The sequence below is a fragment of the Biomphalaria glabrata genome, chromosome 11 (assembly GCF_947242115.1).
Source record: "Biomphalaria glabrata chromosome 11, xgBioGlab47.1, whole genome shotgun sequence".
In the NCBI taxonomy this organism is placed as follows: domain Eukaryota; kingdom Metazoa; phylum Mollusca; class Gastropoda; family Planorbidae; genus Biomphalaria; species Biomphalaria glabrata.
In genome coordinates this window covers 38,174,115-38,233,045 of record NC_074721.1, presented here as the reverse complement: position 1 = coordinate 38,233,045, position 58,931 = coordinate 38,174,115, and the positions used below count along the sequence as shown (strand labels likewise).

At 36.2% G+C, this 58,931-nt stretch overlaps 3 protein-coding genes across 5 annotated transcripts; 2 read left to right on the top strand and 1 right to left on the bottom strand.

Annotated features, from left to right (window-relative positions):
• Positions 1-28,747: 28,747 nt before the first annotated feature.
• Positions 28,748-33,021, top strand: LOC106058018 (cysteine-rich motor neuron 1 protein-like). The gene is made up of 3 exons (XM_056045627.1): positions 28,748-28,847; positions 31,364-31,547; positions 32,828-33,021. The coding sequence occupies exons 1-3, from the start codon at positions 28,845-28,847 to the stop codon at positions 32,941-32,943; spliced, it is 303 nt and encodes a 100-aa protein (XP_055901602.1). The 5' UTR covers positions 28,748-28,844; the 3' UTR covers positions 32,944-33,021.
• A 3,843-nt stretch (positions 33,022-36,864) lies between these two features.
• LOC106058017 (uncharacterized) lies at positions 36,865-40,489 on the top strand. The gene is made up of 3 exons (XM_013215393.2): positions 36,865-37,144; positions 37,899-38,105; positions 39,195-40,489. The coding sequence occupies exons 1-3, from the start codon at positions 36,938-36,940 to the stop codon at positions 40,050-40,052; spliced, it is 1,272 nt and encodes a 423-aa protein (XP_013070847.2). The 5' UTR covers positions 36,865-36,937; the 3' UTR covers positions 40,053-40,489.
• Positions 40,490-41,285: 796 nt separating this feature from the next.
• LOC129928991 (uncharacterized) lies at positions 41,286-57,528 on the bottom strand. Of its 3 annotated transcripts, none has more exons than XM_056045621.1 (3): positions 56,928-57,528; positions 55,555-55,673; positions 41,286-43,441 (listed from the first exon to the last, which is right to left on the bottom strand). In XM_056045621.1, exons 2-3 carry the CDS (start codon positions 55,637-55,639, stop codon positions 42,639-42,641), a joined length of 888 nt encoding a protein of 295 aa, XP_055901596.1. In that variant the 5' UTR covers positions 55,640-55,673; positions 56,928-57,528; the 3' UTR covers positions 41,286-42,638. The 3 variants fall into 3 exon arrangements, with proteins under 3 accessions (XP_055901596.1, XP_055901597.1, XP_055901598.1); XM_056045622.1 differs by lacking the exon at positions 56,928-57,528 and adding an exon at positions 56,868-56,921; XM_056045623.1 differs by lacking the exon at positions 41,286-43,441 and adding an exon at positions 50,414-51,413.
• Positions 57,529-58,931: the final 1,403 nt, after the last annotated feature.

The following is a 58,931-nucleotide window of genomic DNA, read 5'->3' as shown; positions in this document are numbered from 1 at the left end:
AAATTGCAAATCAAATGCGCAATAATAACAAACGGCATTAGACAAAACACGTAACACTGGCATCTGGTGAAAGAAGCTTCTCGCGTCTCAAACTAATCAAGAATTACTTGAGGTCAACAATTCACGAAGATAGATTGAAAAATTTGTTGATTCTTGATATTGGAAACAGAATTTTGATGATATGATGTATGACTTCGCTATACGCGAGACTCGTAATATAAAGTTAATTTTATCTTGATTTTTTTACTTAGTAAAGAATGAATAAAATGCGAAATCGAAATTTTTGAGTAATATCAAATCTTAATTTTCACTTATTATCCTTATCCCTATTGGGTTCCACGCAATGTTTAGCATAGGGCACAGCGATTGCTAGGGCCGGCCCTGTGTGCATGTATGTGTTTAATTCAGCATATAAGACTTTTCTTCAAAACCGAATATTAATGTGGAGTGCAGTATCTCACGTGGCTAAGCAAACCCCAGTTGCGTCATAGATATTTTGCCACATCCATGTGGTCGAACGATGTCGCCCACACAACAGTTTGCCCCGTTTCTAAGCAGCTAATGTGTCCAGCGAAATGGTAAGTGTCGCGTAGTTTAGACAAGTGTCTTTTGCTTTGTCCAAACTCTGTTATTTTTTGTGTTTTTTTCTCTACTCGTATTACTTGTACGGGGCGAGTGTGTCTTGTATTTTTGTTTTAAATTGTTTTTGCTACGTCACAAAGTCCGGTGACATTTATTGGTCATTCGTTGTCCTGAGACAGTTCACCCTCTGAATTTGGTTGAAACGGACGGTGTGTTAGTCTGTACTAGTTTCTTGGACTTATATTATTCAGTAGGATTTTCGGACCCCTGTTTTAGGGTGAGTCACTTCGTTTTGATATCTCTTATTGTACGTTATATAAGGTTGTCGCTGTTTCTAGTTTTGGAATAGAGGTTGAATTTTGTGTTTATTTCGTTTATAGGGTGCCAGTGTTGGAGTTGTATGTACTAAGCTCGAGTCTATGCCAGTGTGTGCGTCACTTATCGTATCAGAAATATATATATATTACAGTCTTCAGTCAGAGTTGCGATCATCGACGGCGTTGATGCCCAAAACCTCCCGCAGTACGGCGGGCGTCTACCTTCTTATCTACCTGGAGCCAATGCAGTGTCAGAACTATTTGACCAGTCGACTATTTAGTTTGAACAACGTCAGCGTCTTTGTGATTGGACAAAGGAAGGGCACGTGACGAGTCACGTGCACAAATGGCAGACGACGTTGACAATGCAACTAGTTGAGTTCCATATTGATTTCTATGCTGAGTGAGAAAATAAAAGTACCACGAGATTACAGTAAAATCTTTTCTTTAGAGATCTCTTTTTAAAAGATTTTTACAAGTCTACTATTGGGTCAATATGTATAGGGTTTTTTTTTTGGCTATAAAGGTTCTCCTTTTATTTAGGGGTCATTTAGTTCTGACTACTCTGCTCAAAAAGGATTACTGCAAAATAGGACACTTTGTGAGTCAAATATTTTCGTATGCTTTAGCAAAGGACAAAAATTTCTTTTGATTTTCTAAATAATGGTCTTTCATTAGTTGATACTTTTTATAAATCAATCCAACAGGACATTGACTCAAACAGAAGAACTTAAGGAAGACAAAGGAACAAGTGGTTGGCAAACGGCATATCTCTAGCAGACTTACATAAAACTATAGAGTAGAGGTACGCACAAATGACGATACGTTGTCAAAGAGTCAACACTGGTTCCCCAACAGTAATAGTAAGGGTGCTCGTTTTGTTTTTGAAGCTACGCATTCTACTAAAAATCTAGTGTACTCTAACAGTGAGGACTAGTTCCGCCTTACAAATGTGTTTTGATTTCTATGCGAGCCCTCCACTAATGGATAATGTCGTTACATTATTAATGGGAAAAAATATCCCCCCCCCCCAATTTTTTTTTCCAAAACCAGCACACATATTTATACAAAATGTGATTGCTAGTGTATATCGATATTTTCATGGTCACTTCAACTTTAATATCCAATATTTTGTATTTTAACGATCCTAAGAGATATATTTGAAAGAGATTTAAAACAGTATTGATTAACTTTGCGAAATGAAAAAAAAAAAAAAAAAAAAAGAGCGTAAAAGCACTTGCCTATAAATATGAATACTTGTTCATTGTAATACTTCTAATAGACTTACCCTTTATATACATAGGCACATAAATATGAGACCACTTTGGTTAAATCTTGTTTTAATTGGTAAGAAATCTTTGTTTATTTTAACAGATAAGTCACAGATTCTTGCGAGTTAAAAAAAAACACGTTAATATTGTTCTTTTTTTTGCTCCACGTTGAAATAGTTTTTTACAGTACTAGTGATCACAGGACATATAATTGAGCATTTCTTTTAATGGTCAGTTGTTGTTTTTTTGTCAATTCATGGGAAGATTCATCAAAAGACTGGGTTACTGAAGTATTTTATAAATACATTTGTATGAGTTATAGTTACTTTACTTTGTAGCCTACTAAGATCCTAGTTAGCTACCTCCCGCGCTTTCCGGCGCAACGGAATGGACCTCATTCACCAATCGTAAACAAACAACATTGATTCACGTGCTTCTCTATCTCTTCTATACAAATTACGATCTAATTTTAATCAACAATGGTTACCATGTGACAGTTTTTTTCCCGTTGTTTAATCAATATTATCAGGTGACTGTTCGTTTTTGGTGAATGAGGTCCATTCTTCTCCTAAGGAATCATCATCATCTTTCCTTTTCTTGCCTCGTGGAACCTAGGGCCTCTGTAAAAACACCCCACTCTCCACGGGCTCTTGCTAGTTTTTTTTTTAAACTTGGAGCTTTGAAATCCCAATTAGTAAAGTTCCCTTTTCAGACCTTGCGATCTACAGGGCAGTTGATGCAAAGGTGCTCAGCTTCTGTAGCTTCTGTGAACGAGAGTGTCATGTGGCAAGCACAACTACCAACCGACTTTACTTTCCCCAACTGAAGTCAAGTACCCATTAGAGTTGGTTGGACCCAGAGGCGCACGAAGATCCCGAAATTAAAAATTCCACGTCACCAGAATTTGAACCCATGACCCCGGTTGAAAGCTTAGCGCTATACCACCTTACCTCCTTAAAAACCAAATTATTCCATAGTTGGATCTATCATGTCACGATTAATCCCTAACAAAGTTATTTCTTCTTCTTTAGTAATGCTATCAGCCTCTGAGATCAAAATCTTCAAGTTCAAGCCGTTCCTGTTCAATATTACAGTGAAGATGTCGTCTGCGGATACTGGGTACAATGCATCATCTGTCAGCGCATGCGCAACGCTGTGCTCAAGGTACAGTCAGGACTGTTACAGTTTTACTTACAACCGGAAGTCGAAGCTGTGCACACCAGGTGACGTCATAACGCATAGATTTCAATGTTGTATAGGTCGTTCGCATTGTAAAAGTTTAGACAACGAATTTCACCATTTTCACCTACCCCTTAGCCAGTTGAACCCTTGGGTCACCACACATGATCCGTTGACCGCTATTCTCCATTCCTCCATGTCTTTTTTCTTGGATAGAATATTTTCAATGATGTATATAAACATTATGTCAATTCTTTAACTTAGCTTCAACTCGATATGACTCATCAATGGTACACTTATATATCTCATAGGATCTCGGCTCAGTTCATCTAAGACACCTTTAAACTCAACACTTGGGACACTGTACTATGTTCCCGGAACATTCTGTAACACTAGCAAAGTCAACTTTACCATGATGGCCAATGGTAGCGTCAGCACGTGCTTGTGGCTCTCCAACATGACAGCTAATTATAATGACTCTTTAAAGGCGTGTCGAGGTAATGACTTCATCGGGAATGATTTAAAATTGATGTCTTACCAGAAATGGATTTTTAAATCGGAGCTTGTTTTTGTTTTCAACCAAATAAATACCTGTAACAAAAGAGTAACAACGAAAACAATAAAATTTAATAAAAATAAATAATTATTCATAGAAAACCAAATACACAGAATAAGAAAGGCTTAATATGAAACTCCTATTACAAAAAAAAAACAAAAGAAAGCTTTGTATTAAAAAAAAAAAAGAATGATTGTTTTACATATAAAATAATATATTAAAATTTAAATAATATTTACCCTGGGTTATACCCTGCAATTTAAAAAAAAACATAAAAGGGAACATACCATACATTAATACCATGAACTTTGACCCAAGTATTCACATGAGAATAAAGTATTGTTAATGGTAGAATCACTAAGAGACACTCTATAGCAGACAAAAAACTAATTTGTAATTTAAAATCAATAAGATAAGATCTCAGATTTACCAATTCCTCTGAAAGGAATTAACGTTTCAGAGAGTGTTATCCATCTAACCGTTGATGAAGTGCTAACTGTTAATTTATTTTTTTCTTTTATACATTATAAAATTCAAAGATTTAAGCTCAACTCTTTACACAATAAAAGTACCGGAGAAACTCGGCATTTTGTTGGACGCTGTCGAAGAATTGAACGAGGACTTCTGGATTGGTTTGAATGACATCCAAAAAGATGGAGTCTTTCGATGGGTGGACGATGGCTCTCAATGGACCAACAACTGGACTTTATTTGCTAATGGTAAGTTAATATTTTAATTAACGCTTAGTTAAGCAGTGTGGTGCAGTACATTTAGTGTAGGCCGCAGTGTAGGGTATTCTTTTCTCTTCGTCACTGTATTCTAATTTGATAATAAGATCAAACTCTTTATCAAACTCCATTTGAGTGAGGGCTTGAGAGGCTCAAATCCTCTCTTGCAAAAGCCCTGGACAGAAACCCTGCTGTCTTGCGTAGTGCATACATGTCGCCATACAGGTCGAGAATTTTTGATTTCCCAGACCTGTCGAGACGGAGATCAGCAAGTCTGGGGCAGTCGAAAAAAAAAAGAGACACAGTTTCCTTTTCTTTCCGGCAGCGGGGGCACCGTGAATAAAAATATGAGCCAACAGGAAAAGTGGCCTGTCCTGCATTGTGCTATAATAGCTTGCTCAGGCCAGGAAAGCCTCCACCACGGGGAAGTGCGGTCAGGGCGCCTCATACTCTCCCAGACTCCACGGGCTTTTGGGGATTTGTCCCAACACTCAAAACACTTTTCCATTATTGTTTTTTCATTTATAGCCAGCGCATGCTGAAGACTCGGTGTGTGGTGTTTGCCCTCCCTGGTGGGCCAAGGAGTCTGCAATAGTGTTGCCAGTCACGCCTATGTGACTCGGAAACAACTGCATTATTACAGGGGTGCCTTAGCATTGCTTTATTTGTGTGAGGTCATGATGAAAGTGTCGATATTGGGGGCCACGGTTCAAGGCTTTGAAAGCCTTTAGTACAGGTTTTGAGCCAGTGAACACAACAATCTGTGTGCCCTCAAACGTGGCTCGCTGAGTTGAGAGTCAATGACTATTAAGGCTTCACAAACTGCCATTACCTCCGTATCAAGACTGCAAACAATACGATATGATCCAAAGATTTTGACTTAGTCAGAGCCATGCGAATAGAAATGTGCATTTTTATGTGCATAGTATGAGTACTTTTATGTGCATAGTAATGTGTTCTTTTATGTGTATAAAAATGAGTAATTTTTTGTGCATAGAAACAACTTGATGGATCTTTTCTTTGATTCATTTTATAAGACAAACATAATAGTGCATTTTTAATGCACTACGATGACGCCAATGTCTTTTAACCCTCGTCAACTTTTTTGTATTGAAAAAGACATATTTTAGTCTAACTAGGCCGTGTGACGTAATTTAATTTTCATTTGACGTCATATGGAATGACTATTAAATGAAATGCTATAAGAACTCGTGCGCCAATGTTTATTAAACCTCGTCAGCTCTCTTGCGGTGAAAACGGTATGTTTTAGTCTAACTAGGCCATGTGACGTGATGGAAAGCTTTTTACTTAGGCATCAATTGGAATGATTTCTCTAACAAAAGTGAAGTGAATCCTCGCTCTTTTAAATAATTTGTTTAAGAACCACAAGGACCGATGTCTATCACGAACTACTAGTATTTGAGAATATATATATATATATATATAAGCTCCCATCGAGTATAGTGTTTATTAAATAATTAAAAAATTTATTAATGCTAATTATTTTAAACAAAATATGTGACTGTGTGTGTTTTCATTACGTTTCGATTTGAATTTTTGAAGGAAAAAAATAAGAACTTGGGTTGACAATTTTGTATCTATGGTCACTCGGGGCCGGTTTTGAGTTGAGTTGTGATACCAAAGTAACTCTTTGTATTTTTTATTCTTTTTATTAATGAGCTTAGTTGTATTTGTTTTAAACCTACAGGTCAACCTGATAATCATAATAGGGATGAGGATTGTGTGCAGTATAATCATATTCAAGCATATAAACCAATCAATGATTTTACATGTGCTTCTGTTACAAGATTTATCTGTGAAATGAGTATAGTAGGCTGATGTTTTCACTTTTACAAGTATGTCAACTGTATATCAACTGTTTAGGGTAGGAAGACGATATTTTATCGCTAAGTATATAATCGTCTTATTAGAAAGTATATTATTCACCAATTAGAAAGTATAATATTGACCTATTAGTAAGTATGTTAATGTCCTACTAGACAGTATTTAATTACAGCGGCGTAGCTAGCAATGCGCTGGTGGTGCGGTAAGTATTCAAATCAGTAAATCTACGCACTGTTTATTAAACATAAACTACTGTTTTTGAAATGTAAACTAAAGATTTACTTATTATTCTACATCGTTAGTATCCTATATTATTTCTTAGATTAAATGTAAACTGTTGATAAACTTGAATCAAATTTACTAGATTTGTTTAAATCTCTGAAGGCAAAGCACTTTTACGCTTTTTTTCTTCTTAAGCCCATCTTATCTTATGTTATATAATACAGACGTTACTTCAAAAAGGATGATTACGTCATACGCGTCATGCTTTCAGTCATGCATGTTAACAAGTGACTTAAATTCTGCCAAGTCACTGGTTTTCCTGGCTAGCTCAGTCAACCCATTCCATGCTCTAATAGCACTAGGGAAGAAGGAGTATTTGTACAAATTTGTCCTAGCATATGGGATGAGGAATGTGCCTTTATTTTTGTGTCTCTCTGAGAATTTTAATAAATTTTGCTTTTGTATTTGAAGATTATGGTTCAGTGTTTTATGTATAATTGCTACTTTACTGTATGTTGTTACTTCATTGTTCAAATTATTGGTCTATTTGAGTTATATTTAGAAAAAAAAAAAAACTTTTGCTGTGTTGTTTCATTTATTATTTTTTTTTAATTTTATTTTTAGAGGAAATTATGAGTATTTAGGAGGGGAGATACCGCACCGGGTATCGTATACCCTAGATGCGCCGCTGTATTATTGACCTATTTGACTGTATATTTTTTTTTTACCTATTAGAAAGTATATTATTGAAATATCTGAAAGTGTTCTATAGACTATTATACAGAATATTGTCGACCTAGCGGTCTGTACATTTTCACCTGTTGCATGTTAAACATATTAAATATGGAAATGATTAACAATGTATATGTTCTATAATTAGCATTTATAATAAGTAAAGCATTTTTATAAAGTCTACCTCGTCTGGATGTGGGTTGATTTATATATGCTAAGTAGAAAAAACAAAACTAAGTTATTAAACAAAAATCTGGGCGAGGGTGTAACTTACGTCCTACTGTAACATTTCTATTAATGTGATGTGAGTTTGTTTCTGAAAATGAGGTCACTAAAAAGGGTAAACAACTTTGTAGAGTTCCATTTTCAATATCACTTGTGTATTGAAATTATTGTAAAGCTGAGTTTTTGTTAATGTTTTCTTTTTCTGTTCTATTTTGCTTGCAACTCATTCCAAAAGTTTGTTTAAATATACTGTAATAAATATATGGTTTTTTTTTATTTTTGTTCTTGTGTTTTTTCAGTGACGTGAGAGATGAGAGAGAGAGAGAGAGAGAGAGAGAGAGAGAGGGGGGGGGAGAGAGCGGTGGGGGAGAGTAAGAGAGAGAAATATATATATATATAATGCAGTTATAGAAACAGTCAGATACAATTCTACTACAGTGTCCTCAATTGTACGGATTAGACACCATAAATTCGGATCATATGCATCAACCATCAATTAAGTTCTCTTTTCTGACCTTGCGATCTGTATTATGCATTGTCATGTGTCCAGCACAATGAACAATGACCAATCGCCTTTAATTTTCCCAACTGGTCACAGATACCCTGTAGAGCTGGGTGGACTTAGAGAGGTCTTAAAGATCCAGGATTCAAACTCGGGACCCCCAATCGCTTTAACACTAAGCCACCGCACCTCCGAAAATTGTATAAGTATATAATCTTTATCATCATTAGTGTCATGACAAGGAACTCACGGAACGCGTAACCAAATCCCTACTTTCTTACCGATCAGCAGTTGTCCATAGCTGAATACCAAAAAAAAATGCCGCTATATTTTACTTAAGGCGACCCTTTTTGGTACTGCTCAACGGTCTTATTATCTGTTTATAATAAATATCTCTTACATGGGGGAAAGTTGGAGTGCCGTTATCTGGTAACAATATTATCTCAAACATGAAGAAATCGATGTCAGCTTACTAAGCATAAATATCGTGGCTTCTGTCTAGAGAGACGGAGGCGCGATGGCTGAGCGATAAAGCGCTTGGCTTACGAACCGGGTCCGGGGTTAAAATCCTATTGAAGACTGGGATTTTTATTTTCGGAAGCTTCGGGCGCCTCTACGTCCACCCAGCTCTAATGGGCACCTGATATTAGTTGGGGAAAGGTAAAGGCGGTTGGTCCTTGTGCTGGCCACATGACACCCTCGTTAACCGTAGGCCACAGAAACAGATGACCTTTACATCATCTGCCCTATAGACCACAAGGTCTGAAAGGGAAGCTTTACTCTTTTATTGTCTCGAGAGACAATGGATGCACCTTATATGCAGTGGCGTAGCAAGGTACCTGGGTTCAAGAATATATTGGTGGGCCCCCTCCCCCAATAAGACGAATACAATGTATGACAAAACAATTGAGTCATCTGATTATATTGACCAAAAGACATTCCATTTCAATGCAAGTAGAGTAGCTTTTTAATAATCTTATTACGATTGACTCTGTTTGAACTCCAACACGAATTCAAAGTTAATGTTTGTAAAATTTTTAAACAGAATGAAACTAGTTAACGGAGTTTCAAATATATAAAGAAGAGTTTTATAATTTCTACTTCCCATTCTGTTTGAACTCCAACACGAATTCAAAGTTAATGTTTGTAAAATTTTTAAACAGAATGAAACTAGTTAACGGAGTTTCAAATATATAAAGAAGAGTTTTATAATTTCTACTTCCCATTCTACACAATGACATTCCTAAAACACTTCTAGGTGTCAAACTTTGAAACATTGATACAAACTAGTAACTAGTTCTACGTCTATTATTTAACAGTAAATAGGTGGAATATTTATTGACTAACATTTTTCTACCCTTTTTAGTAGCAAAGTAAGAAACCAGTGCATCTATTTCTAAATGCGCGAGCGGCTTCTTCTGATGAAACAATGTCCAAATGCCATTGTAGTATCCAATCATATTGGCAGCACCTTCATATCATTAGCCTTGCAGTTCAGTTAAGGATAAAAGGGGATTTTTTAAAATTACTTGGAGCATTTGTTCAGCAAATTCTGCTGACGTCTGATTCTAACAAATATGAAAACCTTGAAATGACTATCTAATTTCTTTTTCTTTGGATGTTTTGTCATTCGAGATCACTAGCAGTATCAAAAAGCAAAAATAATACGAATTCGATATCAACTTTTTATTTAAGAGCTATGAACCAAGTTTCTACCAAATACTAAGCATTGGTCGAAGAATGGCGATATTCCATGATCAATTTAGCTATCTCTGTATCTTCTAGATCTTTGTTATAAACCTGCTCCTCAAGTCGGTTACCTCCTTAAGGCAATAGCACAACTTGAACAATTCCTGTGTTAACACCCTGATAATTCTTTGGCTTGTTTTTTTATTGTATTTGTTTTTGTTTAGATTGTACCTCCTTTTTATTCGGATATAATGGTTGCATTAACATTTTGTATACAATATAGGTGACAACAAAACAATGTGATGAAGACTTTCGAGGACGCATTGTTCTGATTGAATGTTTTTCACTATTTCACAATGTAAACTTCACCGGATTTAATGGGTTTTTTTTGAAACAGTTGTGACAGTTCAATGTCTACTAAACATTTTACAAATTCAATTTGGATGTCAGACTTTTTTTTTTGAGATTATACATTATTATTTATAGTCATCGTAGGACCATTATGAATCTGTTTTACTATTTTAACATTTAATAAACTGAAAAAAAATCTAAATAGCTTTTTTTTTAAAGTCTAAGTTCTCAAGTTTTCTGAAACTCTCATGTTTAAGTTTACTGGTCTCATGGAATATTAACTAGAATCCAAAATCTACATCAGAAAAGTGAACGGAGCTGCGCAGGGAAAGAAGGTCTGGCTCCCATCTGTCACGAAACCCCGCCCTGAATCCCGCGGCGAATGCCTTGGGTCACACTGGCTCATAGCAACCAGCGGAGCAGTCAGGCTCATAGCAACCAGCGGAGCAGTCAGGCTCATAGCAACCAGCGGAGCAGTCAGGCTCATAGCAACCAGCGGAGCAGTCAGGCTCATAGCAACCAGCGGAGCAGTCAGGCTCATAGCAACCAGCGGAGCAGTCAGGCTCATAGCAACAAGCGGAGCAGTCAGGCTCATAGCAACCAGCGGAGCAGTCAGGCTCATAGCAACCAGCGGAGCAGTCAGGTTCATGAGTGACTGACATTTGCCTCCCATCTTGGATGTCAGACCTTTTTTTTTTCAGTTGTTTAAATGGTTTTACATTGTCAAAAACAAAGCAAACAAATGTCATGGTCTCTCACGACAAGTACTATCATGCTTCCCCAGAAATTGTTCCTAGTTCATTTGGTTGTCCTATTTCCGGCTGTAGACATCATGGCTATTGCTCTCTGTTGTAGACACATGTACGAACCCGTGTATCACACATGTCTTCACAAGTCTAACGATGAAACAGGGATTCTTCCGAAGGCAGCCGTCCCCAGTTTCCATGGAAACCTGGAAGCCAAGAAAGAAAATTCCGGGAAACACAATTCTAAATGTTTGTGTTGGTGTGTTCACCAGCTGACAGAGCAGCTTGTATTCCTATTGTTCTACTGTTTTTTATGTCCAACACTATATATTTAAAACTGGGCTAATCAACGCAAACAACATTCCTGGACATCACACATCACGTTGCGGATAGGACGTGAATTCGGCGCCATTGTATACAGGTCCAAAGGAACTTAATTCGTCTGACCGTTTCTCCTCATCACCATCAAGGAAGTCTCCACAAGTCGGCAGAGCTGCACCAGCTTCCAGAGGTTAACTCTTTCTCTCCGTAATTATTTACCACATTCTGGTGGAATCAACGCTGGTATCGTCAGTTAGGAGAGAAAGAGTTAACCTGTCCTCTTTTTTTTTATTTAGTAGTTTAAAAGGTTTTACATTGTCCAAAACAAACCTTTCATCAAACCAAAATTGAAGCCTAACAGCACTGCAGTGATCTCAATGTAATCCCAACTAATCTTCACCAGTTGACACCGAGAGGTCCTGAATTTCTGTTAGAATCACCAGAGACTGAATAGATGTCAGCCTTAGTTTTTTTTTTTATATCAATAATCATAATTTATTTCGTAAATAAATGACATCCAACCAGTTGCAATGCAATGCAAGGCCAGGCCATAGTTAATTTTTCTTGAAAAACCAATGAACTAAAAGTATAAAAAATGAATTTGCAATACCTTAAATACAAAACAAATATAAACATATTAAGCTTTGAAAAAATTGAATAATTTGCAGCTGTATCGAAATTTTATTTAGTGACATTCGGGACTATCCCTACTTCTTAACCAAACTCTCTCCATCCCCCACCCTTCCTGTACTACCCATAAGTGTATAACTATAAACAGACAAGAACAAAAAAGAATGGGACGATTAGGGTTAGCCACCATTACAATTCACAAAACCTGATTTAAAGCAAATCCTTACATTAAAGCTTCAAACACTGGTTTTAAAGTTTATATAAATTCTGGGGAAAAGCTCAGGATATTTTGATGGAGATTTTTAAATTCTATTTTTAATCGTTTTTTTTTACAAAAGTGCATTTATTTTTTCACTTTTGTGTCATCCCCAAAGTTCTCAACTAATCAAGAGTCATGGGCCCAATCGCTATGGGCCACTAATGGTCATGAGCCCGGGTTCACTGAACCCCTTCTCGCCATGGATGCTACGCCACTGCTTATATGCGCATTCCTGGAATTACTGTTTAAGGGACTATCGTGGTTGACAGTTCAAGGCCAATATAGCACCGCTCCCGTTTTTTTTCCCTTCAATGATGACTCCCTAAGACTTAGCAACGCAACGGAGGTGAATATTTTAAACTAGAAAACACTTCTCCTAGAAAGATGAATATTTAAATTTAGAAATCATAAGTTCTTAAGTTTACAGTTAAAATAGGTTACATTGTATTGAGTGGCCAGCACCTGCTACTGTAAAAAACTATATGTGAAATACCTGTTACTCTAACCCAGTGTTTCCCAAAGTGAGGTACGCGTACCCCCTGGGGTTCGGGAAGACTTTGGAGGGGGCACGCGTTGGACCTCATAAAATATTCTGATTTTTTAAATACCCATGTATTATGTTCTGTTAATAAATTAAAGTGTGGTTGGGGGGGGGGGGGGCGGCGAACGGTACCCAGCATTTCAAAAATTATAAAAGAGGTACACAGACGTCAAAAGTTTGGGAGACACTGCTCTAACCGATAATGTGATTAGTACATAGTTTGTCCTTCTACTTGTTTTTAATAAAATACGAAAAACATGCATATATGTAACCCTGCCGGACCAAGTAAAACAAAGGACGTTTGGTCCGGCAGGGTTACATATATTTTCTATACAGTCGTTTACCCCTGCAGCAGTAAATTTTTGTTTTTTGAGTCTTTGTACTTGTTGTTAAGCAAGTTCACCATAGTTGTGCGTTAAATCCCTATTTCAGTCCGAACTAATCTACCTATAAACAACGCAGTGTCAGAACTATCGCAACAGACCGTCTAGCTATTTATTTTCAAAAACATTAGCTTTCTTCGAATTGGGCAAATAAAGAACACGTGACGAGCCACACTAACAACTAGCAGACGACACCAATGTAACTCCTTGCGTGTGGTATTGATTTCTAGGCTAAATGACAAGTTTGAGCATTAATAAGCTTACAAGTTTTCTTTGTAAAACATGTCTCTCCGTTGTACTGTTTTATACGCTAGTAATATTAGCCCTAATATTTTCTTTAATACAGTCATAATTGAGGTCAATCAGTTCAAAAATATGTTACACAAAACGATTTACCGCAAAGATAGACTTATTATTCCTGAATTTCTCACAATTACTTTAGTCTTCACTGAAAGATCATACTTTAGTCTGTAATAGACTTGACTGAAAGATCATACTTTAGTCTGTAATAGACTTGACTGAAAGATCATACTTTAGTATGTAATACACTTGACTGAAAGATCATACTTTTGACTTGACTGAAAGATCATACTTTAGACTTGACTGAAAGATCATACTTTAGACTTGACTGAAAGACCATACTTTAAACTTGACTGAAAGATCATACTTTAGACTTGACTGAGAGATCATACTTTAGACTTGACTGAAAGATCATACTTTAGACTTGACTGAGAGATCATACTTTAGACTTGACTGAAAGATCATACTTTAGACTTGACTGAAAGATCATGCTTTAGACTTGTCTGAAAGATCATACTTTAGACTTGACTGAAAAATCATACTTTAGACTTGTCTGAAAGATCATACTTTAGACTTGACTGAAAGATCATACTTTAGTCTTGACTGAAAGATCATACTTTAGACTTGACTGAAAGATCATACTTTAGACTTGACTGAAAGATCATACTTTAGTCTTGACTGAAAGATCGTACTTTAGACTTGACTGAAAGATCATACTTTAGACTTGACTGAAAGATTATACCTGTGTTCAGGAAGACGTGTTGTATGGTTCCTAATTATTTGCATCAACTGAACAATGATACATCACTCGGGAGAAACTTGACCTTCCTGACGTGAGAAATCACACATTAGAAGCTTAATCTTCTTTTAAACAAAAAAAAAACAACAACAAACTACATGACTGGATAATGTTACAGACGCTTGTCACTAAAACAATGTGAAAGGTTCTGCTTAGGGGTTGAATCGACCTCACTCACTATATCAATTTTATTATTTGTTATACAATGATACTACTATCGCTTTTACTTGATTAAAAGACCAACATGGATTATAAGAACAGTACAAATATAACAGTTTGTTTTTTCCTTGAACAAAATGTTGTGACTCCCCTTTGTCAGCTCTGTAAGAGACGGAGGGGTGCCCCCAATGATAGAGAAACAATGGCCTCAAAATTTGATTAAAAAATATTGAAAAAAAAAGAGCTTACACTATTCAAAATTAAAAAAAAATATAAATGGTAGCAGTTTTTTTTTTTTTTTTTTTTGCAAAAATAAGTGCTGGTACTCAGTGATTAGGTGCCGGTACTCAGTGATGAATAGCTTAACTTTTAACTACTAATATATTAATAATAAGCGTTAAAATACAAGAAAAGTAATAATTTTTTCCTCGCATTGAATAAAGGTGCAGGTACGCTGTACCGGGGAGTACCGTCACAAAAAAAGCCATGGATTATTATTATTATTATTATTATTATTATATATATATATATATATATATATATATATATATATATATATATATATATATATATATATATATATATATAAGGCTTGTCTTCGAGTCCGAAGATTAGTGAGGAATACAGTATTTTCCGTGACAGCGCAGCCCCAGCTGTGACCTGGAGATGACATTACTATGGACATATCGTGAACAACACAGCAAGTGATTACATCTGATCCAAAGACACTGAAACACGTACACAATTAAAATTAGCATAACGGTTAGTTATTACACCGAGAAAGATAATACGTCATTAGATATATGAGAAAAATGTTTTTTATTTGAGAATATTTTGTCCAAAACTATATTTTTTCATTTGAAAATTTCCAGAAAATCTTTTTGTCTTAAAAAATTTAATAAAAGCTTATACAAGGGAAAGAGCCCCACAAAATTTCTCGATACTGCAATATTTAACTCCCCTTTGGTATATAAATACTTATTGCATTAATTAACATTAATAAATAATTTTTATTTTTTATTGATTCATTTGCTGTCATAGACAATGAATAATTGTGCAAAGTTTTAAATCGGTCCCAAGAATGAAAAGCTGGAGAAATAACGTGTGCAAAATGTGTTCCAGACAGACAAACAGACAGACAAACAGAAAGAGTGAGTTGATACAAGCTTTGTAATATTAAAGCCACAAATAAGAAAGTGAGAAGTCCAAACTTATTTCAGTAAGACTATCTATATCTTTTTGTCCTTAGACTGTTAGATTCTATATATCTACCAGACTACTAGGATCCCAGTATAATCCGGCTGTTTGTAAGCTTAGGTTAACTATTTATTATTACAAAAAATATGCACACTCCCTGCCACCATACTCATGCACAAAATGTAGATCGTTATTGCTATCGGTAACGTTATGGTTGAGAGGTCTCGAATAACCCTACATTGCAAAATATTTTATAAAAAAATAAATTTTGTGCTATTATATTTGTTTAAAAAAAGTGGTATGATGAATAACCTGTACAATCTGCAGAATTCAAGATGCACTATTAAGCTACTGAGCAGAGAGTCAAAACGATTATTTAATATACAAATATGTCATTAGATTTCAATCTGCTATCGAGTTAAAGTTTAATATTCTCCTAGGATTAATCGTTACAATAATTTGTCAATGTGTATCACTTTGTATAAGCTATGCATTTGGTTTTTTAAATCATTTGTACATAAAGTAGTAATATCATGTATAGTGTAACTTATAACGATAAAATGCTACGACAACTGTAATGTTATTGTTTTCAATTCTATTTAAATAATTTATTTTAAATTGTAACTATTTAAATTGTACCTTTTTACTAATAAAAATATAAACAATATTTAAAAAGCTAAATAAAGAGGCCAACAGCCCAAAAAGAGGCTAAATCCAAAAAGAGGCAAAGAAAAGAGTCAGAAGAGAAATAATTCTTAGGATGTAAACATCTTGACAACTGACGTCAAAAGCTAAAAAAGCTGAGATATCCTATTTAAAAAAAAAACAATATTTAAACTGGTATCGATTAAATGATCGAATACAAAACAAATTATTAAAGCACTTGCCTATAAATAGGAATACTTGCTCATTACAACTCTTCTACTCTTCCAGTAAGCCCAATTTAGAGTCAAAAGTTCATAGAGATGGGACCAGTTTGGTTTAGTCTTGTTATTGTTGGTAAGATGCCTATGCTCATTGTAACAGCCTAACCTCAAGTACCTTAGCGATTTACAAACAACCTTATTTATTCATTGGATTCAGGGCTATAGCGGCCTGTTTTTCAATGTGCGCATTACACATAGGAGGCCAAATATGTGTGTTTGTGAGCAACTGTTTACAAAGGTCAACCATGGTTAACCATGGAAAAAAAAATAGTTTAATTAAAAGCAAATTAATAATTTTATTTTAGAGTACAAGACTGCTATTGCACAGCTTAGGTGATGCCATTTTTTTTTATTTGTTTGTTTTACATGTTTCGGATGTTCCTTCAGAGTTGAAGATAGTTTACTTCCTAGTCCAAACCTCCCGCAGGATGACGGGGGATGGGAGCGGGCAGGATTTGAACCCTCGACCATCGATAAATCCGAACGACAGTCCAGCGCGCAAACCGCACGACCAGGCAGCCATCCTGTATATCTCCATGATGTTTGGAACTTGAAACAAATAAGTTACATAATTTCAGAACTTGCGATCTATAGGGCAGATGATGTAAAGGTCATCTGTTTCCGTGACACAACGACCAACCGCCTTTACGTTTTCCCAACTAATGTCTGGTACCCATTAGAGTTGAGAGGACTCAGAGGCGCCCAAAGATTCTAAAGTTGAAAATGCCAGTCTTCACCAAGTTTCGAACCCGGGACCCTCGGTCCGGAAGCCAAGCGTTTTACCTCTCCTTACTTCTCAGCCTGGTTTGATTAACAATTGCTTTTGTTATCAGAAAGTGTTTTACTTGGTCTAGAATTAAAGAAGAATGCATGCTCTTTTTATAAGAACACAAAGGATAGATTATAAAATAAAACATTAATTTAATTTAATGAGGTCAAATCAGCGATGGTATCGTCAATTAGAAGAGGAAGAGTTAATAGCAAAATGACTTCTTGTTATTCAGTTATCATTACAGCTTCTGAGATCAAAATCTTCAAGTTCAAGCTGTTCGCTAACAATGCTACAGTCAAAATGTGGTCCGTGGGTCCTGGGTATGAAGCAGCATCTGTCAGCGCATGCGCAACAGTGTGCTCGAAGTACGTTCAAGAGTGTTACAGTTTTACTTACAACCGGAAGTCGAAGCTGTGCACACCAGGTGACACCAGGTTCTATTTCTTACTGTAATTAATATTAAAACACGCATGGATCACTGGGTGCTGGGCCTTGACATTTTCCTTACACATTATAGGTAACATTACAAGCCAAAATGATGTGGTACTAGTTTTTAAAATGTTTAATGAATAACGAATTCAATATGGTGAACCACGCAGGTATGAAACATACACAAACATATCTTCTTATCTTATATAATACAGACGTTACTTCAAAAAAGAAGATGATTACGTCCTACGCGTCATGCATTTAGTCATGCATATTAACCAATGACTTAAATTCTGCCAAGTCACTGGTTTTCCTGGCTAGCTCAGGCAACCCATTCCATGCTCTAATAGCACTAGGGAAGAAGGAGTATTTGTACAAATTTGTCCTAGCATATGGGACGAGGAATGTGCCTTTATCTTTGTGTCTTTCAGAGTATTTTATTAAATTTTGTTTTTGTATTTGAAGATTATGGTTCAGTGTTTTATGTATGATTGCTACTTTACTTTTGAGCCTTCTGTCCTGAAGGCTTTCTAAATTTAGTGATTTTACTAAAGGTGTTACTCTAGTCAAATGTGAATATTCGTTTGTTATGAATCTCACTGCTCTATTTTGTGTCTGTTCCAGTTTCTTAATGTTTTCTTGAGTTGAGGGGTCCCAAACGGAGGATGCATATTCTATTATTGGCCTAACCAAGGTTAAGTAACATTTTAGTTTTATGTTCTTATTTGATTTATAGAAATTTCTTTTAATAAATCCTAATGCTTTGTTTGATTTTTTTGTAGTTTCATCAATATGTGGATTCCATGATAGTTTTTCATTTATTATAACACCTAGGTATTTTGCGTTTTTAGTCTGTGATACTGGTTTGCCATGAATAAGATAAGTGGAATTAATTTGTTTTAGTTTTTTTGTTACTCTTAACAACTGACATTTTTCTGGGTGGAAAGACATGCTCCAATTTGATTCCCATTTCTGTAATTCATCTAATTCTCTTTGTAAAATATCTGTGTCTTGTGTTGTTTTTATTGTTCTATATATTATGCAATCGTCTGCAAATAATCTGACTTTTGTTCCTGAACTAATGCAATTTGGTAAATCATTTATGTAAATTAAAAATAGTAGTGGACCCAAGACTGTACCTTGAGGTACACCTGAGTTTACTGTTATCGGTGTTGATTTAGAGCCATTTATTATTACAGTTTGTTCTCTCCCTATCAGAAAGTCTTTAATCCACTGATGCAGTGGACCATTAATGCCGAAATATTTTAATTTTTTAAGCAAACTATGGTGGTGAACTTTGTCAAAAGCCTTAGAAAAATCTAGTAAGATAGCATCTATTTGTTCACTATTATCTAAACCTTTTGAAAAATCATCAATTAGTCCTATTAGTTGTGTTTCACATGATCTATATTTCCTAAAGCCATGTTGGTATGGTGTGAGGACATTATGTTTGTCTAAGTGGTTTATGATGTTGCTACATATTATGTGTTCTAGGATTTTACATGTGATGCTGGTAAGTGATACTGGTCTGTAGTTTCCTGGGTCAGATTTTTCTCCTTTTTTAAATAGGGGGGTGACATTAGCTTCTTTCCAGTCCTTTGGTACTCTGCCCTGGTTAAGTGAAGCCTGAAAGAGTATTTTGAACACTGGGGCTAGCTCATTACTTAGTTCTTTGAGTAATCTAGCTGGAATACCATCAGGTCCAGAAGCTTTATTTGGTTTGGTGTTGGCTAATAGTTTTTGAATTCCATTTTCTTGTACTACTATATCTTCTATGTTGTCTACTTGGTTCAAATTCAGTAATATGTCTTTGTCTCCTGGGGCTGAGAATGCTGATGCAAAGTATTTGTTTAGAATGTTTGCTTTAGTTTCATTATCATTATGTATTATGTTATGTTCATCTTTTAATGGCGCTACGCCTGTTGTTTCCATTTTCTTAGACTTAATGTATGACCATAGGTTTTTGTTGTTATCTTTAGATATTACATTGTTTATGTATTCACTCTGCAGCTGTCTGCTTACTTTTTGGGTTAAGTGTTTAATTTTTATATACTTTTTGTAAACTCTTTCTGCATTAGTTTCTTTAAATTTTCTATAGAGGTTTTCCTTCTGTTTACAAAGCTTCTTTAGTCTATTATTAAACCAGCATTTATTTATTTTGTTTGATGTGTATTTAGTTGGTATATGATTTTCTATTATGCTTTTAAGATGGTTTTTAATGAAATTCCAGAGGTCATCGACTGGTTGGTTAATGTCTTTTTCTAATAAGAATGTTTGTTGAAAGTTTAGTGCAGCTTGGTGTAGTTGTGTTAGGTTACATTTATTCCAGAGTAAGATTTTTCTTTTGGGTTTTGTATTGGCTACTGCTTTTATCTGACTGTGTATTTTTATGATCTCATGGTCTGATAGACCAGGGATAATTTCATAATCAACTACTAATCCAGGTCTGTTGGTTAAGAAGAGATCTAATGTGTTGTTTAATCTAGTTGGCTTTTTAATGATTTGATCTAAACTTAGGTTGTGTAAAGTTTCTATGAAAAGCTCATTTATGTCCTTAATGTTTTGGTGTTTATCTATGGTTAGTGTTTTCCAATTTATATCAGGTAGGTTGAAATCACCCATAATCCAAAAAACTGCATTTTTATTTGTCTCTTTAAGTGTAGTAATCTGATTACATAGTTCCTGCATGTATTCTAAACTAGAATTTGGTGGTCTGTAAATGCTGCCTATTATTAGGGATGTTGAGGTGGTATTAATTTTACAAAATGTTAACAACTAGATCAGCAATGACCTTTCACCTTTATCTTAACATATCCATTGTTCTATCGCTATTAGGCCTATACAGTTTGAATTTTTTTACCGATTTTATAAGGTTGGAATGTTTGACCACTATTATGTTTATATGTTTCATCGCTACTATATAATTTGAATGTTTCACCGCTACTTTACTGTTTGAATGTTTTACCGCTAATATAAGGTTTCAAATGTTTATTAGGCCTATTATGTTTGAATGTTTCACTGCTATTAAACAGTTTGAATGTTTCTCTGCTATTAAACAGTTTGAATGTTTCTCTGCTATTAAACAGTTTGAATGTTTCACTGCTATTAAACAGTTTGAATGTTTCACTGCTATTAAACAGTTTGCATCGTTTAAGGCAGGGGCGGACTGGCTATATGGGCATTCGGGCAAATGCCCGGTGGGCCGGTACCCTAATGGGCCGTTAGGGTCACCTGAAGGGTCTCATGAATGCCACTATATAATGCATTCAATTGTAAAAAGTTGTATAATATTCTCTTATAAAAAGCCTTCTGAGCGTCGTGTTTAAAAAAGATACACTTTACACTCTACAGTGTAATGCTAATCTAATCTAACACATTGCCCGAAATAATGTAATAGTCTACATCCGTAGACAGTGCTACTAGTAGGCTTCATCCTTTTAGGGCCCACACTTTAAGCGATTAAAAAGCAACATAAGGCCTACAATATTTCTTTAAAAAATATTGTATCATGCGTTCAGTTATCAGTAGGCCTACATTATCAAACTTATCAGAATGAATTTGGAGGACAGGTAGACCTAGAAATGGATGTCAATCATACGATATACGATTTGTGGGCCGAATGTATAAAAACGCCTTGGCCGATTTTAACACCTAGTCCGCCCCTGGTTTAAGGCTTATTTAAGGTTTGGATTGTTTGACCACTATTACTTTGAATCTTTCACCTGTTTTATAATGTTTCCAAATAAGAAAGTGTACATTCATTTCTCGTAGGATCTCGGCTGATTCCGTCTGACACACTTTTAAACTCCACACTCGGAACATTGTACTATGTGCCCGGAACGTACTGTGACACGAGCAGAGTCAACTTCACCATGGCAACCAATAGTAGCGTCAGCTCGTGCTTGTGGCTCTCCAACCTGACAGCTAATTATACTGATTCTTTAAACCAATGTCAAGGTAATTACGTTATCAGGAATTAAAAAACAAAAACTTAAAAAAAAAATTATATTAAGCGTAGTTTTATAAATTAGATTGGATCAGTAATGTAATTAAATTCGTAATAGATCATGATTAAAAATAATCACTCTATGAGAGTAACATTATTTTTAACAAGTGTTTTTGTTTTAGCGCTATTGCATGCCTTTCTCTTTCTCAATACGCCATGACTCTATCACTTATATAGACCAGTTGGGAAAGGGGGGGGGTGAAGTAAAAAGGAAGGGGGCATCTGGTTCAAGGTTACCATAATCGCTTTCTAAATCCATTTATGAAAAAAAAAGTTGAAAGATCTGAATTCGAACTCTAGGGGTCAAATCTCCTCAACCCTCCTAAGCCAACACACTAACCACTGAGCCAGGGAATAGCTTATGAAAAATTCAAGGTTTTATAGTTATCCGTTGTTCACTTCAGACGTTAAAGATATAATAAAGCTATCAAGCTAAATAAAAGTTTAAAGAGGGATAATTCAACTTATACCACCCGGTCAGTCAAGTATAATTGCTTTCCCTTGTTTGATACCAAATCAAAATAATTAATTGTCGATAGTTAATCATTTTTATGATTCTTGTGTTGTCAGGTAAAAAGATTAATTGTTCAAAAATTTCAGCTTGATCCGAGACTGGGTGTGGAAGAAATAACGTGTACACAACTTTTTTCTCACACAGGTTTAAGTTATAGTTATCTATGGTTAACTCTTTCTCTCCGTAATTCTTTACTTTGTGGTGGAATCAACGTTGGTATCGTCAGTTAGGAGAGAAAGAGTTTTAATATAAGTTTTGTAAAAGGACGCCAAACAAGAAACAGACCGTGAAGAAAAAAGTTTGAGAAATACTGACTTATTGTATGTAGAACGGATCTTAAGGAAATAAAAGACATTAATCGTAAACATAAATACACACACACACAGGGCCGGTCTTAGGGCACTGCAACCTATGCGGCCGCAGTGAGCCCCGCACTTTCATAGGCCCCGCGCTAACACTAGTTGTAAATTATTAAATTAAACCATTATAACTTATAACAATGTTTCCAAGGCCTCCTTGTTCCATATGCTAGGACAAATTTGTACAAATACTCCTTCTTCCCTAGTGCTATTAGAGCATGTAATGGGTTGACTGAGCTAGCCAGGAAAACCAGTGACGCGTAGGACGTAATCATCTTCTTTTTTGAAGTAACGTCTGTACTATATAAGAAGAAGAAATTGCAAAGTATACGAAAAAAAAGTCATGAAAATCTCCCGAAATTATTACATTATCCTGAAAACTCATAAAACATGACCTTAAAAATAAACAAAATTGTCATTTTGGGGTGTCATTAAATATGGGAAACGCCGATCTCTTAAAAAAAGTAAATCTACAAGGCAGATATATATGTGAATGTTTATTAATTATTCGTTGGAAAACTACCTTCTATTATAGATGGCTCGTAATTAAACTTGACCGTGATTTTACATGAACGACGAATTAATTTTATTACAAAATTTCTTAATTTTCACTTATTATCCTTATCCCTACTCAGACTAGGCCCCGCGCTAGCCGTTTCGCATAGGGCCCCGCAATCTGTAGGACCGGCCCTTCACACACACACACACATTCACACTATAAAAGTCTGAGTGAAACGGTATATGATTTAACAAAAAAATAATCTTGTATTTTAAAATCAAGATTTAGGTGCCAACCTGTTCACGATAAAAGTTCGTGAGAAACTCAACATTTTGTTGAACGCTGTCAAAAGTTTGAGGTTCGAATACTGGATTGGTCTGAATGACCGGGACCAAGAAGGAGTCTTTAGATGGGTGGACGACGGCTCTGTCTGGACCAACAACTTTCCTTTATTTGCTCCAAGTAAGTTAACTTTAAAATCAGTGAACTGAGACATAGACCAGAGACCAGGGCCGGCCAATTTGACCGACTGCTCGAAATTGGACTCCTTTTCTGGAAGGGGCCCCGACATTTACACTTAGCATCTGTCATGGCTCATGTCACAGGCTTGAAACGATGTAGGACTTAAAGGGTTAACATATTGATTTAATTAATCATCATTATCATCACCAAACTCCATTTGAGTTAGGGCTTGAGAGGTTCAAATCCTCTCTTGCAAAAGCCCTGGACAGAACCCATGCTGTCTTGCGTAGTGCATACATGTCACCATACAGGTCGAGAATTTTGGGTTTCCCAGACCTGTCGAGACGGAGATCAGCAAGTCTGGGGAAGTCAAAAAAAATATGAGACACTGTTTCCTCTTCTTCCACGAAGCGGGGGTGCCGCGAGTCAAAATGTGTCCATAGCCTTGAGAAATATGAGCCAACAGGACAGTTGCCAGTCCTGCACTGTGCTATAATAGTTTGCTCAGGCCTGGATAGCCACGGGATAGTGCGGTCAGGGCGCATCATGCGCTCCCAGACTCCGCGGGCTTTTTGGGACTTGTTCCAGCACTCAAACCACTTTTCCATTTCATTTTTTTCGGACTGTAATCTAATTAATAGTTGTTATTGTAAAACAAAATATTAGAAGAGAGCCTCGTAAGCATCCATTATACTGGGACCTGCAATTCGTAAGGCCGGCCATGCCAGAAACTGATGGATTTATTTAGTATTTTAAGTTTATTGCGTTGTTTTAAATGAAGTGTTAAGTGTAAAGTTTTTTTGTAAATTATTTATAATCTGATATGTCTGTATTCTTAATTTCGTCTGATGTTTTTTTGTTTAGTTTTAATTTTTTTTTTTTGTTACTTTTTTTTTAAATATCATTCTTTGTGAATATTTTTATCAAATCTATTTAGACTTAGATCTTCCCACGTAGTTCGGCGCATTCTGTCACCTTAAAAATCGGTGAGCGTTATTGTGGGTTACAATACATGAAGTATATTAAAATTAACAAGAACAACAGCACAAAATGTTTTAAAAAAAATGACTTGTATTCTCTGAGCAAGTCTTATTGTTTTAATCGACCAATGGAACACAGCCTTTACAGACTTTTTTAGTCTCGATGTGACTATGAAAAATCTTATAGAAGTGGGACAAATACCGGAGGAAATGCTCCCTTCGCCTTAGCGTGGCACCTCCGTGGAAGCGTCCGTTCGGGGAAGCAGAAAGGCTAAGAATGAGAGCGAACAGTGTATCCTACCATTGCATGCTCTAGCGAGTGTACCTGCATGCGGTGGGGATGTGAGAAAGGCTTGCTAACCAGTCCGATACCCCATCGCTTCGTTCCTCAACGGGGACCATACGGTCGGTGATGATTCCCCCACGGGGTCAGTGGGACATTATAGGCATATGGAGGTCCCCCGGCCTCGCATGGTCAGGGGAACCCGTGTCGTTGGCTCAAGGTAGTGTGTCCCAGGACCAGACGGATGTGATTGAATGATCAACTAGTCGCAGGGGGACACCAGACAAAGGGGTTGGTAAAGATCCGATTCCTCGTCGTGGCCACGGGATAAAATCCTATCCCGAATCACATGGTTCATAAAGGGATGCGGTCATTTCGAACCATAAATGGACATCTATATGGGCCTGAGATATAGTCTGAACAAGGGTCAATGGCTCCTGATTTTTTCTCTCAGGTTTGAATTCCAAAGTTTTTCCAATGTTTGGGTTTACATGTTCACTTGACCGAAGCTACTGACTTAGGCGCCGCAAAAGAAGAGTGAGTGTAACAGAATCAAGCCTCTGCGGCTCCCTTCTTACTGTGTTTGGATGGGCTGGTTAGCACATTGTTACGACCTTATAGATCAGGCCCGTGGGCTGATGTTAGGATACTACTGAATTAATTCTTAGTAAAAATAGTTAGACCCATCTTAACTAGCTTGTCTTAACAATTAAATATTTATTTTTACAGGTCAGCCGGATAATAAAATCAACGAGGACTGTGTACAGTATAGCTACTATTATTTTCCGATAAATGATTTTCCTTGCAGTCATGTATCAAGATTTATCTGTGAAATGAGTTCAATAGGCTGAGAAATCTCATAGTCTATTGTGTGACCTCAGATGTATTGATCATCTTTTTTTTTTTAACAATATCTCTACTCGTCAGAACTTCATGGGACTTCATGAAACCAGGATCCAGAAAAGCTAATCTAAAAAAAAAAAAAAAAAAACTGCTCCGACGATTTTCCTAGAAATTTAACATTTAATGTATATCCCTCAAGTTTGACCGCTATGATTTTTAAAAGTATTAAAAAAAAATATACATAATTTGGCTTGAGTACTAGACTTAGATCTTGAGCCAACATGGATCTTGAAAGAATTATCGCATTCGGGAATTTCCAAATTTAAGGCATTATTGATTCAAGAGTTAATGTTTGGGCATCATTTTTTAAGTCTAAATTTAAAAGCCTATCATTAGAATTATTCAATAATAAAAAAAAGCATGGCTTAGTAAACTGTAGTGTACCGATTTAACTCTTTCTCTCCGTAATTATTTACCACATTCTGGTGGAATCAACGCCGGTATCGTCAGTTAGGAGACAAAGAGTTAATACGATATTAAATTTAAAGTGGCTTCAAGTTTATTTAAGTTTAAAAGCTTTGGTTATATTCTTACGTAAATCTAGTATACATTATATCTAGATCTAGACGAGATCTTCGGTGTTCTAAATCAGAAGCTTAGGTCCAGTGTTAGATCTAGATGTCCATATAATGAAAATACCAATAAATAATGGCAAAAGTAAAAATTGCCGCTGGCCGAATCAGTAACATTGTTCGTTCAATCAGCTGGCAGTGTCAAAGTCATGGGTTCGATACCCGGTTTAAGACAAATTATTTATTTATTTTTAAATTATTGTATTTATTTTAAGTGTAATAATTGAGGTATAGTCTTTTCAAACTTTTTTTTTTTCTTGTTAATTTTCTATTTCACCTGATTCTTTTTATTTATATAGATTTTATTATATCGCCACCACATTTCCCCTTATCGGCTTCCCTTCTTTTTCTTTCTTAATTTCTGTCATTGCTTAAAGAATGTGAATCGGATTTTAAATGTAAACTCACGCTATTATGAGTAACTTTTGTATGATGAAACTTATGATGATGAGTTAGCCAAATGTATAATGTTGTATGTCCTTTATAATACTGCCGAAAGAATAAAGGGAATGGGTCTTGGAAAATGTACAGTTAAAATTAGCTATGATTCACGCTCATACGCTCTGTGCTAATGTTAGTGCTGCGGGGAAGAAGAGGAAACCGTGCCTCATATTCTGTTTGACTGCCCCAGACTTGCTAATCTCCGTCTCGACAGGTCTGGGAAACCCAAAATTCACGGCCTGTATGACGACATTTATGCACTACGCAAGACAGCAGGGTGTCTGTCCAGGGCTTTTGCAAGAGAGGATTTGAGCCTCTCAAGCCCTCACTCTAATGGAGTTTGATGATGATGATGATGATGAATGTTAGTGCATCCGTGGTTAAAAGGAAAATTGTTTCTTATCAGCTACCTCTTTTGATGGCATCCTGTCTCTTTAGTTGATCATACAGTGGAACTTGTGGCTGAGTGGTATTAACCACGAGGCTATCAGACGTTGGGCTTGAAATAGAATCCCTGTGTGAACTGGGCTTTTTAATTGGTATTTGACTCGAGCTGATGTGTTTGTTGAGCGCTACGTGAGCATAGAAATGTTATCCAAGATAAAAGAGCGCTCTGTGAGTTGTATAACATGACTGATAAGCTATACAAAACTAGTTTTAGAAAAAGCAAAATATAAAAATCCATCCATGCATCCCAGTGGCGCTACAGCCCATGGAGGGCTCTGGCCTGCTTTCAACACATCCCTCCATTCAGATCTCTCCTGGGCCTTTCGTTTCCACGCCTTAACGCCAAGCTGTTGCAGATCTACTTCCACATCATCAATGCAAAATATATAAAAATATATATGTATATATACTATATATATGTATAAATACTTATTTTAAAAAACTTATATAAGGGAAACAACTGTACATTTATAGCCATATCTATCAAAATACAAACATTTATTTCCTTTTAGCAATGTCGAACTCAATTAATTAATTACCTATAAAAAAAACTGACTAATTTGGGAATTTTGTTAATGATTCTTGTGTTATAAGGTAAAAGAAATAATTTTGTTAAGTTTCAACAGGATCCGAGATTGGTTCTTGGAGACATAACGTGTTCTAAATTTGGAACAGACAGACAGATAGACAGTGATGATATAAGCCTGTACGAAATCTCTAAATCTGTATTAGCTAAAGAAGTTGGAGTAAATACTTAGGTAAAAATTTGTTCTGAGTTCATACAACTCTAATTTAATGATAGAGAGAGGAGAGAAAGAAGAGAGAAAGGTGAGAGAAATAGAGAGAAAGGAGAGAGAGAAAGGTGAGAGAGAAAGGTGAGAGAGATAGAGAGAAAGGAGAGAGAGAAAGGTGAGAGAGAAAGGTGAGAGAAATAGAGAGAAAGGAGAGAGAGAAAGGTAAGAGAGAAAGGTGAGAGAGATAGAGAGAAAGGAGAGAGAGAACGGAGAGGGAGAGAGAGAACGGAGAGAGAGAGACAGAAGAGAGAAAGAGAAAGAAGAAAGAGAAAGGTGATAGAGATAGAGAGAAAGGAGAGAGAGACAGACAGAAGAGAGAAAGAGAAAGAAGAGAGAGAAAGGTGAGAGATATAGAGAGAAAGGAGAGTGAGAGGAGAGAAAGAAGAGAGAAAGGTGAGAGAGATAGAAAGAAAGGAGAGAGAGAGGAGAGCAAGAAGAGAGAAAGGTGAGAGAGATAGAGAGAAAGGTGAGAGAGGAGAGAAAGAAGAGAGAAAGATGAGAGATATAGAGAGAAAGAAAGAGAGAAGAGAGACCAGTCATAGGACTGTCGATGAGCATTTTAACTTTATTAATTAATTCATTCGTTTTTCTCTTTAATCTATTGGTAAACTTCATAATGCTTATATTTTCATTTCAATTTCATTAACTGCAAGCCACTGCAGCTCTAATCTCTCCTTATCTTTAGTGTGTAACAATGAGGTCGTTAAACACACGAACACACATGCGCAATAGCCTACAAGACAATTAATATTGCACAACTTTTTTAAAAATCAAATTGAACCAGTCTATCAGTGTGTGTAAGTGAGTCTATCAGTGACAGTACGCTCCTTTTGTTATTGTGTCATTTTACAACGTTGATAGCTCTAGTACTTTTTCAGCAGATCATCTCTACATTCACGATAAGAATTCATTACATTTATATTATGGTTTATTTGTTTTTCATTTTGTTTCTAAATATAGTTGGTTTAACACCTTATTAGTGCTAATAAACAATAGTGTTATGGTTTAGATTTAATCGTAACTTCAGCTAACTAAGTCTAGAATCCGTATTTATCTGCTCACGCCTCAATATAGCATCGCTATACAAATGTATATAATTAATAAATGTAATAAATGTATTATATTAATATTATATACATGTGTGTAGTCGCTGAATGAACTCTTTATGTTGTGTCTGTTGTATTTATGTGTATTTTACTGTTGTGTTGTCTTTATATGAGAAACGAGTCCTTGTAATCACAACAAATTTTGTAAGGATCAATAAAGCAATCCTAGTCTTAGCCTTAGTCTTAGTCTTAACAGGCTAATTAAGATCTGAAAAGCCACTGCTACATTTGTAATAGAAGCATAATTCGATACTGTGTCAGTGAGGATGTTTCTCAACGCTTGACCACATGAATGAATGGACGTACAATGGACAGTGTCTTTGTATTGTTATGCTCTTCCGCGGTGTTTAGTACTTGAAAATGTAACCAAGTCCAACTGAAGGTAACACTGAGCTCAGTACTGGAACAGTTAACACCGACGGAAGGCTAACAATCGATACATAGAGTCGACGCTGGTGTTGAAACAACAAACACTTTTAATACTTAATACGGGAACAGTCCGATGTCCTCTATTACTAGCCGTCTATATAATTCTTCTTATTCTTACTGTCAATAAGAAAGCGTCTTGATTCTAAAGCGTCGCCTAGAGAGTTCTTGTTTTTTAAAGATCTGTCACGTCACTTATCACTAAGTAAAACTTTCCCCTTATTCCCGAAACAAATGACTAAATTCTAGTCATGTCATAACATCTAAAGTGATGCCATAAATGAGGTCCATGGGCCATATCCGGGCCAGCATCGTGGTTCCATCCGCCCGTCGAAAAGCTGGCTTTAGAGTAGAAAATCCTCCTATTCTACTAAATAAAAAAAAAACTTGACAAATATATCTTTACCAGACTCACTTTTCTCCGATGGATTGGTGCCATGACCTTAAATATTTCTGCGTTTATAAAATGGGACTCTAAATGTAGAATGCACCAGGAAAAGTAAACAGATATTTACTTCTTTGTGGTACATGATAATGATAGTGAGCCAACATGATTCATTGGTAAAGAAAGTTCGGCTGTTTAAAAAGAAAGATCATAACATAAACGGCATAATAACACAAAAAATGTTGGTATTCTTGGCGTGAGCAGCGAATAAAAGATTATCGTACTATGCCTAGAAATTGGAGGATCAATTGGAATATTAACCTAAATAAGACAAGAAAATGAGTCGGTGGTTAAAGCTATCTACAATGTGTTGTTTTTTTTAAAGTAGAGAAATGAAGACATTTTCTGGCGCGTAAAAAAAATGAACGTGAAATATATCATTAATTAATGTAAGTACTAGATCCACGGGATTCTAATCAAATAGTTTCAGGTCAATTTCTTGTCGTTTCTGAACCTTTCTCATTCATGTGGCCCGCGACACGAGTTTCGGAAATTAAAATGACCCGCAGATCGAATTAGGTTGGGCATAATTGCATTAAACAATGCAAAGTACTAATGTGCCAGTATTTAATGGTGGTCTTTAACTTCAATTAAAAAATGTAATTAGTACTTGAATAAAATATTTCAACTGTATTGATAGTACAGTCATACAAGTGTGGGCATAATCTGAGACCTTAGTAACCTGAGGGGAACCGTTCATGATAAACAGGCTGGCTGAACTAATTAGTTGCTAATAGCATAGTTCGGTCATGCCCAACCTTATTCCATCTGCGGGCCATTTCATTTCCAACACTAGATCGAAAAGATACAAAAACTGAAATTGACCTGAAACTGAAATTGACCTGAAATTATTTTATTAATTATAGAGGTATTTGAAGTTTCTTTTTATGTTATTGTTTTTTGTACAGCAGCCACACTTTCTTTATAAAACAAACATTTTGGCTAGCATATTATCCTGGTACATTCTAGATCTATATCCTATATCCTACATCATAAACGCACAAATGTTAAAATGCCTAGGTAGCAATCCATTAGAAAATTGAAGGCCCTAACGTAGGTAAAGATACATTTTAACATTACTTGTGGGGGAGATTTTCTATATTTTGTGCCGACGGTTTGGCGGGCAGGATGGAAGCACGTCTCTGGCCGAATCTGGCCCGCAGGCCGTATTTTGGGCATCACTGGAACTTTAATGAAACGAAGGAACTTGATTACGTGCTATTCTGATGCATGGTGACAACTGGGGCTTGTTGTCGGTATCTTACAGGCCACAATGTGAGCCCCCACTTGCCAAAGTCGTGTCAGATACTGTTGAAGAAAAGGGTGGGTTTGGGCTTCGGTGCGCGGGCAACCTTGACTTAGCAATATATGCTCTTTCAGGTACTATAACTTTGATGTTTTAAGAATGGTTCTTTGAGTTTTCATATAAAGATGTTTACTCATACTTTGTTTTAATTTCTCACAGAAAGCAAACATGATAAAAGCAGCGTTACTCGTCGTCATGGCAACCGTGGCCATTAATGAGGCCATTGTCTGTTTACCCAATTATTGTGAGAACGTCCAGTGCGAGGCGATCACGAGCTGTGATGGAAGAATTGTTTCCAGGGGCGGGTTTTGTGGGTGCTGTGACATGTGCAAGAAAGTCTTAAGTAAGTCTAATATAGATGTATTTAAATTAATGCGCATGTTTTGTAAGAATTACTCTTTTTTAGTTTTTTTTCTGTATTATTAGTATTAGTATTTTACTTCATTAGACTAATACTTTAACTTTTAAGTATGATGTATTTTTAACATAAAAACTGTTTTTCTTTTAATTGACTTCTACTGACTTCTTCTGTAAGTCTGGCTGTAATGGGCTTGTGTGCAAATTCATATTAGGTTTACCATAAATGAAATTATTACATATCATCTAATTAATATTATTTCCCAATTAGCTCTCCACGTGTACATACCGAAATAAGACTTGTATCCGAGTCCGAAAGATTAATTAGGAATGCAGTATTTTCCATGGTTACGCAGCCCCAGCAGTGACCTACATATTTTGCCACATCCAGGGCAAGCATACCATTGTCTGCTGGTGATCGATTAAGATTTTCTTTTCGCCGTCTGAGTCATCGGCAGCGGATTCTCATTTTGTCTGAAATCTGTATTACGTATGCCAAAAGCAGTCTTATTTTTGTGAGCTAAAAGGTTGCCGAAGTAACAGAGGTGCAACAACTTGCCTTAGCTGACATAGAATTTAGAAGAGAGCACCTGGTGGCATGCGGCTTCAGAACGAGACAGCTGGAGGTCACTCACAAAAGCTCTGCAATATAAACATTTCACAATTGCATTGACTTCTCCAATGATTTCCTATGTTTTACTTACGGGATTCGTTCTTGAAAATTGTGTAGAACAATCATTCAGGAATGCTGCGGTTTCAGGAGATTATGCAGTGTTTTGTAATCTGTACTGTATATATATATGTATATTCAGTGGCGTAGCTAGGATGGGGGAAGGAGGGGGAAAAATTTGAAAATTTCCCCGCGACCCCACTTGAGGGGGTCCCCAAATGAGTGTTGTTTTTTTTTTACATTAACTAGTAAATGTTACGCAAAATGCAGGGACCTCCAAATAGGTCAAGTCCCCTCCGGGCACCCAAATAATGGAAAATTTCTAGCTACGCCCCTGTATATATTTTTAGTTTGACCAGTGTAAAAATTATAGTTACTAAATATAGATTTTTTTTAAAGTGGTAATATTTTTTTATACCCTAATTCAATAAACCAAAGCACCATTACAGAGACACGAACCCACTGGATCTCCTGATATCACAATGCTACAGTTAATGTAGCTATTTACTATGAAAAACTAAATTGTCAGAAAACTTTATAAAACACCGAAATGCTTTCATTATTTCTAAACATTGTTTTTCTTGTTATACTTTCAGATCCGGGAGATAACTGCTTTCAAATGTTGTTTAGGGGTGTTCCGAGCACAGTTATGTGCCCTGACAATTACCACTGTGATGCTGTCACGACCAAATGCGTCGCAGTGACACAGTAGTGCGTGTCCTTGCTGTATGACCTGAGATCTCTTGCACACACAGACACATGTTCTTGGGAATAAACTACTGTGTGTGTATATGTCTGTTTTGCTTTATTTGTGAATGTGCTCTTAATAAAAACACAGTTTTAAAGGTAACGTTTCTTCCGTCACAGCTCGTGATCGCCTCGCTCTGGGCTTTGTCACAATAATTGCGTAAACAAACAATGGCGTCATTAATGGCGACCGTGGGTGGCTGCCTGGTCGATCGGTATGCGCTCCGGACTGTCGTTCGGTTGTCTTGATAGTCCCGGGTTCAAACCCTGCCCGCTGCCATCCCCCGTCGTCCTTCGAGAGGTTTGGGTTAGGAAGTAGGTTATCTTTAACTTTGGAAGAACATCCGAAACATGTAAAAAAAAATAAAAAAATTAAAGAAACAGGATTGGAGAATTTCTTAGGTGGCATTAATTAAGCTTTGCGTACTCTCGACCACTTTACGAAGAATTGTGGAATACGCCATTGCACAAACCGAAACAAGTTACCAAAATGCAACATTAGACTGGAGGCCGAGTTCTCGTAGAACATCACCTTTATCACCTTCACCTATCCCTTAAAGTATTGGGGCACCACACAAGAACAGTCAACCGTTTTTCTCCATTCTTTTCTGTCCTTTGCTTTGGATAGAAATCCATTCCCTGACAGGCCCGTCCATTCTTTGATGTTGTCTTCCCATCGCTTTCTCTTCCTCTTCTTCTTCTTCCTGGTTCTGTTCCCTGCGAGCTCTGAGGACCTTGTGATGTGGCCATAGAGTTTGAGTTTACGTTTTTTTGACATGAGAACCACTTGCTGTATTAATCCTGTTCGTACCTTCGTGGAAGATCTAGAAGCAGTCATCGCGAGTTGTATAAAGGCTGTAGACGTTGTCTATGACAATCTCTGTGAAGACAACTTGTAGACCTAAGCGCGGAAAGGTGCGGGTGGCTCGTAATACGTAAGTCTAAGAAGAGACGCTTGAGATGTCTCACAAATCTAAGATAATTGGAAGTAATTGAATGTCGGATTTCAAGTGACTTTTCAAATATTGATCTAATAGGATGAAGGGTGAGTTGAGCCCAAGCTTTCAATTAGAGCTGGATTACTTTTTATTTAAAAAACTTTCTGTCCACTAATTAACCACATCATGTACGAGACAGCTGGAGGTCACTCACGAAGGCCGCGGGATACACATTTGAGACCAAAAGAAAATCTGTTGCCGAGGACAAACGCAGACGGCGAAAAGTAAATCTAAATCGACCACATGCGGACAATGGTTATGCTTGCCCTGATGTGAAACTGAGCAGCCACGGGAAATACTGCATTTCTCACTGATCTTCGGACTCGAAGACTAGCTTTATTATTATTATTATTATTATTATTATTATTATTATACGATAAGATTAGAAAAAGATCACATTGACAATTGGGCCTCACGACGACCTGATGACCACGGTCAAATCACACAGGCTAAGACTCAACGTCCAAATCACGAGTTCCTATTGGCTCGCAAAGACCTTCCTTCAGGGAACACTACCAGGAAAAGTAAGAAGAGGCAGACAGAGAAAGCGATGGGAAGGCAAGACTAAAGATTGGACAGGCCTGACAGTGAAGAAATTCTATTCAAGGTAAAAGATACAGAGGAATGGAGAAAGATGGACGAAAGATTATGTGTGGCCCTCAACAGACTGTGAATGTGAAGATCATGTTACATTTTATTTCAATTTAGAGAGTAAATAGATTTTAGTCAAGATTTATGTAACAATGATGAAACACTTGAAAATGACACAACTGTTTATATTGAGATCTACCTGAGGGGGGGGGAGGTCGCCCTAGTCTAAAAGGTGCAAAGAGAGATGTCCTCAGCGACCTACTGAAGTGAGGTTCATGACTTGAAGGTGAGAACAGAAAGAACAGAAGGTGAGTCGACATCTGACACTATTGTTTTATTATTCTGAATATAGAGCGGAACCAGTGGAGTAGCTAGGGCATATGATGCCCAGTGCGGTAGCTCATCGTGATGCCCCTCCCCCCATTCTAAAAAAAAAAAAGAAATAAAACAACAAAATGACTTTTTTTTCGACCTAATGTGTATTTATTGTTAAAGTATTGCTAATTTGCTAAAATACAAAATAAACAAAATAAAATAATAATTTAGAAAAAAAAAACATACTGCTTTCTTATTGAAAAAAAAATGAAATCTTTTTTTTTTCAACAACCGCCAAATTAGTAGTTCGCAAATTTGTTCATCGTTGATTGCCATCAAGTAATGATCAGCTTGAGTCTGAAAAAAACTTAGCTCGCATTGAACCTCACTTACTACAACTGTCAGAACTATAAAAATAATGACACTATTTCGAACTGACAAATCTAGCGGACAACTTTTTGTTATGAAAACTAAATATCTCAAACATTGTCCTTGTTGCAGAAGTTCAAAGGCTTCTGAAGAAACTGCGACAATTCGTTGAAGTCTCTTTCGTTTGTGTCAATGTCGCTATCGAGATTGACTTCGATCAGAGGATTCAATAGTTGGGATGGCGACAAAAATTCAGAATTATGACCTTTTTCGTCTGGCATTTTGTGTCTTTGAGATTCTGCGCTTAATCCCCAAATCTGAGCACATGCATTCTGTAAAGGTAACACTGGCTTCAGCGATAATGTCCCGACTAGTAGTTAACTCTTTCTCTCCTTAATTATTTACCTCATTCTGGTGGAATCAACGTTGGTATCGTCAGTTAGGAGATAAAGAGTTAAGAATGTTTTTAATCTTTTCCGTTTTAGTGCGCAGTCTCGAATGGACTAATAATAATCGTTTAAAGTTTCATCTTGATCCGAGAATGGGTTTTAAGAGAGATAACTTGTACAATTATCAAAGGGGACAAAACCCCACATATTTATATGTATATTTAAATACTGAAGGATCAATTTTTCTTTGTTGGTAGATCATGAAACAAAGTAATTAATTAACAGTAATTAATAGGTTGATTAGTCAAATTTTTAAAATTGATTCATGTTTTTGTTAATTGCAGCAAATAAGTGTGTAAAGTTTATACTTGTTCGGAGAATGGGTGTGAGAGAAACAATATGTTCAAAATTTCTATCAGACAGACAGACAGAGTTGATATAAGATTTGAAAAAAAAAAAAAAAAAAAAACAGAACATCAGTAAATGGACATACATGTTACCTAGATTAGTTGTTAAATGATCTGAACGAATTCTCATTATAAAAATATAAAAAGAAACATACATACTGAATGGTTGTCATGTTAAGCCCTAGACTCCTATAGTTACTAAAGCTATTCCTTAAAGCAGTGATGCCCAAACTACGGCCCGCGGGCCATATCCGGCCCGCGACGTGGTTCCATCCGGCCCGCGGCAACGTCGGCACTAAGTGTAGAAATCTACCTTCCAAACAAAAAAAATATTTTATTATATTTATATATATACATATTTATTATGAATATGATAATAAGCCAACATATTTATTTTATAAAGAAAGTCTCCGGCTGTTTGATATAACAACAACATAAAAACGGCATTATAAAATTAATTTTGGTATCAAATCCATAGGTTTCTACCAAAATAGTTTCCGAATAATTTCATTTCATTTTATAACTTTTCGTTCATGTGGCCCGCGAGACGAGTGTAGGAAATTATAAAGGCCCGCGGGCCGAATTAGGTTGGGCATCACTGCCTTAAAGTTATTCCATTTATTTATGTATTCATTACACGCATATCATGTACTCTGACTGTTTTACTTTTACAAAGAATATATCAATACTTCATCAAGCTTTTTTTAATTAGTGGCTAATTTAACACGATCAGGTTAAGGGGGAGATAAGCTTGGAAGTAACAACGGGATGTAATTATAGTGGCTAATTATGCTGTCAAGATCAAGGATGAAATGAAAAACAACAACAACAGTGTTCTTACAGAACACCAATATCGGTGATTTTAATTTCGGACGTAGTCCTGCTTAGGTATGGTGATCGTGTTGGGACTCGTAGTCACGTGGTATCTGGTGTCTAGAGTATGCCTGGGACTTCCAACGCTGGACTTAAATCCACTGCCGTCTTCGGCATCACCTTGGCGGTCATCAGTTCAACTGACCTTAAGGTGCTCTGTGAGAGATGAGGGACTAAGTGTTAATTTCCAGACTCTTTGGATAGAAGTTAGTAGACAAGAACAGGTCTGTATGACTTCATAATATTTGTTTACTATTTCTTTCTTTCTCTCTCTCTCTCTCTCTTTCTTTCTATCTATCTAACAATCCATTCTATCAATGTAACTAGTTATCCATATTCTATATTTTCTCTATACATGTATTTTATGTCAGGTTTAATTTTTTATATTAGTTTTAATCTAGCGATGTTTATCATGACAAAGCAGTCTTTAAGGTACAAGGTAGAACATTTAATATTGCACTAACTATTCGATCAGTTCTGTGTTTTATTTTTCTTACGAAGCCTTTATCAACGTTCTCTGTCTGTCTCTCTGTCTGTCTGGTACACATTTTGAACATGCTATTTCTGCCTTTTCACTTTCTCGGATAAAGTTCTAACTTCCTAGCAAAACATGAATCAATTAAAAAAAAACTATTAGTTAATTTAATACTGAGTAACTTTTTTTATTATTAATTTATTTTGTTTTGTAAATGTTTGTAAAATGTTTTACATGTTTCGGATGTTCTTTCAGAGTTAAAGATAGTTTACTTCCTAGTCCAAACCTCCCGCAGGACGACGGGGGATGGGAGCGGGCAGGGTTTGAACCCTCGACCGTCGATAAATCTGAACGACAGTCCAGCGCACAATCCGCACGACCAGGCAGCCATACATCGAAACAAGGGACATAATTTTTACAGTATTGAGAGATATGTCTGTAAATATGGAGTTATTATTTTAGATATCAACACAATGTAATTTTTTGTTATATTCTTTCTTAAGGATGTATGGAGACCTATCGCTAGAATAGAAAAGTCTAAGGGTTCTCATATTGATGTCTATGACCCCAGTACATGGGAGGTCAAAGGAAGTCTGACTAACACACTAGATAACACCACGTACATTCAGGTGACCTGGTCAGTAATTGAAGAGAGCAGAGTGTACGGGAAGTACCGATGTGATGGTCACTTCTTGGACGGTGTCAATAAGGTAACGCATAAGATGATGCACCCATGTTTTCACTATATGTTTTTAAATAGTTTCAGAGAATGGTCACGTGAGTTTACATCAAAATCCAAAAACAAATTTTTGCAAAGCTTATATCAACTAAATATTTCTAAATTTTTGAAATAATTCAGATTTTTCCTATTTTGAACCATTCTTTGCAGAGACAGCAATGAAAGTTTTGGCATCTTCTACAATCACTGTTCAATCAAATGTTTTCTTACAAAGTTTATATCATCTCAATCTGTCTGTCTGTTTGTCTGTCTGGTAAAAAGGTTTTACACGTTATTTCTCCCACACCCAATCTCGGATCAAGTTGAATTTCATCAAATTATTTCTTGTACCTGATAAAACAAGAATTGAGAAAAAGCTAATTAATTATTTAATTAAGTATTGGCAATTAATTATTTTTTTCATATTAAACAAGGGATAAAAATCGTACTTCACAGATGTGGTGGTATAAGCCGAATTAGCCCATTCATGCTAAACTTAAATATAGCCTTAGTTGTTTTAGTTTTGGTGCATTTAAACTAAGTCATTTAGACTTTTAAGTTTATTAAAAAGTCTTTGTTTTGTCTGAATTAGTTTCATGGGTCTTCTCGTAGGATAAGGTCTGTAACTCAGTTATTAGCGCCGTTAGACATGACCTCAAGTATTAGGGTATAGAGGAGCAGACAGACCATATCCCTTAGAGTCTGGATCTACTCTCTTGATACACCCAGACCAAAAGAAAGATCATTAATTAAATACAATATTGTTTTGCATTTGGCATTTTGTTTTCCTGGTTGATTTAGGGAACTTATTCCACGATCTAATGGCACTAGGGAAGAAGGAGCATTTGCGCAGATCTGTCCTAGTATTTCGAATAAGAAAACACTTTTTGCTAGAAGGGAAAGATCTTATAAAATTGGATTTTTACAGTGATAAAAGATTCCCCAATAATTTTCGTATACTTTTTACAATAGAGAGCTCTTACATGCTTTACACCGGTTACACCAATTATCTAGCTCTTAAAAGAGCTATCTGTCATTTATTCAAATCTTCTAATGATGAACTACTCTTTCTAATTAACAGGAGAAGATAACTGCTGTCCCAGTGCTTCTAAATGTAGATCAAGAAAATTTCAAGCTATTTTCCACGATGCCAAACAGTACATCTAACAGTAACTCTAATCTGGGCAATGTTTTGTTTGCCAATGAAGACACTCAAACAGACAAATTAGTAAACTATGAAAGCTGGCCCAAGGGATACTACGGGCTTTTAAGACCAGCCACTGGGTGCCCGAGAGAGGATACTGGAAAGTGGCGCACCGGCTACAAGAAAATACACACAGAGTCCAGCTCCTCATTTCACGTTGGAGACGCCCCAGTGTGGCGTTTACACTTGGAAACCTCCAATGACTCTCAGGACATGGGCAATCTAGATGCAGTGTCTGTTTCGTCCCATCTGTCCAGGCCTACGCTATTAAAAGAAAATGGTCAAAACTATGTTGTTTTATATTACTGCCTCAAGATGGACCGCACTTCTAGTAATGACACACTCTGGCCGAATGGGTCTTATTGTATTGATAAGAAAGGACACTGTCCAGGAGGATTTCAAGAAGGGAAGATTTACATAGACGAAGAAGATTCTTTTGGCAATAAAGGAAGTGTCGAAGGCGACGTACCGGATCTATTCCTGAGCAGTACTCTCGAGTTCTGTTGCAGGAGAGACGGAGATGTTGATTCGTTCATGAAGTTACCTATCAAGTCGCCATTTTACCTGTACAGGTATGGCGGAAGGTGCCAACAGGTGAGAGAGATGGATGTCGTCGAAGAGTTTGTCTTGATTGACTCCGAGGACACCAACAACAATGACCAGCGTTACGGAGCCTATCCAGATGGAGCTCAGAACGATGTTAGACTTGAGCTTTGTTATTACATGCCCATATGAGGAGTGTTCAGATGTAAGACACAAGCGCTTTTTTTTTAAATTTACATTACACACCAGAAACTGTTTATTAAAAATGCATTCATTGAAAATACAATATTCGAGGATTAAAAAGGGTGAACTGTTTCATACATATATTTTTCGACGTTCAACAAAATTTTTACTAGAAAATCTATGTTTAGTGCTATTGTAAAAAAAATATCTAAATTCAGAACAAAGAATGCTTTTTTTTTTTAAATTGTAAAATCAGAACAATACAGTTTTTTTTCCCAATCGTATATCAACTCATTCTGTCTATTTGTCTGTCTGTAGGCTAAAAAAATGTAAGCATGTTTTTTGTCCCATTTCCAATTCTCGGATCAAGTTTAAACTTTGCACCATCATTCGTGAAGCCTGACAACATATGAATAAATAAAAAAAAAATTTAAAAAAAGTTAATTAATTGTCGGTGATTAATTATTTTGTTTGGATTTCGAAATAAGAGGATAAATGCTACTGAATTAGAGATGTGGTGTATATATATGGATTTAGTCCTCTTATTACGTTTTGGCGCATTTTTTTTTCTCCCGCTTCCCATCCGCGGATAAAGTTGAAATTTTGCATTTTTATTCGTAGTCGATAACAATACACGAATCCCGAAAGTCACCGAGATCGGAAACCAGGACCCCAGGTTTGGAAGCCAAGCACCTAACCACTCAGCCACCGCCCCCCCCCCGTTCCTTGTACTCATGCAATCGTCAGAGCATGTCGCATACAAGCTCACGCTCAGCCACAACACAACACAATCAACTTTGTCGTTATTACTTAATTTTTCTTTCTAAATTTAGTAGAAAACATTTACTAAGGTGAAGGGAGATAAGTCTTGTGTAGAGATTTGAGGATGTAAACGATAACTCGAGTAACAAAAAAAAAAAAAAAAAGTAAATGTAGAGATTTCATCAAAGGCCATATAAAAATATATCAATAGATTATAAAGAAAACTTTGTAATAGATTGGTTAATTAAACATTTTCATAACTATCAATGTCACAAACGATCTATCATCTACAATGATACTTGTGACATACATGAATTTGTGGTATAGGATTTATACAAATTTAAGAATTATCTCAATATACTCATAATAAGAACAATTTAAAATGTTTATATTACAGTGCCCCGGGCATGCTACCCTGCCTCATAGTGGCGCCCGGGTGGAAACGATCGTAAGAGGAAACGATTAGGCTAAACAAGACTCCCGTGGGGGTGCCTAAGGGGGGTGCGAGAGCATCCTCATTGCACTGTGTGGAATTGTAAAAAAGTTCCCACAACCTTGTCACAATCCAGGCGCTGTTCCTCAAGGGGCCGTTACATAAATGGCGTGTCCCGCACGGTTAGCCTGGTATAGAAAAGGAAAATGGCGGGGGTCTTAGTGTACGCGGTCTCTTGCCACGAGTCTGACCCACCCGTCAGACAGAGCAGTGTACCCTGTTCTCATTCAGGCCGGTAAGAGAGAGAGCTCTTGTTCACTTTGGCTGGCCTAGAGTTCCAAGAGCCGAAGGCTCAACTCTACCTGACAGTTTCAAGAAGAAGAAGAAGAATATTACAGTGCACTAAATAGTAAAATATAATAATTTTAAAAAGCGTTTAGGTTGAATTTCACTTTAATTCTAACTAACCATATGCTGCTGATATGCAACGTTTTATTTAGAAGCTTATATTAACTCTGCCTGTCTGTCCGTCAGTGTGGTAAAAAGTTTGAACATGTTTTTCTCTTATTTCCTATTCTCGGATCAAGTTTAAACTTGCACCATCATTCATTGTACCTGACATGAATCAATCAACAAATAAAATGTTTTTTATTAATTGTGGGTGATTAATTATTTTGATTGATTTCAAAATAAGGGGAATAAATGCTACATAAGAGATGGGGATATATATATATGGATTTAGTCCGCTTATTACTCTATGACACATATTTTTCCCACTTCTCATTCTCGGATCTAGTTGAAATTTTGTTAAGTTATTCATAGTCGATAACAATATACAACTCAATTCAAAAAATTAACCAGCTAATTCTAATTCATTAATTAATTTTGTTTTATATAAACGAAAGGGAGCTAAACCCTATAATTTTCAGACAAATGGCACTAATGATAAGCTTTGGTTTAAAAAGAATTATTTCTTCTATTGTTTGTGTTAAAACTATTTTGTACTTCTTAGTACCATTTATTTACAGGTTTTACATTTATCAGGATTATCAGGAAAGTAAGTTCAATTTTTTTTTCGACGAAATGAGCCTGTTTTTTTTATATCCTTCCACTTAGAGTTATCCATCTTTGCCTTATTGTAGAATAGGTACTTTTTAGTTCTTTAAATAGTGAGTTGGTTCTAGCGTTTAAGCTCTATCAGGGAGCGTGAAAAAATGCTGCTTGTTTTCAGAGGCGTAGCTAGGTAGGGGGGGGGGAGAATTCTACAATACCCCCAGGCCCCCACTTTTTTTTACATAAAATATTAAATGTTACGCAAAATGCAGGGGCCCCAAAAAGGGTTAAGCACCCCCCAGGGCCCCTAGATGATGGCAAATTCCTAAGTACGTCACTTCCTGTTTTCAATTAAAAGAGGAAACCTCTACCTCACAAAAATAAGCGTTGTCACTATCGCATGAGACATCATGGATGCCTGAGTCAAATTTAAATGCAATTTCTAGACAATCCCGAGTGCTTGGGTTAGAATGATGTTTGCTTGAACTCAATTTTACAAACGTATTTTTTTGGCCAGTTCGGGGATAGATCCAAGTGCCTTCTGTTTCGTAATCTGATCCGGCGATATATGCTTTGTCCACGTCCGTATCGTTTGCTAGATTGCTAGCTATTTCGAACTCTTCTTCATCATCCACCTCCATCAAATATCCACCAAGAGATTTACACCTAGAATCAGCATCCTCAGCGTCCAAGGCACCGAATTTAGACAAATAATACTTCGTATTGTTGTGTATTGTAGGTCCGAAATACATTTGGTCTGTTGAGCAATCCTCTTTAAGTGTGACCTTTAAACTTTCATTGACCTGAAAGGAAGATCCCTTGGCATCGACTCCATCCACACGACAAATATATGTACCAGCACTTGGCTTCGCCAGCAATACAGACAAAGTCAAACAGTTCTGGTGTTTCCAGTAGGTCACTTCAATGTCAGATTTGTTGTGGGTCTGAACTGATGTGGTGCTCATGTCATCTGGATGTTTTAAAGCAGCCATACTTTTAAAACCTTGGTTTGTCTCTTTCATTAACTGTATAGAATGCACTCGTCTTATGCTGAAAGATCCTAAGCCTGTCCAAGAACATGCAAAGGACACTTCCTTTGTTGCACCAATGATTAGAAAATTTGGAGTGGACTGGAATAGCAAGCGTTCATCTGTTAACGAAACAAACAATTAAATGAATGAATTCAATGAAAGTATAGTTTTTATGTAGCACTACTTTCACGCTTATAGCATGCTTCAGAGCGCTATGGTCCAATCACATTTGTGGACCGGTTGGGGGGGGGGATCTGGGAGAAGGTTTTTTTCCGTGCTGCCTTTAGGATTATTGTCATACTTTTTAAATAACTTTTATATAGCGCAACTGTCATGCATGTGTACCACATGCTCAGAGCGCCTAGGTCAAATCTCATTTGTGTACCAGTTGGGGGGGGGGGGGTTATTGGCGTGGCGAGGGTGGGGGAAAGGGGGGTCCAAATTTAAATTCATTCTTTTTAAATAACTTTGATATAGCCCAAATGAGCGTACAATTTTTTGTTTTAAATTGAATATGAAACAGCCAATGCCATGGTATCTTGCTATTTATGTTGTTATGTAAATTAGTGACCATGTTGCATGTGTATTCCACACATTACACATGTATACTTATTAAGTACATTATGATGTCGCATGTCAAAATGCAGGGGCCCCTAAAGAGGCCAAGCACCCAGTGCCCCAAAATTCCTTGCTACGCCACTGGGGGATGGAGTATCTGGGAGTAGGTTTTCCGTGCTGCCTTTAGGCGCTCAGTAAACGCAACTCTGCTCGAACCGCCTTGATAGGTAGCCAAGCCAAGGTCAAGAGTACTTAGCCTCTCGACCAAAAATACTATTTAACAGGAATGATGTTAAGATAATCTTAAGAATCTCCAGAAGTAGACTTTTGATTCGGGATGTGATAATCTCACTCTGAGGTTCCTTTCCTTTGTATTTCGAACTTAGTTTAACAAAGACATACACTGTCGCTTGTAATCAAACGAGACCTCAAACAGTGAACACTGGGCATTGAGAAGACATAGCACATTCGGGCCCGTGATCGCTGGTTCGGAAGCAAAGTGCTTTACCACTCAACCACCGCGACTCGGTAATGTATGCAAATAAATGCATATAATTTTCAAAAGGCAGTTACATACAGGGTAGTGCATATTGGTAGTAAAGTACGTTGAAAGCTGGGCTTATGCCAAAGAGTAAATGTCTATTGTTTCCTTTATATTGACATTATTTTTGTGCAAAGATCGAAAAAAGCTTAAATAAGCAAATACAAAAAATATTTAAAAAAAAAAAAGGTTTACATAAGGTGTACCTATTTACCTAAATCAGTCATGCAATTAAATTTGTAATAAGCCTCTAACAACAATGTATAAAGGGGACTCTATTTATAGACTTTATTTATACTTATACCACCATTTCAGTCGAGTACTATTTCTTTCCCTTGTTTGAGATACCAACCAAACAAATTTATTACCAACGATAGTAACAATAAGGCTTGTCTTTGAGTCCGAAGATGAGTGAGGAACTAATTGGCTAATTTTAAATTGATTCTTGTGTGGTCAGGTAAAGGAGATAATTTGCAAAATTTCTAGATTGGATATCGGGCAATATAACGTGTAACAAAACTTTGGGCCAGACAGAAAGACAGACAGACAGACCTACATACAGATAGACAGAGTGAGTTGATTTTTGTACAGCAGGGAACAGAAAATACTTCACACCTCATAACAGTCATTGTTTATCAACACTCCATCTAGGTTTTTTTTTAGACCAGTTACACCAACAAAATACACACCAAAAAAAAACCTAGATATGACAACCCAACGTGAGAGTGTTTTAAAATGCATCTCTTTCATCCACAAGGAATTTTTTTTTAAATGAAATTATGCATGAACCTTAGAAGTTAAAAAATGTATGTTAGAAAGACTAGTGGTATAAATACATCGCTGCTCAGAATATATTCCAAAGAAGTGACAGTAGTTTTGAATTATTAAGTATTAACTTCCTACCAAAGTCTTATCTTGCACCGGTTTCGTTCACTAAAATGTTGCAGTTTTTTATTGTTCCTTTTAAAACATAGTATGGTAGTTTTATATATATCATTATCAAGAAAATTATGTTTAAAAAAACTAAACTTTTGGAATAGCTTATATTAAGGGAAGAACTTTACATTTACAGCCACATCTTTTCCTTTTGTAAGTTTTATTTCCCTTTTTAATTTAAAAATTAAGAAAAATGTAATCAATTATAACTAATTAATTCATTAATTTGTTAATTTTTTTGATTGATTCATATTTTGTTATGGACAATGAATAATTCAAATTGTGTAAAAAGTTTTAACTTGATCCGAGAATAGGACATGAGAAAAAAAAATCGTGTACAAAATCTGTACAAGATAGACAGACAAACAGACAGACATAGTAAGTTGTGATAAAATTTGTAAACACTAACAAAAACAGCGTTTTTTTTTCTAATACAATGCAGAAAGTTAATCCATATGAAATTTTTAGTTTATATGAGTTCCTATCATAGACTTGACTAAAAGGTTATTTAAATGTATGGCCTCTGGAAGAACTAAATCCATTTCGTCAAGGGACCAGATGGCTTTTGTGCCCAACTCTATTACTATTTGGTCTATGGTGCAGTGCATCTGTTATAAATAAGAAAATAACAATTAAGTTTTTTTTTTAAATAAATGTATTGAGAAATTAAATAATTAAAATTTTTTAATTTAAAAAAGCACGTTTTCTGCGAAGTCTTAGTAGTTAATACACCAAAAATAAAACAAAAAACACACAAATAGGAAATGCACAGATTTTTTAATATCATTAACCCTTAAAGTTCTGAGCTGTTTAACAATGAGTGCATACAAAATGGAATTACAATTTTGATGTTTAGAGGCTAAACTACCACACGCGTTTTAAGGGTTACATTTGACAAATGACTAAACTATAACCATAAATATAACAAATAAATAAAAATAAGGATTTACATTTCTTAATTAATATAACCTCCTTTCGTTTATGTATTGTTTTAAAAGTTATGAATTTTTATGAAAAAAAAAACGTCTTGCACAATATATTTGAAATAAAAACATTTCCCTTTCAAAACATAGTCTTTGCTCCTTAACTTTCCAAAATGCAAAGTATTATAACATTTTATATTTTCATTGTTTTACATATCACAGCTAACATTACGAAAGGACAGACGAACGGACGGACGGAAAACAACAACACACAAAACACTTATAGCAGCCTTTCCATTTGGTAGCCGCTATAAAATAATCCAGTGCAATGGCATAATTTTTTTGCTGCTTCATAATGTAATGTGGGCTATACAGGCCGGATATGACCCGCGTGCCGTAGTTAGGACATGACCACTGAGAAAGAAAACAAGCTCTAGACTGCAAGTGGTTCAAGTGCTACATTTTTTACTTAAGAGGACAAGTAAGCAGATCGTGATTGTGACAATGCATGATGATACTGCATGATGACACTGCATGATTGAAACGGAAATGAAAATATTAGTGGCCCCTCAAAAAGGGGAAAATCCACTATTAATTAGCTTGATCTTGCTGTCTGTCAGTCACGTTTAGATCACTACAATTTCATAATCCATTGCTTGCAATCCAATTTGTCCCCGAAATTCGAGCCCGAGATCTCTGATTTGGAAGAAAAGAGCTTTACCACTCAGCCACCGCGACTACTAACGACTACTTTCGATCTTCAGATAGCAAAATTTAAAAAAATTGCCCTTAACTACACCAAGGGTGACACTCGGGACGCTAGAGATGTTTGATTATCCGGTTCTAACTGAAATAGTTAATTTGCACATGTTCAGTTTATTGCCAAGAGCAGGGGCGTAACTACGGATTTGGGGGCCCGGGGGGATTGACCTCTTTGGGGGCCCCTTGCATTTTGACATTCGACATATGACATGAGATAATGTACGCAAAAATATATAAGCCTCAAATCAAATTGGTTCAGTATATCAGTAAACTTAACAAAAAGTAATCATCAAGACTCTTTTAATGAATAATACCGTTGTTTATTAGTTAAATAATGCACAAGCGACAAATCTAAATTGATATCGCTTCACGTCGTGCATTCTGTGCAGCAAAGACATCTATAACATTAACTACATCGATACTTTCTAGTATTTGTGACTTCACTGACATTAAAGCCATGATAAGCCTTTCTTGCGTCATTGTGCTCCTGAGATACTTTTTGATGAACTTGAGCTTTGAGAATGATCTCTCACATCTTATCTTATCTTATATAATACAGACGTTACTTCAAAAAAGAAGATGATTACGTCCTACGCGTCATGCATTTAGTCATGCATATTAACCAATGACTTAAATTCTGCCAAGTCACTGGTTTTCCTGGCTAGCTCAGGCAACCCATTCCATGCTCTAATAGCACTAGGGAAGAAGGAGTATTTGTACAAATTTGTCCTAGCATATGGGACGAGGAATGTGCCTTTATCTTTGTGTCTTTCAGAGTATTTTATTAAATTTTGTTTTTGTATTTGAAGATTATGGTTCAGTGTTTTATGTATTATTGCTACTTTACTTTTGAGCCTTCTGTCCTGAAGGCTTTCTAAATTTAGTGATTTTACTAAAGGTGTTACTCTAGTCAAATGTGAATATTCGTTTGTTATGAATCGCACTGCTCTATTTTGTGTCTGTTCTAGTTTCTTAATGTTTTCTTTCACATGACGTAATAGAAGTGGCCTGAGTTAGCAGTATTCGGAGGAGGTTGCAAAGTCTGAGCACACGTAATTCCCATATGAAGCCTGTTTCCTCAATATGTCTATTGGTGATTGTATTACTGTTTGTTGATGAAAAGTGCTCGTCCATCAATGACATCATTGAAAAAACGAGTTTCCATTTATTTCATCAAACAAACAGGAAAAGTAGCACAGTTTGTCACAAGCGTGTCTTCTAACAGGTGTCTTGGTTCAAGAAGAAACCCAAAGGTATCCATTTTCTTTCCAGCCTTTGGAATCTGCCCTTCATCTCCATATGAAATCTGTCCAGCACTTCTGTTGCAAAACGTTTGAATTGCAGTTGTATTGACAGTCCTACATTAGAACTCAACTTCCCATCAAGTCTTTTCTTTCATATGGTTGTTTTGATTACAGGGAATCCATAGTATTCACTACCTTCTTTTGATTTTTCGATGGATTGGGTTTTTGTCAGTTTCTCATCATTTTGCAGAAAGCATGAAAGGGTACTAATTTCTTTAGCAGCTTCCCGTATATGCAGTCTAGACTTTTGTAGTTTCTTCCGAACTATATTAATTGGGCACAGGAGCTTTGACCAGAATTCAAGATTGGCAAAAAATTCGTAATTTTCCACTGCATGAATAAGATTCTGTGCTAATATTATATGGCATTACGTCATTGTTGGTTGTTTATGTTTTGTGCGAAAGCAAAAGGATTCAGAGTATACAAAAGTGGGAAAGATCCATATGTCGTTATGCTCGAGTATAGAAATACTCCGATAAGTGGACTGCCGTATTCACCATCACAACTGCTGACGAGTAGAAGACTCAGGGAATTATTCCAACTGATCACAAACTATTGAAACCATTGATAGCTGAAAATGCAGAGACATTACTCAATGAACGACAGATGAAAAGCTAAGTGAAATACGATGCTAAAGCAAGACTACCTAAAGATTATTCTGTCGGAGAGTTCGTCTAGGTCAAACATGGCAGAAAGCAGTTGTCATAAAAAAAAAATTCAGCACCCAGATCTTACATCATAAAGACAAACAATGGAATAACATACAGAAGAAATCAACGCTTTTTAAATAAGAGTTTCGATGAAGACATCTCTGGGTACTATGATACCGATGAAGACAATGAACTGCAAACTGTTGCTACAAACGAAACAGACGGTTATAGACCAACGTCTAGAGAACTTGTTCAGTCAAGACAACCAGAAGTGGACGAATTGTTAAAGTTCCTAGTAGACAGTGCCGGTCGCAGTGGGCGCCGCGCTTTCATAGGCCCCGCGCTAATTCCAAGTGTACATTATTAAATTAAACAATTATAACGAATATAAAATAACAGGGTTTTCGCGACCTCCTGATTTTTCAGGGCCTCCAGGAAATCTCATGAAAATGCAAAATATACGATAAAGTCCTGAACTTTTTTTTGAATTTATTCAAATCTCCTGAAGAATAGACGAAATTGACGTTTTGGGGTGCCAATAAATAAAAAGTGGCATTTCGAGGGTGCGAGCTTTCATTTGATAAAAATTTATTACAAAGACGAAAGTAGGCCTATTTTCTAATTCAAAAAATAATAATTTTGACATTATGCTTATCCCTACCCAGACTAGGCCCCGCGCGATCCGTTTCGCATAGGGCCCCGCAAATGCTAGGGCCGGCCCTGCTAGTAGATATCACTACTAAGAACTTTAAAAGGAAGGGTGTGATAATAACTTCAATAGGACGATGTATTAATATTATATGATATTACGTCATTATTTTTTGTTTATGTTTTGTGCGAAAGCAAAAGGATTAGATCATTAGATGTAAATAAAAAGAGAGAGTTTCCATTGGATTGAGGAAAGATGAATAAAGGGGTAATAACTCGAGTGTGAAGTTTAATTCTGAAATTATAGACGCCAAACCCGAATAATGGACAATTTTAACATTGTTAAGAATAACTTTTAGTTATACTTGATTCTGTAAATTTTGCTTCAAGGTTAATTAGTGTAGCCATATAATACTCGCCATTTAGATCTATTATTAGTAAAGGTAACAAGATACCTGGAATTCGCTGTATATCATGCAGTTTTATTCGTGGCAATAAAGTTTAAAACGGATACACACTATTGCATAGAAAGACTGATCTGTGCGGCAAAAATATTTTAAAAATATTTAGGTTTAGTCTTTGTGATAAATTTAATCCATAAATGTTGATTAAAAAAAGACACCCGTTGACACTATTTGTCAATCAAATATATTAATTTATGTATTTACAAAAAAATTTCGGACACCCATTTGGGGGCCCCCCCCTAGGTGGGGGCCCGGGGGGATTTTAAAATTCTCCCCCCCCATCCCCCCCCCCTTAGTTACGCCACTGGCCAAGAGATAAATATCTAAACTGTTCGCAATTATTTACATATCAGGTAACATACCTAGTAACATGGAGATTTAAAATGTCACGATTATAACCTGTCTAAAAACATTATTAATCATTTATGTTGAATAGTTTCAATTAGTTTTTATAAGTAACCATAGCATTCTGTTTTGAGTGGGAGTTATGTATAAACAAATTGTGTTAATTTTCTGAAATCTCTATTTCACAAAAGAAGGCATTGTCAAAATGGCACGATATATCATTCATAACTTTGCCAACTTTCACATACAATTCTAGGCAATGTTCACCGTCCCAAAGAGTATTGTTGTCAGGCTGTCCTGGCATCCACCGCGTAAAAGTCATATTGAGTTTAGTCCGAGGATAAATCCAAAGGTTTTCTTGATTCTCATCAGACCCAGCGATGTACGCTCTGTCTACTGTAGTATTAACTGCAAGCTCATGTGCTATGTTCAATTCCGCTTTGTTGTTCACCTCCATCAAATAGCCACCAAGCGATCCACACTTGGAAATAGCGGCTTTGACATCAAGTACAATAAATTTCGACAAATAGTACTGTCTATTGTTATATGTCTTAGGCCCAAAATACATTAGGTCTAGAGAGCAATCCTCTTTCAGTGTGACATTTAAACTTTCATTGACCTGAAAGAAGGATCTCAAGGCATTGTTTCCAGTCACACGGCACATGTATGTCCCAGCGTCCAGTGAACTTGGCTTTACTAACAAGACGGACAAAGTAAATGAGTCCTGGTGTCTAAAGTAGGTCACTTCCGTGTCATGTCTGGTGTGCGTCTGAACGGATGTCATGTTTGTGTCATCTGGATAATTCAAAGTAGCCATGTTTTCAAATCCTTGGCTTGTCAGTTTTACAATGTGCATCACCTCCACCTTTCTGAGCGCACTCCAAATACATTTGAAAGATAAATACTTCGTTGCATTTATAGAGATAAAATTAGGTGTAGCCTGGAATTGCAAACGTCCATCTGTTAAAGAAAAGATATTATTTTTTTTTACATAGCCCTACAGAATAGAAATAATGACAATAATAATGTACTGAATTTCGCTTGGAAAACAAATCTCAAGCTGGTCGGTCTCAGAGAATGGCTCTAAGCTGTTTGAAATAAGAGAAACTTATAACGAAATCACAGATACAAATGACATTTGTGGCTTAACCCTGGCTCAGACTTGTTAAGAGTTTAACATGCAACATATGTTTTTTTTAAAACAATTGTAATCTTACAAAGTGGCTAGACTCTTGTAGGTCTGAATATTTTGCTCTTCATAACCTACATTTTTACCCCATTCGATTCCCCCCACCTCCACTCTAAAAAAACAAAACAAAAAAAACTCAAGAGAATATAAAATTCTAGTCTGGTGATACCAGATCCAGACATGGCAATATTTAAAGACAGTACTCTAGACCAAGATAGAAAACTGAACCCATTCCATTTGAGATGTCTTCGTAGGATCCTGAATGTCACATGGAAAGAGAAATTGTGCAATACTGAGATCCTTGAGCGATCAGGTATTCCCAGCATCTTTACAGCCCTCAGACAACGCCGTTTGCGCTGGCTTGGACATGTTTGCCGGATGGAGGACAAGCGCATCCCGAAAGTCATCCTCTATGGTCAACTCGCGACTGGCACAAAAAAAAAACTGGTCGCCCCCACCTCCGTTACATAGATGTAATAAAACGTGACCTCAAATCAGTGAACATCAATACTGACAATTGGGAAGACATAGCTCTAGACTGCAACAGATGGAGAGAGACAGTGACCAAAAAAGCTATGGACATTGAAAGTACATGGGTCTCAGCTCAGGAAGAAAAAAGTACAATCCGAAAAACGGCCAGTTCCTCTACCACCGAAGCAAAAGCCTCCTTAACCTGTGCTATCTGTGGACGGGATTGTCTCTCCAAAATAGGGCTCCACAACCACACGAGGAAGTGTGCTCTGAGATGAACCATAGTCGTTCTACGACTGAAGGAGGCCAATTACTCTAGACTAGAAAACTTAATCTAGTGATGTGGAATACAACAGTGATGCCCAATCTAATTCGACCTGCGGGCATTTTTTTTATTTCGGACCTAAAAATTACAAAAGCGACACGAAATTGATCTGAAACATTTTTATTAGAAACTTGCGCATCTAGTACTTACATTAATTAATGGAATACTAAAAGTCATCTTTTTTTACGCGTCGGAAAATTGCTTCATTTCTCTTATGGCAGCATTGTAGCTCATTTTACCAACGATTAATTTTCTTGCTTCTTTTTGTAATATTCCCATCGATCCTCCAATCTCTAGGCGTAGTTTAACAATATTTTTATTCGCGGCCCAAACCAAGATCCAAGATCCAAGATCCGTTCAACTTTTCCTGGTAGATTCTAAATTCAGTCCACTTGTTACTTCGGCTTTCCAATTTCCCATTTCATAAACTCACAAATATTAAATGTCATGGTACCAATCCGTAGGTCCTAACGTAGGTAAGATACATTTTTCAACCTTTTTCTTTTAAAAAACAAAAAAAAAGGGGGGGGGGTTCAATACTTTGTGCTGACGTTTTGGTGGCCCGGATGAAACGACGTTGGGGGCCGGATCTGGCCCGCGGGTCGTATTTTTGGCATCACTGGAATAGAAGATTCCTGAAATTCTATTACTTCCATTTTTAATGGATACGTATAATAATACCCGCTGACGTACGTCGGTTCGAAATATAGATGAGATTTGATTGTAACAGTCAAACCAGAGTTTTCCCTGTGTGGCCAATTACCTAGTAATATTTTCTTCATAGATGTATACGTAAACTGTCGAATTGCTAGAAAAATCGTTGGATTCATTTTCTAGATCCGTAGAAAATCTTGCTATGTTTACACTGGTCGTATTCAGAAAGCTATAATACAAGTATGAAGCATTGAATGAGAGTGATCACAGGCAGACATACTGTACAGGTACGTTATGTATGGGGCAGATTGTGTGATTATGAATAGTTAGTTGCGAGAACTGTCACAGAATTTAATATTATTTTGGCAACATGTTAGTAAGAAATCATTAGCTGGACTACTAGAATTAATTAGTGACAATACACATATGTATATAATAGCTATACAATTAATCAACAGACAATATCGACACCATATCTCTATCTAGATCCAGTATTATAGTCTGACTTTAAATGTTTTCAAGTCTGGATCTTTATCACCAAACTATTTTCTTTGCTCTGTATATACATGGGCGTAAGCAGGATTTGTTTTTCGGGGAGTGTTGGGGGTGGGGGGTTGGAAGTGGGGATAGTTATACAATTAATCAACAGACAATATCGACACCATATCTCTATCTAGATGAAGTATTATAGTCTGACTTTAAATGTTTTCAGTCTGGACCTTTAACACCAAACTATTTTCTTTGCTCTGTACATACATGGGCGTAAGCAGGATTTGTTTTTGGGGGTCGGGAGGGGGTTGGAAGTGGGGATGAGGTAATTTTTTAAATTTATCTTTTATCATTTATGAGTTATTAACAACGAAGTCATTGCTTTTTTAAAAAAAAGGGGATTAGTTTCATGAAGGAGGAACTTGTTGTTTTTTTTTTTTGCTTTGTTTTTGTTGGTTTTTATTTTTGTTATTAGTTTGATATGGACAAGCTCTCATACGAATCCCAAAAAAGATAACGCATATTATAAGCTATCCCGACAAGATCAACGTCTAATCTTTCGACTCAGGACCGGACACAACAGAATGAGACAGCATATGTACCGGAAGCTCAAAATTGGAACCAGTGAAATCTGTCCATGTGGAGTGTCACCAGAAAATGCTGACCATGTCCTTCAAAACTGCATTCTTTACCAAGAGGCCTGAACAAGACACTGGCCCCAAAACACCCTGGCACTTCTTATTGTGACAAGAATTTTTGTATATTAGAATAATTGTGTCAGGATTTTGTGGTTTTACCATCACAAAAGAGATACAAGACACCGATGGCAAAGACAAAACAGACACAAACACTCTTTTGTTCCCCTGGCAATCAAATCATTAAATAAGAACAATCTGGTATAAACCTTGTCACATGTTAATTATGAGTGAGTCTGGTGTGAATGTGCACTTTGGTTTCTTATAGTTATAATGTTTTTTGTTTGGTGTAATGCACAAATTGCAAGACAAATTTCCATACGGATAATAAAGATTATTATTATTATTATTATTATTATTAAAATTAAAGATGCCTTGTTTTACTTGAGATTTGAACTACTTAATGTCACATATGTTCATTCCAGTTACAGAACAACACATATTACAATTCATTAAGTAAGGCCGTGTTTAGCACACAAGTTTTATGCACCATAAAATAAAATAACATTTCACGGACCATTCCAGCCATAAATGATTCACATTATGCTTCACAAATCCAATGAAATATTCTAAGAACACAACTAATACTAAAATCACTGAATCAACTACGTAAGGCATCCTAAAAGTTTAGAACATGGCGACTACTGCTCTCTAACCATGTGGTCAAATTCCCCAAAACGAGATTTCTTATCCACAATGCAACTAAGAATTCGTGTTTTTCACGTGAGACACAAACGTAAAGTGCTCTCCGTGGTTCCCAACTAATACATGTCACAATAGCTACTAAATAATGATGTGAATCACCCCAAATAAAAAAAAACTATACGGAGAGCTCCCTCATTTTGGAAACCGCTGCGCATTTCATCTCATGTATTGGTCATCTGAACGCTCCAACATAAAGATTGGAACGAGGAAGAAGAAAAAATTTGGTTTAAGTCCTGATCATTATTGTGTCCAATTGCCAATGTTATTACTAATAGTTGTACATCTTAGTTGGAGGCCCGGTAAAGCGCTTGGCTTCTGAACTGGGGGTTCTGGGTTCGAATCCTGGTGAAGGCTGGGATTTTTATTTCGGGATCCTTGGGCGCCTCTGAGTCCACCCAGCTCTAAGGGGTACCTGACATTCGTTGGGGAAAAGAAAAAGGTGGTTGGTCGTTGTGCTGGCCACATGACACCCTCGTTAACCGTAGGCCACAGAATCAGATGACCTCTACATCATCTGCCCTATAGACCACAAGGTCTGAAAGGGGAACTTTTACTTTTTTATATACATCTTACCTGCACACACCAGACAGACGATGTAAAGGAGTAGGTTTGTTACACGTCTTATTCTGGGCATTGTGACTTGAGCTGACGTCATCATATTAACTCAAGAAGATCACGAACTAGATTGCTGTCTAAAGAGAAAAGTGATACGCTACTTTTAAAAGTTTTACTGTACCACAAAAATATACAAAAGATAAAAGTGAGTTTGTAATCAATGGTGTATAAGAATGTAAATACTAAACAGAGGTGAATGGATAAATTTTTTTAAATATTTTTTTTTAACAAAATATTTCTGATTTGTTGAGAACTGCGTGGCTGGCTAGTAATAGCAGTGTTGAAGTTTACCATTGGATAATACACACAATCTAAGCACGAATATCTTATCTACAGCTAGAAAAGTAGAATTTCAATTGATTATAATGACTCAGTGGGAAATCAACGAGGTTCTAGATTATTAACTCTTTCTCTCCTAATTGACGATACCATCGTTGATTTGACCCAATTAAATTAAATTTATGTTTAATTTTATAGACTTGACTTTGTGTTATATAAAAACGAGCATGCGTTTCCCTTTAATTCTTTACCAAAATACAACATTTTCTGCTAACAAATAACAAAGTTATTGAAGCTTAATCATAACAGGGCAGTGAGATAGTAATGAGCATAATGTGGCCATGTTGAAAATAAAAATAAAGAAGAGAGAGTTAATATAGATCTGTTTGTTAAATGTTTTACATGTTTCGGATGTTCCTTCAGAGTTGAAGATAGTTTACTTCCTAGTCCAAACCTCCCGCAGGACGACGGGGGATGGGAGCGGGCAGGATTTGAACCCTCGACCATCGATAAATCCGAACGACAGTCCAGCGCGCAAACCTCACGACCAGGCAGACATCTTGTAGTAGTGACGTTGGTATTAAAATTGTGGGGGCCTACTTGGAAGAAGTTACTGTACTTATTTATGTAATACTTAAAAACTCAAGTTAATACTTTTATAATTGCTATTAGTGTATTCTTTTGATATAAATATTTTTTCAAGAAGTGAAAATATCGTTTATATTTCTTCTGTAATAGTAAATATGAAAATGATTAAAGGACACTAGATGGGTTGTCTTCCTCCAATGTTTAGTTGGTACCTTAACTATAGTTTTGATTCTTATAACAAACATGTAATTATAAAGAAATGTGTATTTTATTTGCCAAATTCGTAGTTAGACCTTATATCATAAAGCCTAAAGTTTAACTAATTGTTAATAATTGTATTCTGTTTAATAATAGAAAAAAAAAGTTTTAAAATCTGATTAATAAACATTAAATTGAGTACTGACCAGTGACTTCCTTCTTGTAATTTTCTGTCAATGTCTCTAATTAATAATATTTTGACTTACCAAAGTTCAACTCTATTTAATTCCTGACTTCATATGTTCCTACAGAATTGTCTGATCCCTCTAGACTAAATGTCAAACTCAACACAAGCACTGCAGTGAGACGAAACTATTAGACACTTTCACGGATGTTTCTAGTAAAAAAAAAGCATTGAGCGAAGACAACATTTTATTCAAGGAAATCCTAACCTTTTTTAAAGTATGTTTTTTCTTTCCTGCCTTCCAAGAAGTAGAAGTGTTAGTCACAGCAAACTACTCTGTTTGCAATTCTGAAAAGGAAGCAGCGTTACTTAACGTTTGATGACATCCACTGCCTGCACTTCATTCTTTAAAAGTATAACATTTTTTTTAAATATTAGATAAGTGATTTTAGTCTTAGTAAGGTTGTGTGTAGTACAGAAGCGTAGTGAGTAAAATGTGCTCCAGGGCAAGGTATTTTAATACCGATACATAGAATACGCCTAGATTTAGCGATGCACAAGCCTAACACCGTGATACATAGAATACGCCTAGATTTAGCGATGCACAAGCCTAACACCGTGATACATAGAATACGCCTAGATTTAGCGATGCACAAGCCTAACACTCTGATACATAGGATACGCCTAGGATTAGCGATGCCGCTAAATCAAGAACCTTCATGAGCGAAGCACGTGCCAGAATATCGAACCTGATTAATACAATTGTGTACTTACTTACTACTTACGTACCGTTAAAACGGGAAAACAGTGGACACGGTAGGGCAGAAAGAACCCCCACAGTGGGAATTCCTTCTCCATTAGAGGAAGTACAGGAAACTATGGTGTGACGTCTAACAAACAACAAACACAAAAAACACAAACTAGTTCTTATACAAAAACAAGCAAAATATTCAAACAAAAAATACTTGTTAAAAAAAACAACAAAGCTTTTATTTAGTGTTTCAATTAGTTTGGATCAGTCAGGTAATTAAATTTGTAGTAAGCCTCAAACGATAAAGAGGACTTATTTAGCTTATACCACCACTTCAGTCAAGTACTTTTTTTTCCACTTGTTTGAGATACCAAACAAAGTAATTTATTACCAATAGTTAATTAACTTTTTTTTTTAAAATTGATTCACGTGTTGTCAGTTTAAACTTTAAAGAAATAATTGTGCAAAATTTCAGTTTGATCCGAGATTGGGTGTCGGAGAAATAACGTGTACAAACATTGGTCTAGACAGACACACAAACAGGCAGATTGAGCTGATATAAGCTTTGTAAAAACACGATAATGAAACAAGTAAGAAACCTTCACGCGTACGCGACATTAAAAATATGTTTTATTTTTTATATTCTTTTTAAAAATTACTAACAGAAAAGAGAAATTCAATGAGTTAAGATAAATAGAGATTGTGTTTGTTTGTGTTCGTACACTTTGGTGTAGTCTAGACCTGTCCCAAGAAAGATTCAATTAGTTTCTACATAGACTATATATATATACAGTCTATGGTTTCTATCATTGATTCTTCCACTCCTCATTAGCATATAGATGCCAATACACTATAATTTATGGTCGCCTTCAAGTAGACGGTGAAACCTCTATCTCACAAAAGAAGTCATTAGCAAAGGAGCATGCAAAGTCATTCATACAATTAAATAACACGATTTGTAGACAATCTTTGTCATAATAATTATCAGGTTGGTCTAAAATACAATTGAGGTACGTCGCATTAAGTCCAGTTCGAGGAAAGATCCATGTACCTTCAAGCGTTTTATCCGTTCCAGCGATAAACGCTATATGCACGTTGTAGCTTAATGCTAGCTTCTTTGCCATTCTAAATTCAGCGTCATCATCCACCTCCATCAAATAGCCACCCAGCGATTGGCATCTTGAAGCAGCGTCGTCAACATTGAGGGCACCAAACTTAGACAACTAATAGGTTCTACTGTTGTATAGTTTAGACAGATGATAGGTTCTACTGTTGTATAGTTTAGACAGATAATAGGTTCTATTGTTGTATAGTTTAGACAGATAATAGGTTCTA

Coding starts and splice junctions, on each gene's coding strand:
- LOC129928991 (XM_056045621.1), bottom strand. CDS start 55,639: ATGATGACGTCAGCTCAAGTCACAATGCCCAGAATAAGACGTGTAACA. Junction 43,442..55,554: donor CGTCTGTCTGGTGTGTGCAG/GTAAGATGTATA, acceptor TTTCGTTAACAG/ATGAACGCTTGCTATTCCAG.
- LOC106058018 (XM_056045627.1), top strand. Junction 31,548..32,827: donor CATGTGCAAGAAAGTCTTAA/GTAAGTCTAATA, acceptor TTATACTTTCAG/ATCCGGGAGATAACTGCTTT.
- LOC106058017 (XM_013215393.2), top strand. CDS start 36,938: ATGGTGATCGTGTTGGGACTCGTAGTCACGTGGTATCTGGTGTCTAGA. Junction 37,145..37,898: donor AAGTTAGTAGACAAGAACAG/GTCTGTATGACT, acceptor TTCTTTCTTAAG/GATGTATGGAGACCTATCGC. Junction 38,106..39,194: donor TCTTGGACGGTGTCAATAAG/GTAACGCATAAG, acceptor TCTAATTAACAG/GAGAAGATAACTGCTGTCCC.